The sequence below is a fragment of the Carcharodon carcharias genome, chromosome 1 (assembly GCF_017639515.1).
Source record: "Carcharodon carcharias isolate sCarCar2 chromosome 1, sCarCar2.pri, whole genome shotgun sequence".
Taxonomy (NCBI): Eukaryota; Metazoa; Chordata; class Chondrichthyes; order Lamniformes; family Lamnidae; genus Carcharodon; species Carcharodon carcharias.
The window spans coordinates 183,400,045-183,472,133 of NC_054467.1; positions in this window are offsets into that span (position 1 = coordinate 183,400,045).

Genomic DNA, 72,089 nt, shown 5'->3' on the forward strand with positions numbered 1-72,089 from the left:
GTACGAACAATGACATTGAAGTTGTTGTCGAGAAGTGCAAGGCATGTCAAAAGCATACGCCAAGTCAGCACAAAGGTCCATTGATCCTACATGAAATTCTTAACCATCATTGGTCCAAAATCAAATCCGACCACTTTCATGTCCATGACACTGACTTCATCGTCATCATCGACTACTTTACCAGGCACCCCATTATTTGATAAAAGCAAAAAACTGTGGATGCTGGAAATCCAAAAACAAAAATAAAAATACCTGGAAAAATTCAGCAGGTCTGACAGCATCTGTGGAGAGGAACACAGTTAACATTTTGAGTCCGTATGACTCTTCAACAGAACTAAGGAAAAATAGAAAAGAGGTGAAAAATAAGCTGGTTTAAGAGGGGGGTGGTGGGACAGGTAGAGCTGGATAGAGGGCCAGTGATAGGTGGAGATAGCCAAAAGATGTCATAGACAAAAGGACAAAGAGGTGTTGAAGGTGGTGATATTTTCTAAGGAAATCAGGGAGATGGAAGTGCTATAACTTTGCTTAGGGGGCATGAGGGGCCATAGGGGGTGGGTGGAAGGGCAGAGCTAGGAATACAGGTCATGAGCGGCCTGAGGGGGTGGGTGGGGGGATGAAGTGACATGGATAGGACTGGGGAGTGTTTGGAGGGTGAAGGGGATGTAAGGATGGAGGGACTTTGTGTCTTTATTTTAGCTGGAACAAAGTCCCTTCTCCTGCAGTTTTAAAAGTTGCTCTCCAGCTACTGAGAGAGTAGAATGGGTATGAGTAGGGAAATTCATTTGCACTGGTCTGCCAAATGTGAGTTCTGCCAGTGTTGGATTACTTGCACTTAAAGGTTTGCTCTCAGATGTAACATTGCAATGTGTAGGTCTTTTTTGGTCTATCTAATTTGAAAATTAGGTATTTTACCATGTGAATCATTCATTCAGCTAGACCTTTAGATCTAGGGTAATGAGGAGGAGAAGTAGTGTGATCAATATTCCACTTTTCACATGTGTTTCACATCCTGAGATGGCTAACCAATAAATTGCAGACCATTATCCATAATGATCTCTCTAGGCACACCAAGTAAACTGAAAATAGCACTTAAAGTATTGTGATGATCACTAAATGTTCATTTCAAAAGATATATGGGAATTGTTTTAGGTTTTTTATTTGCCTAACACAAGGTTTTTTATCCATGCTAGTTATGGAGAAATGCAACAGCTTTGGTGTAATTGTGTCTCCCAGTTGAACTAGGTTTAAAAGCAAAGATCCTGGCTTAACACAGTTAGCAAAAGCAGTTGCTCCAATGGCCAAATATTCAGCTGCTGTTGCTTCTGCTGCAGCTAAATGTGCTAAGTAAGGATGAGTGTTGAGGATGGGAGTGAATACTGCATTATGCTTTACTCTTCTAGGCTTTGAATTTTGGTCTTTTACCAATTCCAGGAGCACTCTCCAACAGCCTGTTCTGAATGATGATCCACATGGCTGAGGCTCTTTATTAGATTTTGGATCTAAATGTGAGACTGAAAGGGTGAATTCCTGATTGGAATTCTCTTCTTAAGTGAAAAAGATGTACACAGCTCCCTCCTGGTAGTTTCATTTTAAATGCTCTGAAAAGACAGGCACAAGTAAGTAAAAAAACAATCTGATGAAATTAACGCCTACGAGGAATCAATTCTTGACTCATACCAACAAGCTCGTATAAGTGCTGAATGTATAAATACTACCAAACCTTACTTAAAACATTAGTTTTAAACATTTCTTAAAAATTAAGCCATTTCAGGGAATCAGAATCAACGGGCGGAATTCTTCCATCCCATCCGCAGGTTTTGTGGTGGACGGGAGCAGAGAATCGAGCAGGAGGCAAAAAGATCAGAAACCCACCGTCGTAAAAACAGGTCTCAGTTCTCCCAATGGTGTTTTCATGGTGGATCAGTTATGCTACCGACCATTTGCATTCATTAGCATGTCATGAATGCTCATTAAAACAGCTGCTTGCCAAATCTTGCCACGCCTTTCAATCTTCCGTCATGCCAAAGGGAAATGATATCAGCGTCAAAACCATTTGAAAAGGGTGGCATACACAAGTCAGGCCTCAGTTCACTAGTAACTTTGAGGTGAGTGGATCATACCTGCCATAGCACTGTGCCGATCTTGTTGCGATGAACGCCACTCTGCAGGGGCTGTAGAATTGGACTGGTCCTTTACTTTCATTGTCCCAAGGAACACCGCTGTGCTATGGTACTCATACAGGCCTCCACTTTCAGAGACTAGGGAAGGCTATGGAATGGCAATCAGGGAGAAGGGCAAACATGATGGGGGCAACTGGGAGGGAAAGCTGTGGAATGGCAGTGAGGGGGAAGGACGAACACTATGGGGGCCTTTCTGAGGTTGCCCTCTAACCTCTTGCTGCCACCTGAGTGAGTAGGAGTCTGCTTAGAAAGAGAAGAGAAAGGCCCCCTTATCATGAAAGCCTCTTAAAGCCAATGGCTTCATTAGCACTGTCAAAGGTCTACTCAGAACTCAGTGACTTCACATCACAGTCGCTGCATCTCAAGTATAACATGTAGGAATTTAGAATTTGGGAATGCAGGCAATGGTGAGGGAGGCACAGCTGCATCATAAATGGCATTCGCTCTATGAAGGCCTGTCATATGTTTATCAGATGTGACACTCCTAATGGGCGAAAGGGCATCCACTCATTGACCATGAGCAACTGACTGGTCATTAATATGCCACATCAGAGATTGAAGCACAGAGCTAGGTTGGGTCAATCATCTCATTTAAACTTTAGCATCCTTCACAGGGCTTAAGATGTTATATATCTGCGATGCCATCTTGGTCAACTCAATGTGTGTGCTAGTGTCTCAGGGACAAGGAGGCATCAACCACATGCAAGTAGGGTAGGAAAAACTATGGACCCTTACATTTTCCAAATGTGTCATTCTCTGAGCTTCGCTTTCTTGCCCCTTGAATCATTAATATCTTTGATGTTTCCTTTCAGAGAGAAGGAGAAAGCAGGTATGGATCCAGGGCTCAATGCTGCCTTTGTTAGGATCCTAATGCAATGGAGGAAGCAAAGGAGGTAGAGGGGACTCCATGTGCAGCTCAAGCAGGAGGGACATGGTCAAGAGGAGTCAGACCATGAACAGGAGGGTCAGAAGGAGAGATCCAGACAACGGGGATGATTTGCCAGACCCAGGGTTTATCGTCCAAGAGTCTCCTGTTTACAAATGAGCGAGAGGCAATGCCGTGCACGTCTGCACTTGCCCTGAGCTCTGGTACATCACATATGCCACATTTTTCATGAAGAACTGATGCCACATGGAATTGGAGGGTCTCCTCTGCCAGTGGTTTTGAAGGTGACTGCTGTCCTCAATTTCTTGGCCTCTGGTTCTTATCAAGGATCAATAGGCAACCTGTGTGGCATCTCTCAATCCACAACAAACTGATGTAAAAAGGAGGTCACAGATGCCCTTTACAGGAAGGCCCATCATTACATCAGATTTCCTCTGGATGAAGATAGCCAGGCTGCGAGATTCACCAGCTTCAATGCCATCTCAGGCTTCCCTAGAGCACATGGTGAAATAGACTGCACCCATGTGGCTAAACGGGCTCCATGGCAGTAGCCCTTAATGTTTATAAACCACAAGGGCTATCATTCCATCAATGTACAATGTACAACTGGCATTCAATCACCGGAAGCACACACTGCACGTTTGTGCATGGTGCCCTGGAAGTTGCCTTGACTCCTACATCCTGAGCCATTCCCAAGTGCCTAAGGTTTTTAAGGGGCCATTACGTCTGCAGGAATGGCTGCTTGAGGATAAGGGGTACCCACTGAAGTTCTGGCTGATGACACCGGTGCATTGCCCACAGAGTTGTTCTGAGGAGAGGTACAATGCTGGTCACAGGTTCACACATTCCCTTACAGAGCAGACCATAGCTCTTCTGTAGATGCACCTCAGATGCTTTGATTGCTCAAGTGACTCACTACAACACATTCCCGACAAGGTATCCCGCATCATCACAGTGGGTTGTTCCCTTCTCAATCTGGCTATACAAAGAGGTGAACCCCTGCCAGAGGATGACCTGGAGAAGGATGAGAGTTCATCAGAGGATGAAGATCCAGAGGTGTAAGAACCTCACGAGATTGCTGAGGTCAGCATGGAGGAAGGAAGACGTGGGAGATTTGCCCGTGATACGTTAATCACTGACCGGTTCCAGGAAGAGTGAAGTCAAATGAGGGAATATGACCACATCTTTCCTAGCCCTCAATGCCAGCTTCTTTCAACTCAGGGGATGTCCATCCACTTGCAGCAATAATGAGTCCCGCATTCACATTTGCCTCATAAATTGCCAGGCCATGATCTTCACTTTGGTGTTGGGGCCTTGTGAGTGAGCTCACTCTGGGAACTGAGACCCCACTTAGGAACAAGATCAATGTGAGAGAAGGTTTGAAGCCTTCACTGCCATCTAATGATGCCAACACTGCTGCAACTGAGATGTGGACAGGCCTAAGTTTCTTTTTTTTTATTCATTCACAGGACATGGGCTTCGCTGGCTGGGCCAGCATTTATTGCCCACCCCTAGTTGCCCTTGAGAAGGTGGTGGTGAACTGCTTTCTTGAACTCTTGTGGTGTAGGTACACCCACAGTGCTGTTAGGGAGGGAGTTCCAGGATTTTGACCCAGCAAAAGTGAAGGAACGGGGATAAATTTCCAAGTCAGGATGACGAGTGACTTGAAGGGGAACTTCCAGGTGGTGGTGTTCCCATTTATCTGTATCCCTTGTCCATCTAGATGGTAGTGGGTCTGGAACATGCTGTCTAAGTGAATTCCTGCAATGCATCTTGTAGATGGTATACACTGCTGTTACTGTGCATCAGTGGTGGAGGGATTGAATGTTTGTGGATGTGGTGCCAATTAAGCGGACTGCTTTGTCCTAAACAGCATCAAGCTTCTTGAGTGTTGTGGGAGCTGCACTCATCCAGGTAAGTGGGGAGTATTCCATCACACTCCTGACTTGTGCCTTGTAGATGGTGGACAGACTTTGGGGAGTCAGCAGGTGAGTTACTCGGTGCAGGGCTCCTAGCATCTGACCTGCTCTTGTAGTCACCATATTTCTATGGCCAGTCCAGTTTAGTTTCTGGTCAATGGTAACCCCCCAGGATGTTGATAGTGGGGGATTCAGTGACGGTGATGCCATTGAACATCAAGGGGGGATGATTAGATACTCTCTTGTTGGAGATGGTCATTGCTTGGCACTTGTGTGGTGTGAATGTTACTTGCCACGTGTCGGCCCAAGACTGGATATTGTCCAGGTCTTTTGCATTTAGACATGGACTGCTTCGGTATCATCCGCAGCAGAGGTGGAGGCAGCCTACTGGCTGCTACGTCCTGATGTCTGTGCTGACTTTGGTAGATGTGCTCTGGTGACCCATGGCCTGGAGGGCCCTGGCCTGATAAAGGTTATCTGCTCAGGGGCAAAAGCAGCCTTGGTGGCCTGAGGAGCTGGAGTGAATGGGGTCACAGCAAAGGAGGCTGTGAGCGGCTGCACACTCTTGGTGCTGAATCATCAACTTGGCGAGCGGGGGCGGGGCCCACTCGCCGACATGTAAAATGATGCGTGGTGACATTGGGCGTGCATCCTGATGTCACCGCGATTCATTCAGACTTTCAGTTTGGCAGGCACGCACCTGAGTTGGCTTTGCGCCCACCAAACTGTCAAAGGCCTATTAAGCCCATTTAACTCTCAATTAAAATAATTAATGGAGCTGCTCGTCCAACCTCAAGATTGGTGGGCAGGCGAAAAGCCCAGGCGGCCTTTGCATTTTTCATGGAACTTCATCCACGAGCAGGATCAGGTTTCATGAATGATCTTAAATTTTGACAAAAATTTTTATTGAAATTAATGCACATGTCCCAGCGCATGTGATAGTTTCACCTGAGGGAATGTGTCATAAAAATGTTATCACCACTTTATTAAAATTTTTGGACTTAAATCTAATCTCCCTGAGGTGCCTCTGTGCCACAGGGAGATTTCTGCGCTCTTTTGCATGCATGAGCAAAAGAGCGCAGGCTTCGACTCAGGCAGCCCCCACCCCGCCCACTTCCGGGTGGGCGTCAAGCTGGGCAGGCCCTGCCTCCAACTGCTGTGGGAATGTGTTAGTGAGGTGTTCCCCAGAAAGTGAGCCCGAGACTAATCTACAAATGTGCCCCACCGACGTGTGTGTCTCTGAGCTGATGGAGGGTGCATGTGAATGCTGTGACAGTTCACCTGGAACTTTGTCCCCGGATGAGGTCCGGGGAGCTCGCCCTGGTGGTGCTGGATTGGCTTGGGGGCCTCGATGTGCTTATGCCTACAAAATACAAAAGAGAGTTTCAGTTAATGAGCATGAGCTAGATGAGAGTGTATGTGACTCGCTGTGAATGTCAGGATTTGATGAGGTGATGAAGCTATGATCTGTACTGGGTTGGTTGGAGAGGCTGATCTGCCCTTCCCCACCAGAGCGATCCCTGTTGCCCCCAGCCAGCTCGGCTGCAGCCTCCTCGAATTCACTGAGGGCGAGGGCGTTGGACGTCCCTCCCCCGGTCTGCGTTCTCTCGTTTCTATTGTGCGCCAACTTGGCCTGTATTAAGAAGAAAGAAAAGCATGTGATGAGAAGGGATGGAGCAGAGGTTGGGTGAGATGCATCCCCTGTGTATGGTGAGCCCTCCCCAAAAGGGTCAGAGGATGGAGTGTGAGCAACATGATGGATGGGATGGTGGAGATGTGAACATCTCAATGAGAGTTAATGGTTGCATGAAATCCCTAAAGAGAGTAGCCATTTGACTGCACGATGCCATGATGAGAGTTTGATATTGTAAGGTGTTGAAGGATGACTTACCATGGCAGAACAGATGAGATCATTCACCCTCTTCCTACACTGGGTGGCACTTCGGGTATGGGTGTCAGACGCGCTGACCTGCTTAGCTACGGCATTCCAAGCCTGAGAGGTGAGGCTGCTGTACTTCCTGTCACCATCCATGGGGTAGAGCACATGCCATTGTTCCTGAACCTCTCTGACCAATGCCTGGAAGGCCTGGTGGGTGAAGTGGGGTGCAGCCTCATCCTAAGGCTCACAGCCTTTCTCTTAGGGGTTGCAGACATCTCTCTGGGCTAGAGAGATTGAGATTGTCTGTTGGACTGGTGATTAAATATGGTGCCTGAACCTTCGAACCCACCAGCTGAAGGTGGGTGGATGAATCAGCTCCCAACCCGCCAAGTGATTCGGAGCAAAATGTACCTCTGCATAATTAACGAGGCTCCAAGTGCACAATCGTGTGCGAGTTGCTGCCATTATGGACGATGGGCTGGGCGCTGCCGAAGCCGCCTGCCACCGCACTTAGTTTCATTTTGGGATAATTCCACCCAACATTTGTTTGAGCTTCATTTGGTTTGGTTTCTGAAGGGGAATCTGATGGTGTAAGTGAGCAGAATTCACATCAACATAAACAAAACACAAATTATGCTATTTCTATATTTTAAAGTTTACTTTGTCAACAAGTTCAGAAAAAAGACTCTTCCTCCCTATACCAGCTAGTTCGGCACGATTTCAGATCACATATTATGGCACTATAAACAATATAACATTATAGCAATATAAGCCAGTAAAATATCAGAAGTAGCATGATGGTAGAAGGTGAACTAGATGGACCTTGATCTGTCCTTGCCTCGTAATCCTTTTGTTCATATAGCTTTATAACCACTAAATTTACAATATGTTGAATGAACAAACTTGTATTTATGCAGCACCTTTGATATCGTCAGGTTGTCCAAAACCACTTCAGTGCCAATTACTTTTAAATGTGGCCATTGTTGTTATGTGGGCACACACATAGCAAAGCAGCCCATTTGATTGACACCCCTTCCACAAACCTTCATTCTCTCCACCACCTAAGAACAGTAGCAGCAGTGTGTATCATCTACAAGATGCACTGCAGAAACTCACCAGGGGTCCTTAGGCAGCACCTTCCAAACCCACGGCTGCTACCATCTAGAAAGACAAGGGCAGCAGGTAGATGGGAACACCACCACTGGAAGTTCCCCTCCAAGCCACTCACCATCCTGACTTGGAAATATATCATCATTCCTTCACTGTCGCTGGGTCAAGATCCTGGAACTCCCTCCCTAACAGCATTGTGGGTGTACCTATGCCACAGAGACTGCAGCGGTTCAAGAAGGCACCTCACCACCACCTTCTCAAGGGCAATTAGGGTTGGGCAATAAATGCTGGCCTAGCAACTGATGCCCACATGCCATAAAATGAATTTTTTTAAAAAAATTCAAGAACAGCAATGTCCCTCAAACATGAATGAGGTAAATGACCAGATAATTCGTATTGACGAGATTGGTTGAGGGTTGAAGCTGATCAGGACATCTGGAGAGCTCCCCTTCTTCTCACTAAATATTACCATGGAAAATTTAATATTCATCTGAACAAGCAGTTTAGCACCTCATCTGAAAGATGGCACCTCTGACAATGTAGCATTCCCTCAGTGCTGTACTGTGGCAAAAATAAATTAAATAGGGTTCCCGAGCAGGACAGCTAGTTTATCCACTAGGTAATTCAGCATTCACTACCAGATAGGTTCACGGCATGATCACCAATCCAATGTGTTAGCAACATTTGGAATTTGGCCTCAATATCCATGAGTTAGGATGAGGAAAATCAGACAGATTTTCCACTTCTGAGTACAATCCAGTGACCTCTACTGGAAGTCTGCATGTGTGGATTACTGAAGAATCATTGTTACCTATAAATTCCCCCACTGTCAAATATACTGACTTTCAATTCTCGTGCGTAAACAGTGAATACCTGAACAAAGTGTTTTATCAAGGAGTCACTACTTTCAGGAAAGGGGGAGAATAACTGTTTTAATGTTTAAACATTGTGTTTTGCTGAAACAAGCTTGCCATAAAGGATTTTAGCAACACAAGGAAATTCAAATGACGTTTTGTTAAAAATGTTCCATAGTTACATTCAGGGTTTCACATAAATTACTAGTAATGTGAAATGCATTTATTTCACCAGCTTTATCACCAGTGTAAGTTGTTTTAATCAATAAACGCATGCTAAATAAAAGCCATTCCATCTCTTGACTCTTGCATTAACCTTCCATTAACTATTATCATTTCAATCAAGGATGCCTTAGTCAATAATGCTAATGTAGAAAAGCTGAGTATGTTTTATGAAATAGGTATTTACATTTTGTTAATGTGGCTGGCCTTTCCCATTACCTGTCACATGACAAGAAATTTATAATGCATTTTGAAATATTCTTCTGCATAGTGAATTATATGGAGCTTATGTTCCTGGTATATTAATAATTTTGAAATAAGGTCAGGCACTCCTTCTGGTCAGTACCTCTTAAGATGGTAATATTTATTTGACAGAGATACTGTATATAGTACTTTGAACTCACCTTTTAATCCATAATGCAGCTTGATTGTAAATGAGGTTAATAATGTATTATTATTCAAGTGAAGGATTTATGTATACTGAGAAGCAAACTTTTGGATTTCTGCACAGAAATATGCTCTGGTCTGTTCTAATGGCTATTTTACCCAACAATACTCCTGCTGGACTAAATGGGATGAAATAAAATATTAAAATGCCTCTCTCTCTTTCTTTCTCTTTCTCTGTATATATAATATATATATGTATCAGAGCTTTCGTATATGTCCTTCTGTCTAAAAATTACTATAAAAATCTTATTTTTAATTCAACCTTATGTTCATGCATACTCAGTGTATTATTTTTTGATATGAATTGAAAGATTTTAGCAAATGGATGAAGGGGCCAGAAGCTAAAGCCAGAGACAAGTCTTAAATACATTGTGTTGCAACAATTTCCTCAGCCTTGGTTCTTTCTTTCCTCTTGCTCCTTTTCAATAGGAGCAAGCAAACTTCATTCCTACTGTATCTTAGAGCAGATTGTCATATAGCTCTTTCAGAAGTGTTTAAAATATTTATTCACCTATCGCTATTCTAATGCACATTGTGGTGCTGATCCAAGATGGCTGCATTTGACGGCAATAAATATTGTTAAAGAATACCCACATGTAAAAGAATAAGCAAGCCATCAAAATTTTGTTTTGATATTTCTAAATGACATCTCTAGTTGCAGCTGTCATTGTGCTGCAACGCCAGATGGTGCCAGCAGTAATAAATGGCTCAAATAATTACATATAATAACATGGATATTAATGTTCAAACAGGAGCACACTGCCTCTCATTTTATATTATTTGTGTAAAGTGCAGGTGCACAAGGTGTATTGGGGAGGGTGAGCCTTTCATTATTTGGTACTTTCAAAATGTTTTACCTGCTATGTGTTCTTGCTCACATGAATTGTTTCACATTGAATTGAATTGAACTGATATGATGAGGCAAAACTTCACCATTTAATATTCAAAATGCACAACAAACAAATACATTATAACCAACTTGTAATTTTTATATCAGCATGTATATAGCCCTTTCAACATAGTAAAATATCCAAAGGTGTTTCATGGGAAGGTTATCAAATAATATTTGGCAGCAAGCCAAGTTAGAGGTTCTTTGGGCAGGGAACCAAAGAGGTAGGTTTTAATGACCTTCCTGAATGAGAGAAAGGAATTCAGAGAGGTTTAAGGATGGAATTTCAGAATTTAGAACCTACGCAGCTGAAGGCACAGCCAGCAATGGTAGACCAAAGAAAATTAGGAATGCCCAGAGGCCAAATTGGAGCAGCATAGCTTTCTCAAAGGGGTTGAGGAGGAGTTGTGAAACAGGGATGGGATGGGTCATGGAGGGATTTGAAAATAAGGGTAACAATTTTACTGGAATATGCCTCCAACTTCCTTCGTACTATCGTTGTTCCTGTTTCTTTCCATTGCTATGGTTCTTTTAGGATCCTCCTTTATGCTTTCCCTTCCTTCCCATTCTCCCATATAGCTGTTAATTGAGACTGGAATAAGATTCCACAGATGCCAATCTTCATATTACTATGCCTAAATGTTCATTGAGCTGATGGTGGCATCAGGGCTAAATCCCTGTTCTTTGCTTAGCTGGCATTCACTCCTGTATACTTTTGAACAAGACTTGGAAAAAGGTAATCAGGAGTGAGATACTTAGTTGATTTTTTTTTCCTCCCCCTGTAACACAACTGTGCTGAGGCCAACTGTAGCATGCCAACTCTCAACTCAACCAAGATCAGTTAGCTAATCCAATACAAAGCAGGGACCAAACCTGGAATTTGTTGATTCATGGCTAAACAGGCCATTACCAACCAAGCCACCAGGAGAGCTTCAGTATTTTTGGAGACAGAATTTAATGTGTTTCCCTCCATTTCTGGGAATTTTCTTAAGAGATTCAAAAGGTTAATTTTATTCTAACATAGCAGCTGCTAAACCATAGTACTCAAGCACTGAGATATAAAAAACGCAGATGGAAGAATGCACTGCCATAGCACAATGATAGGTAATTTAGATAGATAGTGAGGACAGTACAAATAAAAACTTCAAACAGTGAGATGATGGTTTCTTAGATTGAATGGCGAGTAGCGACAGATTATTAAGGAGAATGTGAACCTTCTTGGTTTGGGCCTTTTATATGGAACGGTAATACAGCCACTTGTGGATGCATCAACAACTTGAGACTGCATACACCTTCACAATACATCCTTGACTATTCATTACTCTATATAGAAATGGAAAATATATACTATTCAATATTTGTCACAGAAATAGACCTCCAACATGTTTGGAAGGATAAGGTAATGAAAATGTGCACTGGGATGTGTAAGTGATACTGTTTTTTTTAAGAGGCGTGAATGGCAGGCTGGTTTTAGGTAATGTTTCTTATAATAAAATAATGTAGAAATATATTTTATGTATTTCATTATTTCAGATTTTAAAAAATATTTCATTATTTCATCATTAAGGTGGAAAGTTGTTTTGAAAATTTCAGAAACTACCACATGGCAGTTGAAGGCAGAGGCAGCCTAGTGCATAACACCTGGTGACATGACAATGGTTTGTGCCATTGCGCAGTACATTATAGTTTATAACCATAAACTCCAATAGAACTTCCCAGACTCAGCTGTTGAAAGAGCTGAAGGTCAGAGCTGAAACATGGAATAGAGATTTTAATGCACTGTGAATAAAACCTGTCACACATATATATGCCAATGTCATCTCTGCATTTCTCTGAAACATATAAAATATGCAATGCATGAATGGATGGGAACCATTGCAGATCAGTGATAACAGGGCTGATGTGTAAGCAGGACCGAGAGCAAATTTTCAAATGCCCATTGGATGAAGGTTCGGTGTTGGCTCACTTTGAAAATAAAGCTCCTGGGTGGCGTGTCAGAATTCTGACACCTCTGGAATGAATTACAATTTTGAAAGAAAGTGTGGGGTTGGGTAGGGAGGGAGCCAGCAATTCACTCACCTCCAATTAGTTGGCTGTTAAGCTCCTTGAAAATCTTGTTATTGGGCTGGAGAGAGACAGAATGAAAATTTCAAAGCAGCGGGTGTGAAGAAGAAACGGTCTGGGATACTTTGGTGTACAGCTGACAGGGAGCCATTATGTAACATTGCTGCTGAATTAAAAATTTGAAAAAGAAAGGTTACTGAAACTCAGGTTCTCAAGCGGTGACACAAAGTTGCCAATGCTTGGGCAGAATGGGTCAAGTATCTTGTCAGTAACCATTTGGACACTTGCTTGGACTGTGTGGTTGCTGGCCCTCTGTTCTCCTGCATGGTACACTCTGGAGGGCACTAACAAACCTAGTCATGGTTGATATTCACCTTTTGACATTGCGCTCCAGAGCCAGTTCCTGCCCTCAGGCGGCACCCAGCATATTCACCTTCAGCTCAATTTGAGGCCCTGCATACTGAAATAGCGCTGCCTCAGCAATGCAGGTGCGACACAGGGGCCGAGACCTGGAAATTATTTGGGCATTGGGTTCCCAACCCTGTGTTGAAGGTCTGGCCCCTCATGTAGAACAGGTTGTGTGCAGTAGAGGTTTGGAAATATTAGAGTTTGTTGTGCAAAAACTGGGGCAGGGGTTGTGGGGGGGGAGGGGGGGGGGGAGGGGTGGAATTTTGGTTGCTAGCAAGGAAAGCATTGGAGTAAGTAAGTCTGGCCAGAGCTATGTCCACTCACACACACTCTTGGGCTCCCTGATGCTCATTTCAGTTTACTCGCACTACCTCTCTCCAGCTATTGAGTTACTGAACTCTTCCTGACCCATTGACTGTTTATTATATGCACAGAAAGCCATGGTTCCACTTGTTGGGAACAAATGATTTTCATTTCACTGAGCAGGAGGACCCAATATAGGCTGGAGCTGAGATTCCTAACCGCTTCCAATTAAATATTTTTATTTCCATTTTCCTCTGATAGTTTTCTCACAATAAAAATGTTCCCTGGTAAAGAAATCCAATAGTAAAGGGCTCATGAATTTAAAATAATTCACATTTTCCAAAGAAAATCCATGCCATTTGATTTATAATAGTCATACCTATCAGTCAGTGATAGATTGGTATCAACAGGGGTCTACCAGTAAATTGTTTGGTTACTTACTTGTTTGATGATGTGCAGGTGTAACTATAGAAGGGGAAATAACTAAAACCAACTCCTGACACATTACATTGGAATGCAAAACAATGATTTAGAAATTATGAACATGGGAGGAATTATGTACAGAGAAATATTGAATAAAATCTTCAGCATACTGTGCTGTACACCAAACAGTGTCATACTGTGCGTAAGTACCATGAAGTTTACAACATAGGAAGAGGCATTTAGCTCATCCAGTTGTTCTTGTTTCTGCTCAGCACCCCAAAGCTAATCTTTTCTCTCCTGACTCTCCATAGCCCTATAGTAGTTTGTACGGTTTCAAATATTTTAGCATTAGTGCAATAGTAAAATTGGCTTTACTGCCGCAATCATGGATCGTTACAATTGTGTGAGCAACCCATCCCACTCACTAGTGCATAGATTTGGTACCTCCTATTCTCTCTTATGTGATCATGGTTCTGCAGTCTTTTCACTTACATAAAACTGAGTGGGATGATATGTAGCCATTCCCTTGTGATGAGCCTTGTTTCTTATTTTACAGGCACAGGTTATCCTCAAGAACCAAAAGCCAATATATGCATGAGCAGCATATACTTGGTGAGGAAATTGAAAATACAAAAGACAGAGGTATAGCCATTAAATTTGTCACATTACTGCATCATTATTTTCTGGATGCCAGCAGCTATTAACCATTCATGTCTTCTGGTGAGGCAATGCAGATTTCTTTGCATGTTAAGAATTAGAAGAGAAAAATAATTGACATATGGGGATGTCTGTCATTGTGCTGAGAATGTGGGGGAGAATGACCAGTCCCAACCTCCAGTGGTAAGGTTTAGGTGGAATAGTTAGAACTGAGAGTCACAGCCACATAACACACTGTCTCCCTATAGTGCTGTGGTATTGATGTGATCTGAAAATAGAATACAGCACGCAAACAGGGTGATTGATCATTTTCTACACAAGTTAATTAACTGAATTGCATACAAGCTTCATTCATGTGCCTTTTGTACAGTGTTGTGAAAGCATTTAAATTCCACATAGTGACATTTTCAGGTCTGTTTGTTAAACTGGGCAAGTTATGTTGTTAATCTTCATTTTTTAAAAATCACCTCTGACCACTAAGGCTGCTTTTAGGCATTCAGTTCTGATGAGTCACATTTACATTTTTACATAGTGTGACAAGATACAGGCAGGTGGAGAAAGTAGAATTGTATTGACAATTGCATTTTTGTTCGATATTCAAAAGATTGATCTATTGTATGCACCCAGATGCCTACAGTGATTTAATACTACATAGAAGTAGTACTTGGAACATACCATAAACAGCTTGTTTGAAGGGCATTGTGAAGGAGAGCCTTTAATCTGACTGATGAAATAAATGGAAAGTAATCTATCCTCTGTTCAACAGCTTACTGATAATATGAAAGAATTCCTAATTCAGCAGGCACAGTTTAGAAAAGAAAGACCCCTTTCATCATGTCACCTTTTTCTTAATAGTGTGCTTCATGGAAAAAAAAAGTTGAATTTTTCATCACGGTTCAGGGGAGTACTTGTAAAACATTCATTGAAAATTTAAGAGCAATTACAGTGTCAGACAGTTAGAGAAATTGCTTTTACTGAGTGAGAGTTCTTTGACAGATGCATTGTGGGAGAATTGATTCTTGCAAGGGGATAAGTGAATTGTCATTGTGTGTCTTTTCTCATGACATCTAGCTGGATGTCATCTGCTTTGTAACAGAAGATTTGAATCAGCCAACTGTACTCATCTTAACATGAGACAGCGAATAGATTAGCCGAGGAGAGAAATAAACCTGTACTCTGCAGGGCATCGTCTAAGCATTTTAAGGTTATGCATCTGGAAAAGGTTGAGGAGAAAATAAAAATCAAAGGCAGGGCTTGTTGAACACTTCATAAAAATCTACATGTCTGACCTGCTACGTGGAAGTCTGTCAATCCCTAAAGAAACCACATGGAAAAAAAAAAGATCAATAGAATACCTGCCGACTCCATTAGCCTGATGAAAGAAAGCAAAGAAGGAAAAAAGCTGTTCCAAACCAGAAACAAGTTTATTCCAGGGATTATAAAGGATAAGAGGTGTTCTTTGGATGGGCAGGAGAAATTGTTGAAGCCTCTCTAGATGGTCCAAGACTGAAGTGGATGGTTTGTCAGGTAATCCAACTGATTTGAAGTGAGCAGCTCATTGACCGAAAGTGACTGTAATTAGGTTCATATTAGCATAGGGCAGGCGCCGACACTAATTGTGGGCTATCGCATGTCAGAACAAGACGAAGACTAACATTAAGATGGGCTGGATTTCAACCAGCAACTTTTTCATACTTGCTTTATAACTTAATGTTTACTTTTGTTGATGTGTCAGCTTAATTTTGTGTTGTCTCACTCTTTCCCTCAGTAAAAGTAAATGTTACTTAAGCTCAAAAACAAACTTTGATTTTTATAACTCTTGTGCAAGCAAATATATACTTGCAAGGTTAAGAAAACAGAGGCTGAAATTTATTGTAAGTTAATATTTAAAGGGAGCCAAATTGATACTTTGTAGGCATGATCCTGTCAAAGAATTTCAAATTTCCAAAACATTTTTGTGGACCAAGTTTAAGTTCCCCAGTAGGTTAGGCAAGCAAAAGTTAATCATCTTTTGTGGGGTGTATAGGAGTGGGGGTGGGGAGGGGTGAGGTCATTAGTTAATTGGGTCATAAACTTGTGTTGTATTGTAAAAAATTATGTGTGATCCATCTTTAAATTACTGATTATTTCACAGCATAGTGTTCTGGAACTGAGAATGGAATTCTGTATTGTGTCATACTATTTTCCTCTGAAAAACAGTGCATCACAATCTGCTGAATTTGCCATTGAAAAAGCTTACATTTGGGAAAGCGAGTGGATTTTCTGCAATGGACTTTCAGCTTTAACATGTACGAGTAGAAAGAGAGAAACATGATTTGGCACAGCGACTGATGGAAAAGAATGAGAAATTCTTAACAACTGAATGATGATTGTTCTTTAGTGATTTTATTTGTCTGTGCCATCAGAAATGACAGTGTGGGGTGTGGGGAGCAGGAAGTTCATCAGAAGATGTTGTCGGTGCTGCTAAGCAGATCATTTTCTTCCAGTTTTAATTATGAATCCAAAAGAGTTTTTCACATTCATGGTTACCTTCACTTGTTGCCTGACATTTTTACAGATTGACAGAATACACAGCAATACTTGGCATTGCGTTAATAGGGTTAGATATGACTTCTGAACATGTGGCCCCATCTTAATACTTACAACAATTTGCATTTATATAGCACCTTTAGTGCAATCAGCATCCCAAGATACTTCATAGGAGCATTATAAAACAAAACATGGCACTGAGCCACATAAGGAGATTTTTGGTCAAAGAGGTAGGTTTTAAGGAACATCTTAAAGGCGGAAAGTGAGGTGTTGAGCCACAGGGGTTTAGGGAGAAAGTTCTAGAGCTTAGAGCTAATTGCCCTCTAATTTTTTTTGTTGTTGTGCATGGACTCTTCATTTAAGTACACGGATCTTTAAAATTAGTTGTTGTACGTATGACAACTTAAAAGGACCAACTTGTGCTCAGCCTACACAAGAACTTCCACGTTGCTGCATAGCCCCACAGTCTGGAGGAAACACGGCTTAGGGCATGCATGGGCAGCTAAACGCATGGCTTAGATATCTAAACTCAATGATTAACAGGTGATTTCCACTTTTTAAAAATTTTGATTGGCAGTCCACAAGCTGCAGTTTGCAATGCTGCATTTACTTGAATTAAATAGTTGAATAATTTACCTAAAAAGAGACCTTGTTTAGAGTGTTCTTTGGGCTTAGCAAATGTATAGTTCCCTTATACAAGAGTATCACACAAATTGGAAGATCCTAGCTTCAATTTTCTTAATTGATTTCAACCAAGGCAGGCAGTAAGGGTGCTACAATTAGACTCATTAGGGTAGATTCTCAGCTTATCATCTGAGAGCAATGCCGACTTTGTGAATCAGGGCTTTCATAAAGGGTGCACAATGCCAATTTTACATTCAGGCAGTAAATTGAATATCTACCCCAGTGGGCTAAGGAGATTGAAAGTCAACCGGTTGCCATTCCTGATCGCTGTCAAATGCATGTGGTTATATCATGAGAACAGAACTACACTCAGTTGCGATAAACCATATGATTGAACGCTGACAACCCAAGCTCTGAAGAATGGCTGTTTGCACAAAGTAGAACAGGACATTTGGTACCTGTGGAATCATATCCGGTAAACATTAGCTTCTTCGGGAGAGAAGGGGAAAAACTGGAGAGTGGAGAAAACTCTGTTTGAATCTGCAATGAACATTGTGTGAATGTGCATGTGAATGTGCATTTATGTGCATGTGTGTGCACGTGCATTTTTTTGTGCACATGTATGTATGTGTGTATATATATGTGTGAATGTATATGTGTGTAAGCACATGTATGTGTGCATAGTGATGTTTGTGGGATAAGCAATTTCATGTGTTTCACAAGCAACTGTGATGTACATCACTCAGTGATGGGAGTAAAGGTTTGAATCTCAAGAAATAAGTTGGGATTTGAAGCAAAAACCTCAATTTTTGACCATAATTAGACATGTGAAATTTTTACTTTTATTTTTATTTGCTTTCGGAAATTTAAGGTGTCCTGACATCATTGCATAGAACCGTGATATTTTGTTCAGCCGCCATGCGCCAGATTTGGCAGCATGCCCGCCGACAATTAAAAGACCTATCAGGGCCATTGACAAGGTAATTAATTTCAAATTTATGCTGCCTATCCAACTTTACAGTTGGGGGTCAGGCAAAAAGGCCAAATGGCCTTTGCACTTTTCAGGAAACCTCATCCATGGGCATGGTGAGATTTCCTAAAGAAAATAAAAATGAAACAAATATTTCACACTTGAATTAAAAACATGCCCTTGCTCATGTCACAGAGTCACATGAGGGACATGTTTTATGATATTTTTATTCTCTTCATTTTTTTTAAACAGCGCTTCACCTCCCTGAGGCCCGCTCACTATCCTCCCCCGCCTGCCCAGGCAGCGCTCAGCACTGCCACTCGCGTTCCATGCTAGGCGGGCCTTAATTGGCGATTTTACTTAATTGGCCTGCCTGCATAAAATCGCGGTGCAATGTCAATCGCGGACAGCGGTTGGCTTCCCAACCGACCCTGCCTGCCCCCACTGAGCACTCCCGCCAAGGGCAAAGTTCTGTCCATTAACTGTTCTTTTGCTAATTCTTTGGTTTAAGTGACCAATTTTCTCACTGGCACACATTTGAGGGTGCAAACCACCCGCAACAAAATATTATTGGATTTTGTTAGCGTCAAGCCAGTTGAAATATATTCATGCTCAAGGTTGCCTGCAATGAGATCTGTATGAATTGGATGATATCTCAATTGTTTGGCTGTGTCAGAGAACACATATCTTAACCTGGATCTGCATGAAGGACACCATAGAGCTCACAGTGAACAGCAGCAAAATTGCAAGCAGGGTGTAAATCTGCACATCAGAATATTATTTTAAAGTTTTAATTTTGTCAATATAACCTGATGTGCATGCTCAGATTTTAGTTGAGGTGGAGCCTCTATTTCTGTGCCCAAAGCAAGATTTACTTCCACAGAATGTTGAGCTCGGCAGGTGGGTGCAGCCCGCCCCAGCCGAGTATAAAATGACATGCAATGACGTTGGGCGAGAGTCCCGACATCATCGCGTAGTCCAACGATATTTCTTTCAGCGCAAACTTCGAGCTAGGCCTGCTCGCCCTCCTTCCTCCACCTGCTTAGGCAGCACTGAACGCTGCTGTTCATGTTCCACGCTTGGTGGGCCTTAATTTGCCCACCCATGTAAAATCACAGCATGGTGCTGATTGCGGGCAGTGGTCAGCTTCCCGGCCACCCCCGCCTGGCCCCGCCAAGCACTCTCACCGAGGGCAAAATTCTGCATTTGGTGTTTCATTCCCATGATCACTAAAGGTAACCAAGGTGTTATCCATCCTATATTTGCAGTTTTAACCCAAGCTACTGGCTTTCCACAATCCAAGAAGCACAAGGATGGTCACATTGGGAGCATTTGTTGGTTTCTGTCTATATCTATCACTTTGACCTTCAATTGCATTCCAAATCAAAAATTCATCCAGCTCTTTCCAAACGTTGGAGTGTCCACTGCCTGCACAAGAATGTTCGCAATTCAGAACCAATCTGATCAGCCCACTCAGAGAGGCCACAAGGTGTGGAGAATGGAAATATTCCATTGATTTAGCTGAGATGAAGTTATCTTTAAAGGCTAGAGTTTGACAAATTATTGGGAAAATATAGAACAAAGCTATTCTACATCTAATGCGTACCACAATTGATCAGACACATTATGCTTGATGCTCACTAATTGCAAAACCTATGTTCCATTTCTCTGCGCTATATGATTCTCCTTAGTCGATACAACATAGACAAACAAAAGACAGCATTCAAATAACATAAGGTACTATTGTTTCTTTTTTCTAAGATGGTTTTAAATCTGTATCAATCTTGTTGGAGTAGACATTGGCCCAGAATTTGTTGTGGAAATAAAAGCGAGGTTATCAAAGCCCACCATTATTGTGAAGTAAATCCAATAGCAATTTCCAGCATCCACACATGGAAAGTAATATGGAAAAATCAGGAATTTGCTATTCAAGAGGGTCTGTTCCTCCACAAACTGCACTGTAATGGTGTCTAGCTAAGACATTCAGCATTCACACACATCATAAATTTGTATTGTAGCTCAATTCCTGTTGGATTTTTGCTCTGCACCTGCAGAATAAATTATCAGGGAAGCCACTGAAGGTATTACATAAATAGATGCCAGGGAGAAGGGATTGAGGACAAAAATGAAAATGGATGGTTGAGTTAACTTGTGAAAAATTGATAGGCTTGGTGGACTGGTGGCCTTTACCTGTCTCTAAAACATCTTATATTTTTATTCTTTCCCTATGAGTGATTCATATTTTCATTCACTGAGACCATACAGGCAAAATTTTAACCCCCTTCGCCCAGTGACAACTGGGCAGTAGCCAAGTTAAATTGAAGGTGGTGGGTTTATCAGCATTCTCCCAGGGGTTTCCAGGACTGTCAACCTCAGACAGGAGCCTCATAAATCCTGAAAATTGAGATTGCATGATATGCATTGGCTGCAGATGCACTTTCTACAGCCTATTGGGCAGAGTTTGGGCAGTGGTCGCAACAATAGTGCTGAAGACTTGTGCTCAGGAAATAGCGACATCCTTGGCCTAACTGTTCCAGTACAGCTACAACACTGGCATCTACCCGGCAATGTGGAAAATTGCCCAGCTATGTCCTATCCACAAAATATAGGACAAATCCAGCCCAGCCAATTACCACCCTATCAGTCTACTCTTGTTCATTAGCAAAGTGATGTTTTGAGCCAACAGCAGTGCTATCAAGTGGAACTTATTTCACAATAACCTGCTCACTGACACTCAGTTTGGGTTCCACCAGGGCCACTCAGCTCCTGACCTCATCATAGCCTTGATTTAAACATGGAAAAAAGAGCTGAACTCCTGAGATGAGGTGAGAGTGACTGCCCTTGACATCAAGGCAGCATTTGACCGAGTGTGGCAACAAGGAACCCTAGCAAAACAGAAGTCAATGGGAATAAGGGGAGAAATTCTCCACTGGTTGGAGTCATACCTAGCACAGAGGAAGATGATTTGGTTGTTGGAGGCCAATCATCTTAGTCCCAGGGCATCACTGCAGGAGCTCCTCGGGGTAGTGTCCTCAGCGCAACCATCTTCAGGTGCATCATCAAATACCTTCCCTTCATCATAAGGTCAGAAGTGGGGATGTTCACTGATGATTGCACAATGTTCAGCACCATTTAAAACCCCTCAGATACTGAAGCAGTCCATGTCCAAATGCAGCAAGACCTGGACAATATCCAGGCTTGGGCTGGCATGTGGCAAGTAACATTTGCACCACGCAAATGCCAAGCAATGCCATCTCCAACAATGAAGTATCCAATCATCGCCCCTTACCATTCAGTGGAATTAAGATTGATGATTGCCCCCAGTATCAACATCCTGGGGCTTACCATTGACCAGAAACTGAACTGGACATAAATACTGTGGCTACAAGAACAAGTCAAAGGCTGGGAATTCTGTGTTGAGTAACTAACCTCCTGACTCTCCAAAGACTGTCCACTATCTACAAACTCATGTCAGGACTGTGATGGAATATTTTCCATTTGCCTGGATGAGAACAGCTCCAACATTCAAAGACGTTCAATACCATCAAGAACAAAGCAGCCTGCTTGATTAGCACCCCATCCATCACCTTAAACATTCACTCCCTCCACCACTAATGCGCAGTGGCAGCAGTATGTACCATCTACAAGGTACACTGTAGCAACTCAACAATGCTCCTTCAACAGCACCTTTCAAACACTTGACCTCTGCTGCTGAGAAGGGGCAGCAGATACATGGAAACAGCACCACCTACAAGCTCCTCTCCAAGCCACACATCATCCGGACTTGGAACCACATTGGTTCACTGCTGCTGGTCTTTCCCTAACATCACTGTGGGTATACCTACTGGACTGCAGTGGTTCAAGACTTGGCTCACCACCACCTTCTCAAGGGCAAATTAGGCAAGGCAATAAATGCTGGCTCAGCCAACGATGCCCACATTGCATGAATGAATAATTTTTTTAAAAAAACCTAGCAGTCAAAAGAAAGCCGTCAGAAAATGTAGGTGGTGAAATTATTTTGGGGGCAATAAAATTAGGAGTGATCCTCCAGATGCCACATCCCCTGATCGCTGCTCGCTGAGTAAGCCACTCAATATTGCACCATCCCAAATTATCTTTGATCCAAGCTGTGAATTCAAGTTCAATGGATTAAATGCCACCTGCACCATCCCTGCCGCTACCCCCCCACCCCCACCCCACTCACCTTATTTGCACTTATTTTTGTAATTAAAGCTGCACAATTGCATCCATCATTTATGTTAAAAATGCATTGTCCTTGTTTTTGGTAAAGTCTGAGTTCCTGGAGCAGCGTGTACCAAAACCTCTAGCATGCTACACATTAGCCATTGCAAAGTCTTCAGTGCAGTAAATGTAGCATTGTGAAATATTGAAATGCTGTATGGTTGTGACTATATCCATTGTTGGCATGTTCTTAGGGCCAAAAGTAATCCTCAAGAAAATTGTGTCATCGCAAATGAGCATTTCTGTTTGCAAACCTGTAAAATTATATGCAAGTCAATTTACTGTGATGTATGTATCCTTCAGACAGTTATTAATGAACAAATTATCCAGAGGCTGCATGTTATGGAAATTATTGAACCCTAGAATTTTAGAGAACAGGAAGCAACTAATTAACCAATCATACATGTGCTGCTCAGTAAGATAAGAACCCATGGTGTTAGAGGCAAGGTACTAGCATGGATAGAAGATTGGCTGCCTGGCAGGAGGCAGACAGTAGGGATAAGGGGGTCCTTCTCAGGATGGCGGCCGGTGACTAGTGGAGTTCCTCAGGGGTCAGTGTTGGGACCGCAACTTTTCACTTTATACATTAATGATCTAGGTGAAGGAACTGAGGGCATTCTGGCTAAGTTTGCAGATGATACAAAGATAGGTGGAGGGACAGGTAGACCTGAGGAGGTGGGGAGGCTGCAGAAGGATTTAGACAGTTTAGGAGAATGGGCAAGAAGTGGCAAATGGAATACAACGTGGGGAAGTGTGATGTCATGCACTTTGGTAGGAAGAATAGAGGCATAGAGTATTTTCTAAATGGGGAGCGAATTCAGAACTCTGGAGTGCAAAGGGACTTGGGAGTCCTGGTCCAGGATTCTCTTAAGGTTAACTTGCAGATTGAATCTGTAGTTAGGAAGGCAAATGCAATGTTGGCATTTATTTCGAGAGGAGTAGAATATAAAAGCAGGGATGTGCTGCTGAGATTTTATAAGGCTCTGGTCAGACTACATTTAGAATATTGTGAGCAATTTTGAGCCCCGTATCTCAGGAAGGATGTGCTGGCCCTGGAGAGGGTCCAGAGGAGGCTCACGAGAATGAAACGTTTGAGGACTCTGGGTCTATACTCGATGGAGTTTAGAAGGATGAGGGGGGATTTGATTGAAACTTACAGAATTCTGAAAGGCCTGGATAGAGTGGACGTGGGGAAGATGTTTCCATTAGTAGGAGAGACTAGGATCCAAGGGCACAGCCTCAGAGTGAAGGGAAGACCTTTTAGAACAGAGATGAGGAGAAACTTCTTTAGCCAGAGAGTGGTGAATCTATGGAATTCATTGCCACAGAAGGCTCTGGAGACCAGGTCATTGAGTGTGTTTAAGATTGAAATAGATAAGTTCTTGATTGGTAAGGGATCAAAGGTTATGGGGAGAAGGTGGGATAATGGGGTTGAGAAACTTATCAGACATGATTGAATGGCAGAGCAGACTCGATGGGCCGAATGGCCTAATTTCTGCTCCTACGCCTTATGGTCTTATGCTGCTCTCTGCAAGAGGCAACAATTAGTCCCAATCCCCTACACTTTCCACATGACTTCTTTTTTCTTTTTCACTATTTATCTGCTTTCATTTTAAAAGCTTTTATGAATTCTGTTTCCACCACTGTTTCTTTTTGAGCATTCCATATCCCAACAGCCCTCTGCATTAAATTAAACCTCTTACCCTCTCCCATGGTTAATATAATGATATATTTAATTTATGCCACCAAGTTTCTGACTCAGCAACCAGTGGAAATCGTTTTTTTCCCTTTACCAAAACCATGTACCATTTTGAGCATATCAATCAGATCTCCTAACCTTTCCTATTTTCATGAAAAGATCCTCAGTTTCACCAGTCTCCTCCCAGACTTGAAGTCACTTGAGCTTACGAAAGGTTTGATTTTTAATTCATGCTTTTTTACATTTTCCCTACAATTGGTTGATAACAACCTGGAATGCATTGCCTGAAAGAGTGATGGAAGCAGATTCAATAATAACTTTCAAAAGGGAACTTGGAAAGGAGATATTTGCAAGACTACAGGTTAAGGCCAGATGAGTGGAACAAATTGGATAGCTGTGTCAAAGAGATAGGTACATGGCCGTCTTCTGTGTCATATCATTTTATAATTCAATCATTCTATGGCTTGAGCCCATACTCTCAGTTCATATATTTAAGTGAAGCATGTGGATCTCTATAGTAATAATAGAACATCATCATACAAATCAATTCTTAAAAGGAACTTTATCAATCATTAGACATTGCATTTGCCAGGGCAACAATGCCCCCTTAATCCACCTGTAATACCCTGGAACTAACATTGAAAATATTCCAGAAAATAATTCTGCTTAATTGTACCATGTTCATAATATTGCAGTTGGAATTTAAGGATGATATAGATGATCAAACCAGTAAGGTTTAGAATCTTTAAAAATTATGGGCAGGATTTTTCATATGGTGGGTGGGCTTGGCGGGAGCGGGCGGGGCAGGCGGGGAGTTGATTGCCACCCGTGATTGGCTCCGTGCTGCCATTTTATGTGGGCAGGCCAATTAAGGTCTGCCTAGCATAATACGCAGCCAGTAGCGCTCAGCGCTACCTGTGCAGGTGGGGGGAGGAGGAAGAGTCGGGGCCAGCACTCTTTCATGCATGCGCACGAAAGAGTGCTTCAACCTCTCTGAGGCACGGAAATTGACTGTGTCACATGAGTTGGGACATGTTTTTAAATGTATGAAAATTTTTGTATTTATTTACTAAACGCATTAGGAAACCTCATCCCACTCGTGGATGAGGTTTCCTAAAAAACGCAAAGGCCACCTGGGATTTAGAATAACTTTAATTAGATCCTTAATGGCCTTAATAGGCCGTTTACATATCGGCAAGTGCACAGCTGACTCTGGTGTGTGCCCACCAAACTAAACATCGCTACTGAGCGTGATGACATTGGGACACATGCCCAACATCACTGCGCGTCATTTTACACGTCGGCATGTCGGGCTCGCCCACGCACACCAACTGGAAAATTCTGCCCTCTCTGACTATTGAAACTTTGTGTATGTACGTGTATATATGTACATGTTATTACGTGTAGATATTATATATATTTATATTGCAATAATTTTGTGCTGCACTGAGCATATTACATTTTTCAGGAGTCTAATATGTAAAAGAGATAAACATCAATTCTTTAAAAAACACTAAGTAATCAATTCTGCATCAGATGCTAATAAACATAATTGTGGAAAAGAACAATTTTGCAAAATGCTATGTGAAGTTTGAATTATTTTGAAAATTAGACCCCATATTGTTACAATGTAAAGAAACACCGGGATCTAAATGTCTACTGTTGTAAATTTTAATATAATTACTGAACCCCTTGTTCTCCTAGACATTTTCTGATGCCAATTATTTTGTCATATTTGTTTTTGCACCATGAAGTTTCATTCCATTACCATTGCTATCGGAACAAAAAATGGTGGTGGTGGTGCTGGCAGGATGGGGGGTGGTGGTGGTGGGAAAGGGAAATAGCGACATTCTGTAACTCAGCAGCTATCTAAATAATTGGCAAGGTGATTGATTAGAAACTAATTCAGTGAGCAAATGTATTTGAAAACACAATACACAAAGGAGAATTGAAAAAGCTTATGGTGAGGCTAATACTGAATACTGCTGGGATTATATTCATTTTCATTTAAAATTCAGTAACTTCCTGCACATTACAGATTGTGTACCTTGTCAGAAAAATAATCTTTTAAAGCTTTGAACATGCAAGAGAGTATTTTCTGTCCTGTGCTAGCTATCATAATTGATGCTACTGGCAGGGTGATTTCTCACTCCCATGAAAAATGGGCAGTCTGCCTTTGAACACTGCAGGGAGGTTGAGGGGCTACATGTATCTTGCCCACCCTTTTGTTGCCCTGATGTAATTTTCAAGCCATTTGAAAATGGGCAGCAACATACTTATCTGTTTCGGATGTAAGGCAGCTTTAATATTCAAATTGGGGTGTTCCGCTGTTTGTAGAACCCTGATTGCGATTTTAGGTACTAATTGGCACATCACCTGCCATTATGCTCCACCCATTTGTACCAGGTGGTGAATGGTTGCCCGGGGAAAGGCATAGAAATGTTTTCTGTTACAATAATGAACTGGCATTCCATGTAATTGCAAAATATCCTATCTATGCTACATTTTGATTTTTCTAGAAAGGAAAGCAAACATTCAGTTCAAAGTTGGTTAACTTGCACTTATTTTTTTTTCTGGTTTACCTCTCTGAAGAATAACAGCATGAGAAGAGGAGAAAGATAAAACTTTCTTTGCCTGGAGTCATAGTTTGCTTGCAAATGTGTACATAAGAGCAATGTTATTGCATGGGGGGAATTTTTAGCCACTTGTGTGAAGGGTTTCTTCTCTTAATGGCACAAAATGAATTGTTTTACAAAAGGCTTTGTTATGAATGGGGAGTTGTGTTACGGAATGATCACTGATATGACAACACCAGTGCAACACCATTGCATTGGCTACTACCAAGGTAATAATTTTATCGCAGTTTGAATTAAAATATTCAAATACAATGGACATATAATGCATTGAAGAAGGTTTTAAACTTCATGATAATTGTACATGTCAGCATGTTGATGTGATGTTCATTGTACTGCCAGGAATAGATAGTGATATTTCTGAATAAGTATTAGTTTTAATAATCATACCTCAGTCCTCTGTAAAATCTCTTCAATATAAACTTAAAAGGAAAACATTTAAAATAGTGTATGTTGAGGTTTCACTATACTTTTAACACTAGTTTCCTCATATGAATCTAGTTGACACTGATGGGGTGAAAACCATCGGGCTGGATTTTCAGCTCTGCGTGTAGGCGCACGCCCAACATGCATGAGCGTGAAATAGCGTGCAATGACATTGGGTGAGCGTCCTGACGTCATTGAGCACTCGCGCGATATTTTGGTTTGCGGGCACACGCGACAGTTGGCAACACGTCCGTCGACAATGAAAAGGGCTGCTAAGCCCATTAATAAATTAACTGAAGTGAATTTTTCCCTGCCCGTCCAGCCTTATGGTTGGCGGGAGAAAAGGCCAAGCAGCCTTTGGATTTTTGAGGAAACCTCATCCACGGGCGGGATGAGGTTTCCGATGTTAATTAAAAATGAAAGGAAAAGTTTTAAATCTCATTTTTAACATGTCCTTGCTCATGCGATAGGGTCACATGAGGGGATATGTTTACCTTAATTTTAAAACCTTTATTTTGAATGTTAGAAATCTTCAGCTCCTTGAGGCAGCTCCCTGCCTTCAGGGAGCTTTCTATGTGTGCTCCCCCGTGCCCACTCTGACTTCCATGCTCGCCCTCCTCCCACCCCACCACCCAGGCAGCGCTGAGCGTTTCAGCACGTGATTCACACTGGCTAGCTGTTTAGTGGTCGAGGGTCCAATTGTGGGCGGCGGTTGGTTTCACGGCCGCTCCCAAGCCCAAGCCCGCCCGTTGCACCCACCCGATGACATAAAAATCCTGCCCATATAATCATAGAATGGTTACAGCTCAAAAGGAGGCCATTTGGCCCTTCATGTCCATACATGCTGTCTATAAGAGCTGCTCAGATAGTCCCACTCCCCTGCCTGTTCCCTGTAGCCTTTCCATATTTTTCTCTTCATATAATTATCCAATTCCATTTTGAAAGCCACAACTGAGCTTAGCACACTCTCAGGCAGCGTATTATTTTTTCTGCTGGATGAGGTTCCTCTGCAAAAAGAAATTAGACAGTGTCAATTCAGTTTAATTTGTGATTGAATTCTAAAGTGCAACATTGGTAATTAAAACAAAGAGATTATTGGTGCAGCAAGTGGAATAATTCACATTGCCACAGTAGAAGGTACTCCTGTGCTCTTGGGATTAAATAGAGACATAGGGCAGAATCTTGCCCTCGTTGAGCGGGCTCAGTGGGGGCGGCTGGGAACTGACTGCCACCTGCGATAGAGGCCGGAAGGCCATTTCATGCCAATTAAGACCTGCCCAGTGTGAAACACGAGCACAAACTTCGCGCATGCGCACGAGTGAGCGCTTGAAAATCTCCCTAAGGCACAGAGCTACCTCAGGGAGATGAAGAGTTTAAAAAAAAAATTTTAAATTAAAAATACTATAAAACGTGTCCCCTCATGTGACTATCACATGAGCAGGGACATGTTATTAATTAAATTTTTAATTTTTAATTTTATTTTTATTTGCTTTAGGAAACCTCATCCTGCCCCTTGATGAGGTTTCCTAAAAAGTGCAAAGGCCATTTGGCCTTTTCACCTGCTCACCAACCTTGAGGTTGGATGGGCAGCAAAAAGTTCTATTTAATTGATCCTTTAATGGCCTTAATAGGCCTTTTAATTGTCGGGGGCATGCTGCCGACACCAACATGCACCTGCCAAACTAAGTATCACTCGACTGCTCGTTGGCGTCAGGACGCTCGCCTGACGCCAACACATGTCATTTTATGCTTGAGCGGGTCGGGCATGCGCCCGCCCTCCGAGCTAAAAATTTTGCCCATTGGCTGGGATGTTCTGGTCATTGGTGGGACAGAAAATTTGACGGACCAAGCAAATGTCCATTGACTTTGGACAGGGATTTCCGGTGGGACCAGAAAATCTGGGTTATAGGTGCAGTATGCCAGACCAGGACGGGCTTGATTCTCTCAGTGAGCATGTGCAAAAATGAGCTCCACACTTTTTTATTTATTCATAAATCTTAGTTCCTTTCAATGTAAAGGTAATTAGAGAAGTCAAAGTTCAGGGATGAGGAGTTTGTCTTATGAGGAAAAGTTGACCAGTTTGGGCCTATATATATTCATTGGTGTTTAGAAGAATGAGAGGTGATCTTATTGAAACATATAAGATTCTGAGGAACTTGACAGGGTAGATGCTGAGAGGATGTTTCCTTTCCTGGGGGAATCTAGAACCGTGGGGCACAATTTAAATAAAAGGGTTCTCCCATTTAAGATAGAGATGAGGAATAATTTCTTTTCTCAGAGTCTATTTAGTGTTTGGAATTCTCTTCCACAGTAAGCAGTGAAGGATGGGTGATTGGATATTTTCAAGACTGAGTTCGACCGAGTTTTGCCTGATGAGGCAAGGGTTATGGGGCGGAGGAGGGGGGGGAGGGTGGGGAACAGGGAGGAAAATTGAGTTATGGCCACAATCAGATCAACCATGATCTTATTAAATGGCGAAGCAGGCTCGAGGGGCTAAATGGCCTACTCCTCTTCCTGTATTTATTACGTCCTTGTGTGAAGGTGGAAAATTTTGACAGGATTTTCTTTAAAAGGAAATTCTTGTCTCTCTTCCCAATAACAGTGAGAGACTGAGGTCCTTCAACAGCGGAGACAAAGCTTTTGCAGATCCTGCTTTTTTTTCTTTTTAAATATTTTATGCATCCATTGGTAAAGTTCTCCTGCAAGTTTATCAAATATCTAGAAACAGTGAGCTTCAAGTGCTTTTTAAGGGGCACATAGAATGGGTGGCTAGCCCACCAACTTACCGCCCATCCCCAAGCTGTCCTCCATAATACAGTGGGCATAATGCAAACTACAGGAGAAGAGGGAACTACATGAATTCATCAACAATCAAGAAGACAGACAGTGCCAAAATGAAAAAACACTAAGTTTTTAGCAAAAAAAATCGAATTGGTAGAAAACCATCTGTAGACACAAAATATAACAAAATTTAGTCAGCATGGATTCACAAGGTTTAACTAACCTGATAGAATTCTTTGAAGCCATAATACAAAGAGCAGGCAAGGGTAATTCAGTAGTTGTTATGTACTTGGATTTTCAAAAGACCTTCGATAAGGTAGCACAGTGCACCAACGTTTACGGCATATGGGGCAGAATGGTCTGCCTGTTGGGCAGGCCGAGCGGGAACAGGGGTGGGCAGGCATGAACCCGAATGCTGCCCGCGATCAGGTCCGTGCCGCCATTTTACACAGGTGGGTCAATTAAACCCGCCCAGCGTGAAACAGGGCTCCCAAGTACAGCGGGAGTGGGCGGGCAACAGCGGGACTGCTATGACCACTGGGTCCAATGATGACCCGGCGGCCTGTTTAAAAGAGCTCCTGCAGCCTTTCAAAGGCTGCGAGTCACGGCCAGCTGGTGAACAGGCCAGGCAGGAGGGTAGGTCGTTTCTCAGACGATTGCCTTGCCACCCTCCTCGAGGTGGTGGCAGCACACCGAGAGGTCCTCGTTCCCAGGGATGGAAGGAGGAGGCCCCCCAACATGGTCAAACATGCCTGGGAGGAGGTGACAGCAGTGGTGAGCTCCTGCGACGTGGTGCAAAACACCTGGATCCAGTGTCGCAAGTGTTTCAATGACCTCTTACACTCAGGAAGGGTGAGTACCGTGTTGGCATTTGTCACTTAATCCATCAGATAGGCTTCCCCACTCCCCCCCTCCCCGGTAGCCATCCCTGACCCCCACCACCCCATGTAGTGACTGCATTGAATCATTGACAGCATGTGTACTTCGCTGGTTGGGCCAGCAGATATTGCCCATGCTGAGGCCACGCTGAGAGGGTGGTGATGAGATGGGTTTTGCACCCACAGCATGAGGTACAGTGACACCCACATGACTGTTTTGGGGGCAATCGGGAGGATCTGCACCTAGGCGCAGTGCTGGAACTCCAGGACATATCAAAGTCAGGCTGCTCACATGCTGGGAGGGGAGCTTCCAGGTGGCGGACACTGATCCATCTGCTACCCTCTGCCTTTCATATGCTTGCGCCTCCTTGCTTTGCAAGGTTAGACCATGTGGTGCCAAATGTGATGTAGGCAGCAGTTGGCTAAGTGCGGGGGACAAGACTGGCATCTTTGTGTGAGTGTTCAGCAGCAGCGGGTTGAGGAGGCTCTGGAGCCCTGATATGTCGCACTCTGGTTGGGGTGGGCTGTGCGTGAAGAGAATCCAGGTACAAGTTGCACTAGTCAATGCTCTTCTCTCCTTTTCAGGAGAAGAAAGCACATAGTACCACCGAGCGGGTGAGGACTGGCGGAGGGCCGGCTCAGCTAGCAATCATTAGCAGGTTCAAGCAGGAGGCCCTCGATTTGGAGAAGTGCCATGCGCCCATGTCCACTCATATCACTGAGGCTGGGGTGCCATGGGCATGTATGTTAGCCCAGCACTGAGGTTACCATTGGTGTCCCAGCAGCCATGGCAGTGCTGAATGTTCAGTGGTTCAAGATTGCAACATGGTTTGACCATTGCTTATGGAATGATGAGCGCATAATGATCCGAGGGGCAGGGATGCATATTGACATTGTCTCCACGTTAAGTGATCCACTGTCCTTGTTTTTCCTTTCAGCATCAGTGGAGCAGGGCCGGGAGGAGGAGGTGCAGGGGCCCCCTCTCACACCTGAAGCCTCTGACCCACCAGCATCATACCATCTCTGCCAGGCAGGCACCAACGCAGATCATAGCACCTGGGTGGGAATTAGATTATCGGCTAGTGTCCTGGGGCACAGCGGTGAGGGCACTTCACAATCGCTGGAGGAGCTGGCGGAGACAGACGGTGCCCATGGCGCCAGCAGTCGGAGGACTGCAGGAGACCAGGCACATGCTTAGTCGATGGCTGATGATGTGCCTCTGGAGTTGTCTGTGAGGCAGCAAGCGCAGGAAATCCAGCAGGGTGTGCGGAAGGATCTAGTGGAGATACGAGGCTATGCTTGGCTTGGTCTCCGTGGTGGAGGAGACAACATGGACCATTGCTGATGCATTGAACCTTTGACCGAGCACCATGCATCCTCCATGGAGAGAGTGGCGAATCTTGTGGAGAGGCTCCTCCAAGAGACCAATCAGGGCTTCCTGGGGATGTGCTTGGACCAGTAAGCCCTCACATCAGCATTTACCTCAGCCGGTCAGTGCCAGTGTGGGAGATGGTCTGGACACACAGTTTCCCAGCTCAGTGCCCATCCATCTACGGTGAGCAGGGAAGTCTGAAGCAACCTCACGTCAGCGCAGCAGCTGCCTGTCAACTCTGCGGGCTCTTCTCGTAGAGTCATAGAGTCATAGTCATAGAGGTCTCAAGCACAGAAAAAGGCCCTTTGGCCCATCAGGTCAGCACCAGTTAAACACGTACCTAACTATTCTAATCCCATTTTCCAACACTAGGCCCATGGGCTTGTATGCCATGGCATCGCAAGTGTACATACAAATACTTCTTAAATGTTATGAGGGTTTCTGCCTCTACCACCCTTTCAGGCAGTGAGTTCCAGATTCCCACCACCCTCTGGGTGAAAAAATTCTTCCTCATATCCCCAATAAACCTCCTGCCCCTTACCTTCCAATTTATGCCCCCTGGTTATTGATCCCTCCACCAAGGAGAAAAGTCCCTTCCTGTCTACCCTATCTATGCCCCCATAATTTTATACACCTCAATCATGTCCCCCCTCAAATTCTTCTGTTCCAGGGAAAATAACTTCAGTCTATCTAATCTCTCCTCATAACTAAAAAACTCTCCAGCCCAGGCAACATCCTGGTAAATCTCCTCTGCACTCTGTCTAGCGTAATCACATCCTTCCGATAATGCGGATTCCAGAACTGCACGCAATACTCTAGCTGTGGCCTAACCAACATTTTATACAGTTCCAACATAACCTCCCTGCTCTTATATTCTATGCCTCGAGTACTGAAGGCAAGTATCTCATATGCCTTCTTAACCACCTTATCTACCTGTCCCTTAAGGGACCAGTGGACATGCACACCAAGGTGCCTCTGACCCTTGGTGCTTTCCAGGGTCCTACCATTCATCGTGTATTCCTGTGCCTTGTTTGTCCTGCCCAAGTACATCAACTCACACTTATCCAGATTAAATTCCATTTGCCACTGATCAGCCCATCTGGCCCGCCCGTCTATATCCTCCTGTAACCTAAAGCTATCCTTCTAACTATTTACCACCCCACCAATTTTCATGTCATCCGCGAACTTACTGATCAACCCTCCTACATTCAAGCCTAAATCATTTATATCTACCACAAACAGCAAGGGACCAACACTGATCCCTGTGGAACCCCACTGGACACAGGCATCCAGTCACAAAAACACTCCTCGACCATCCCCCTCTGATTCCTGCCATTCAGCCAATTGTGGATCCAATTTGCCAAATTGCCTTGGATCCCATGGGTTCTTACCTTCATTATCAGTCTCCCATGCAGGAGCCTATCAAAAGCCTTGCTGAAGTCCAAGTAGATTATGTCAAATGCATTGCCCTCATCTACACACCTGGTCACCTCTTCGAAAAATTCAATCAAATTAATCAGACATGACCTCCCCTTAACAAAATCATGCTGACTGCCCTTGATTAATCCCTGCCTTTCCAAGTGTAGATTAATTCTGTCCCTCAGAATTGCTTCCAATAGTTTCCCCACCACTGAGGTTAGACTGGCTGGCCTATAGTTCCCTGGATTATCCTTCCCTCCCTTCTTGAATAACGGTACCACACTGGCTGTCCTCCAGTCCTCTGGCACCTCTCCTGTGGCCAGAGAGGTATTGAAAATTATTGCCAGCGTCCCTGCTATCTCATTCCTTGCCTCACTCAACAGCCTGGGATACATTTCATCAGGGCCTGGAGATTTATCTATTTTTAAGCCTGCCAGACCACTTAGAACCTCCTCCCTTTCTATGCTAATTTCTTTAATTATATCATAGTCCTTCTACCTGATTTCCATACCCATGTTGTCCCTCTCACTTGTGAACATCGACACAAAGTATTCATTGAGAACCCTACCTATGTCTTCCGGCTCCACACGCAAATTACCATTATGATCCTTAATGGACCCTACTCTTTCCCTAGTTATCCTCTTACTCTTACTCTTGATGTACTATTTCCTTTCTCCCCCCTACACATTCAATACTCCTTTAGGGCTTCCGCAATTTTGAACCTTCGGTATCTGCCATAAGCCTCCCTTTTTCTCTTTGTCCAATCCTGTATATCCCTCAACATCCAGGGTTCCCTGGGTTTGTTGGCCTCACCCTTTATCTTTACTGGAATATGTTGGCCCTGTACTCTGCATATTTCCTTCTTGAATGAGTCTCACTGCTCTGACGCAGATTTACCTACAATTAGCTACTCCCAGTCCACCCTGATCAAATCATATCTGATCTTATTAAAATCGGCCTTCCCCAAATTTAGAACTCTAATTTCTGGCCCATCCTTGTCCTTTTCCATAACAACGTTGAATCTAACGGAGTTATGATCACTATCTGCAAAATGTTCCCCCACTGGTATCTCTGCCACTTGCCTGGCTTCATCCCCTAAAATTAAGTGCAGGACTGCCCCGTCTCTTGTAGGACCTTCTACGTACTGGCTTAAAAAGCTCTCCGAGATGCATTTTAAGAATTCCGCTCCCTCTAAACCTATCACACTATGACTAGCCCAGTTAATGGTAGGGAAGTTGAAATACCCCATTATTACCACCCTATTATTTTTACACTTCTCTGAAATTTGCCTCAATATCTGCTCTTCTATCCCTCTCTGACTGCTTGGGGGCCTATAGTACACTCGCAGCAATGCGATTGCTCCTTGTTTGTTTTTCAGTTCTACCCATATGGCTTCATTTGAGGAGCCTTCGAAGATGTCATCCCTCCTTACTGCTGTAATTGATTCCCTGATCAATAATGTGATAACCCCTCCTCTTTTACCTCCTTCTCTGTCTCACCTGAAGACCCACATGCCAAAGGGAAAATTCTGCCCTAAGATTTTAGATTTTTGTAAGGCTAACTTCAATGTGATATCACAGAGACTATTAACAGTAAACTGGGCAAATCTGTTAATGGGTAAAATGATGGAAGATCAGTGGGAGGTGTTCGAAAAAGAATTTAACATGATGCAGAACCAGTTTATACCCCTGAGGGCAAGACCTCCCATTGCCAAAGAAAAAGCAATGGATGTCTCAAGTAAAAGAAAAATTCATACCAAAATGCAAAAAGAACCAGATCCTGGCAAATTATGAAAGAGCAAGAAAGGTTGACAAAACAGCAGGAGCTACAAAAAGGAAGTATGAAAAGACTTGCAATTAAGGGGTATCAAAATCAACAGAAAAAATGGGATCATCCCAGATTTGCACTAAGTGCAGTAGCAGGCGGGAGAAATGGCGTTTTATCGCTGGCCAGTTTTTGTGCATTATCCATTTATCTTTAATTCCCTTAGTGACCAAAATTCTATCAACCTCTGTAAAACTATAAGAACAGCATCATTGAACTTGACAGAATCATAAAAGGAGGCCAATCGCTCTATCATATCTGTAGTGAGAGAATATCTATGGAATTGGGAAATTGACCATTATAACTGGAAAAATTATGTAGTAACACTGCAAGTTCTATGAAATATTTTAATTGGTGGCCCTAGATCAGATTTCAAGCACTGGGTTTTACTCTGGGCTTTGGAACCCCAATATCAGGACCAAATAGGATTTCGAGCCTGCAGTGAGACCAGAGATGCAATCTTCCCAGGGATGACCTTGAAACTGAGCTCTTGATGCTGCAGGCCCAAACAGATGGCCAGCAGCTTTGGTGCCTCGACAGACCCACCAGGAGAGGTGGATGCTGCTAATGTAGGCTGGGAATCCGTGAGGGCATCTCAACATAAGACCATAAGACATAGGAGCAGAAATTATGCCATTCGGCCCATTGAGTCTGCTCCACCATTCAATCATGGCTGATAGGTTTCTCAACCCCATTGTCCAGCCTTCTCCCCATAACCTTTGATCTCCTTACCAATCAAGAACCTATCTATCTCGGTTTTAAATACACTCAATGACCTGGCCTCCACAGCCTTATGTGGCAATGGATTCCATAGATTCACCACTCTCTGGCTAAAGAAGTTTCTCCTCATCTCTGTTCTAAAAGGTCTTCCCTTTACTCTGAGGCTGTGCCCTTGGGTCTTAGTCTCTTCTACTAATGGAAACATCTTCCCCACGTCCACTCTATTCAGGCCTTTCGGTATTCTGTAAGTTTCAATCAGATCCCCCCTCATCCTTCTAAACTCCATCGAGTATAGACCCAGAGTCCTCAAATGTTCCTCATATGTTAGTTCTTTCATTCCTGGGATCGTTATCATGAACCTCCTTTGGAGGCACTCCTGGAGGCATGGATTCAAATAAACGTTATGAGGATTGAAGCTGTTAGGCCCTCCAGAACAATGGAGAAACCCCTCTGAATGCTGTGGCTGCAGTCTTCCTTGACTCTGCCTAGTCATTGTGGCAGAGAGTCTCCAGCTCCGATTGCCATGCAGCCTGCTGCAGGGAGGCTGGCTCCATTGAAATGGCATCCCCCATATGTGAAGTGGGGGGCCACTCTGCCAGTACCAAAATACCAGCGAGGTCACAAAATTGCCCCTAATTGAGCCCTTAGCAATGTTAATTTGTTGCCCACCTCTGTGGAGCAGGAAACTGAACTATTCCCAGTGTGCTCTGTCATGAGGTGACTGCCCTATTTTCCCAGCAGTCTGCCTCCAAGCCTGCCACCACAAAGCCAGGAAAACTCACTCTTATAAATCTCCTTAATGTCCCCAAGGCTATTTAGAATTGACAAACTTATCTGGCAGGTAGTTCATCTGCAATTCTTTGCCCAAAGAGAAATAGTGTTATGCTGAAAAAAGAGACATTTTTGTTAAAGCTTTTCATCTTGTACTCATCAGGACACTTCACAGAAGAGTATCAATAAAAGAGGAAACACCAATTTATACCGTATGTGAAGTGAGTCCTGATTGGTTGTTAAGTGAACTCTGGTTGGTAGAGGTGTAATGATGAAGAATACATCAGTTGATGGTGACTGACAGTTAACTGCCAAGCATTGTTTGAAATTTAAACCAGGCAGCGTGACTCTGGTTCAAAGAGCAGGGGTAACTTCATCATCAAGGCAGCCCTTGTTTCCTTTAAACTTTGTCCTTGGTTTTACAGCTGACCTGAATTAGGGGCTGTGCCTGATTTATCCCAATTTTGTTGATTTGGTTTTCATTTAAAAGATTATCAAGGCAGCCCTTGTTGCTGGTGATTTAGACACAGGGTGCTCAATCAGGAGGGCCCCATGCAGATCTGCCCACATGATGCGGTTCCACATCACCACCCCACCCCAGGCCATTGGTCGAATAATTGCTCTTTTAAGGGCCTCAATTGGCCAGAGGGCAGTAATGGCTTAATTGATGAAATCAGTGTGTTCTTCACCCTGCACCTTCCTGCCCAATTATATGTTCTGCTCCTCCCTCCACCACCTCCCAGCCTACTCCTGGGGCATGCATTAAATTTTGCCCACTGTGTGGAGTTCTGGTCTCTATACTGCCCCAGAGGACCTGCAGTAAGTATAGAAAAGATTTACAAGGCTTTTAGCAGAATTAATAGGATTAACCTATTAAGAGAGATGAAAGAGGCTGGGATCTAACTGGAGACTTGATAGAAATCTTTAAGATTATCATGGGGTCAATGGAGTGAATATGGAGAAATTGAGAGGAATTTTAACAAGGCAAGGTGGGTGGGATTGGGAACAGGACTTGACAGTTAAAAATGGTGAAAGTGTCCAAGTGTCAAGGAAAATGGCAGCAACTTGCTAATTTGCACCTTTCACCTCAGCACGATCCGAAGCACATGGGAAATCCCAGTGGGATAGATGGTTGGAAAATTTAAATATGTAAAATGCTAATTATCTGCTTCTTTGACACTGAGTTTAATCTTAAACTGCTTGTGTATATTTCCCAGACTTCCTGGAACTCACTAGTGAAAAAGAGGGCATCGGGATTTGAAGGGACTGAGAAATTGACAGGCAGTCTCACTTTTTTTAAATTATTCATTCATGGGATGTGGGCGTCGCTGGCATTTATTGCCCATCCCTAGTTGCCCTTGAGAAGGTGGTGGTGAGCTGCCTTCTTGAACCGCTGCAGTCCATATGGCGTAAGTACACCCACTGTTAAGGGAGTTCCAGGATTTTGACCCAGCAACAGTGAAGGAACAGTGGTATATTTCCAAGTCAGAATGCTGAGTGTCTTGGAGGGGAACTTCCAGGTGGTGATGTTCCCATGTATCTGCTGCCCTTGTCCTTCTAGGTGGTAGCGGTTGTGGGTTTGGAAGGTACTGTCTAAAGAGCCTTGGTGAATTTCTGCAATGCATCTTCTAGATGGTACACACGGCTGCTACTGTGCATCGGTGGTGAAGGGATTGAATGTTTGTGGACGTGGTGCCATTGAAGCGAGCTGCTTGGTCCTTGACGGTGTCAAGCTTCTTGAGTGTTGTTGGAGCTGCACTCACCCAGGCAAGTGAGGAGTATTCCAGCAAGACTTGTGCCTTGTAGATGGTGGACAGGATTTGGGGAGTCAGGAGGTGAGTTACTCATTGCAGGATTCCTAGCCTCTGAGCTGCTCTTGTAGCCACAGTATTTATATGGCTAGTCCAGTTCAGTTTCTGGTCAATGTTAACCCCCCCAAGGATGTTGATAGTGGGGAATTCAGCGATGGTAATGCCATTGAATGTCAAGGGGTGATAGTTAGTTTCTCTCTTGTTAGACATGGTCATTGCCTGGCACTTGTGTGGCGTAGATGTTACTTGCCACTCATCAGCCAAAGCCTGGATATTGTCCAGGTCTTGCTGCATTTAGACATGGATTGCTTCAGTACCTGAGGAGTCGCAAATGGTGCTGAACATTGTGCAATCACCAACCAACATTCCCATTTCTGACCTTACGATGGAAGGAGGTCATTGATGAATCAGCTGAAGATGGTTGGGCCAAGGACATTACCTGAGGAATTCCTACAGTGATGTCCTGTAACTGAGATGACTGACCTCCAACAACCAGAATCATCTTCCTTTGTGCTAGGTATGACTCCAACCAGCAAAGAGTTTTCCCCATGATTCCCATTGACTCCAGTTTTGCTAGGGCTCCTTGATGCCACACTCGGTCAAATGCTGCCTTGATGTCAAGGGCAGTCACTCTCACCTCACCTTGGGAGTTCATCTCTTTTGTCCTCAGTGAAAGGCTTTTGCTGTTGGACCTGTATTAAGAGTGTTCTTTCATTGCTTTGGAGGTCATTTCTCCTACTTTGGAGTCAACATTCATTCGCCTGTGATCCCCAGCTGCCAACATTCAGATCAGCATGGGGGCTGCGTATGCAGATTTACCTTGGACCTCAGATGAAAAAGAAAATGAGCAGTAGCAGCAAAACCAGCAGGAGCAGCAGCAACACCAACAGCAGCAGTAGCAACACCAACATCAGCAGCAACAACATCAACATCAGCAGCAGCAAAATCAGCAGGAGCAGCAGCAACACCAACATTAGCAGTAGCAACACCAGCAGGAGCAGCAACACCAGCAGCAGCAGCAATACCAGCAGCAGCAACACCAACATCAGCAGCAGCAACACCAACAGGAGCAGCAGCAACACCAGCAGGAACAGCAGCAACACCAGCAGGAACAGCAGCAACGCCAGCAGGAGCAGCAGCAACACCAACATCAGCAGCAGCAACACCAGCAGGAGCAGCAGCAACACCAACAGCAGCAGCAGCAACACCAACAGGAACAACAGCAACATCAGCAGCAGCAGCACCAGCAGGAGCAGCAGCAACACCAACTGGAACAGCAGCAACACCCGCAGCAATGCCAACAGAAACAGCAGCAACACCACCAGGAGCAGCAGTAACATCAGCAGGAGCAGCAGCAATGCCAGCAGGAGCAGCAGCAACACCAAGAGAAACAGCAGCAACACCAGCAGGAGCAGCAGCAACACCAGCAGGAGCAATAGCAGCCTTCTCCTCAACTGCCATTGGTCAGAGGGATTGAGCTCACCGCTCCAGCATGCAGGGCAATGCCCTCAGCACAGGTTTAACAGGTAGAGAGTATATTTTCTAGACATGGCTGAGCATTAGTGTGTCAGGAGGTTTAGAATTTTTTTTCAGATGGCTGCTGACACTTGAAATCTCCTGGAAGAAGACCGTTTAACAATCAGACCAGGTGGCCACCAATTCCCTGAATTTCTTCACCTCTCCTCCAGGGATCTGCAGATGATATCTGTCGGATCTCATAATCTGTTGCCCTCAAGTGCATCTCACAGGTGATGGATGCTGTGTTTACCAAGGTTGGCACTAATATGCACTTCTCTACTGATGATCCAGTCAGAATGAGCAGGCATTCAGTTCTCTGGCCGGATTCCTGCAGGTCCAGGGAGTTACTGACTGCATACAATTAGCCATCAAGGTGCCCCCAGGTCACCCAGGAGTCTGCATCAACTGGTCAGTTTGGCTGTAAACATAAACAGATTTTTCTTTTTGCCTGTCTGTGAATCATTCATGTCTGTGCAAGATTCTCAGGGAGTTACCATGATGCCTCCCACCTGCGCCAGCCAACTCTCCCTGAGATATTCACACCTCAAGTCAGAGTTAGTGGGTGGCTTCTTGGAGACAAGGGGTACCCTCTGAAAAATTGGTTGATGACACCTGTGAGAAATCCAGATAATAACACCTGAGAAATGTGCAACAGAAGCTGCCTGACAATCAGAGCTGTTGTAGAGCAAGCAATTGGGTTGTTGAAGAGGCAATTCAAGTATCTGGACAGATCTGCAGGTGTCCTTCAGTGCCCAGAATAATAGTGGTCTGCTGCACTTCACACAACATCACACAGCAGAGAGGACTGGAGCTTCAGGAGGAGGAGGAGCCTGATGTGGTGAGGTTTTCAGTTAACTGCCAGGGATGGTCAGGACAACTTGAATCAGGCATACTTCATTTAGACTGAACAGACAAATTCTGAACTCATTGCTTCAACAACACCATTGCGCAGCAGACTCCATCAGAGCAGGAGGCAGCATCTGGGACTCTGACAGGGAGTGGGGAGGGGTGGGGGTGGGAGGGGGGTGAGATCTGAGGTGGGGTTGGGGAGTGCGGTTCTTCTTCCAGACTGCAGGGAACAGAATCTCCCTGCAGGTCCTTATAACCTACAGCATCATGTCCAGAAACGCATTGCTGAAACATGGTGCTGTCTTCCTTCTTGTTTCTCCATTTCCGCAGCTTCTGGATCTACATCAAAACCCTATCATGCTCCAACCTTGATCCTTGCATGGTCTCTTTTAAATACATGAAGTGAAATAGACTGATACGGGTTGTCTTCATGCTCGTTCACTCCAACTGGTTGAGAAACCTGGATGTCAAATGCAACTGCAGAGGCTGTGTTAAAAAGTTACTGATAAACACACTGCTGGAACATCTGGCTTCCCGATTCACTGTTGGCCTGCTCAACTGTGAGTGAGTTGGAAGTTAATATTCAGCCTATTGTTTCTACTTATGATGAGTTCAGAACAAAGGGACATAAATATAAGATAACCACTAACAGATTAAATGTAGAATGTAGGCAGAATTTCTTTAGACAGACAGCGGTGAGAATGTGGTACTTGCTGCCACATGGACCAATTGAAACAAATAGCATTGGCATTAAGGGGAGAGTTGATGCATATATGAGAGAACAGACTAGAGGAAAATGTGACAAGGCGGAAACAAGTATTTGGAGTAGTAGTCGTCTCATGTGGAATATATCAACATAGACCATTTAGGCTAAATGTCCTGTTTCTAAGCTACAGACCCAATGCCATTTTGTATCATTCTATGCAATGTGATTCTGTGAGTGGGTTGAACAGCTACTTTGTTTTGTTCTTAATACCATTCCACAACTAATTCTGGAAATTGGTGGCAATTATCACCATCACACTGCTGGTATACAGTGTTGCAACTTGTTGAAGTGCAGATGAGTATAGTAAATTCACTACCTTAATGAAGGAAAACACTGACATCACTAGAATGCTATGAGAATATGAGCCTGGCCATAATCGACAAGGCTCAGAAACCCAGTTCAGCCCTGTTATTATTTGAGTGATGCATGCATTTAACAGCGGCATTTTAGATGTTTTCATACATAAAAATCAGCCATTGTGCAATTGGGCAGAAGGAAATGAAACCTTATTGGATTGATTGATAACCTTGCTGTTGTCGTTATAACTTCTGCCTAACATGGGGACTTATCAGGTATTTATGGGAGTAATACATCATCTAATTATCACTCATCACAAAGAATCTTGGGACCCATAGCCAATTAAACTTTGGTGAAAGCTTTATATACGTGGATCTGTTGAACAATTATTCGATCAGTTGCAGTGTTGGGCCAGAACCTTGTCTGTAAAGCAACAACCATAGTCTACCTAGAAGCAAACAACAATGAAAGCCAAATACTACAGATGCTGGAAATCTGAAATAAAAACGAAAATGTTGGAAAAACCTAGCGGTCTGGCGGCACCTGTGAAGGCAGAAACAGAGTTAATGATTCAAGTCCGTATGGCTCTTCTTCAAATCTGAAGAAGCATCATGTGCACTCGAAACGTTAACTCTGTTTCTCTCCACAGACGCTGCCAGACCTGCTGAGTTTTTCCAGCATTTTACATAGAAACAAACAATGTTATATTAAAATATTTGGGAAGTAAGGATAAAAAGAAATAGAATGCATATAATGGAAATCTGATATAAAAGCAGAAAAGGCTAGAAACACAGAAAATGTCTGTCAGGTTCTGAGCAAAAAGAAAAGACAGGTTCACATTTTAGGTGCCGACACTCATCAGAACTGGCAAAGGATGTTACCTGTCTTTTTTCTTAGTCAGTTCTGCCACACCTGCTGTGTATTGTCAGTATTTTTATTTTTGAGATGTATGTAATTGAGTAAATATTTTGCTTATACAAATGTTGCTATTTAAAGAAAACAGTTACCAAATTAGAAGACCATCCTTAAAGCCCCTTGCCATTCAACTTCATTTGTATTTTAAATGTATGGATTTAGGAGAACGTAACACTAATTATTGAATTATGGCAATAGAACTTTGCTTAAAAACACCAGTCTTTCCTATAATAGATGGACTCTTCTACTCAACAAAAAGGGAACAAAAATCCCTCACTGCGAACACAGAGGGCTGTGATATTAAAGTGTAAGGTGATCTTTGCACAAAAGATGCACAGTGAATTAACTGGAAAACGACTTAATCTGGTCCCTTTAGGAGAAATTCATTGCAAAAACCACAGGCAGAGCTTGTGAAAACAACAGAATACAGAATGTCTCCATTCACAGTCAAACTGTCTGCTGTCAGAACCGCAATCTAAAACTACTTTCTTTTCCATGGCTCAATTTTCCTCACAGGGGGAAAAGTGATTCTTTGGTGGCTTTGACAGGTAGTGTTTCAGACGAGGGAGGCTTTATAAAACTCTCATAAATGCAGCACGCCTTGTATTGTCCTGTCGTGTTTGTCTGGAGGAGAAAAAGAAAATGCGAGGACGAAACATGAAGACGATAAGCGGGGGAGGGAGGCCGGGGGGTGGTGGGGGGGTGGTGTTGGGTGGGGGGGAGTGGTGGTGGGTGAGGGATTGATATGTTCATGAAAATAGAATTCATGTTCAAATACATTCCCAGGAACATTATCTTATTTTGTTGTCACTGTACCACCAGAATAGCACCTACTGGATTTTAGCAATGCTGTGAGAAAGAGCCAAGGTTATTGTGCACTGTATGGGGAGGTGGGGGTGGGGAGGTTACTCAAGTGCTGATTACAGTCTTCCAACTAACTGTTGGGAAAGTCATCTCCTTTCAATTGTTAATAATTGAATGGCAGTACAGTGGACCACCTGAGGTCCTACCTACTTTAAATGTGGGAGTTTAAAAAGTGGCCGACAGATTGCCAGTTGTATAAAGCCATCTTGTTATGGCAGGCTTGCGTTCAGCATCAAATGTTGCACTTCTTCAAAACTGACAACATTAAACTATATAACGTCGGAATTGGTGTAGTGAAACTGATAAATGGGACAAATCATTTTAATAGTCAGTAAAAATCTTAAATGGTTGAGCCAGTATTATTTTATAAATAATTGACTGTTTCTTGTTTTTAATATTGGTAACTGTTCTTGCGTAAGATCACCGAAAATAGTAACCCTACATTTTGCTATTACAATGTATAGTAATCTACCTGGCTGAAGTGGAGGTACTAATCCAATGATTAGGTAGCAAGGAAAATAGAGCAAAATGATGTATCATTCTGTGTTTCTATGAGCTGTGGTGGTGGAAAACAAAAGATAGCTCCAGCCTAACAGGCAACAGCTTTGATTTCAAAATTAACTTCAAAGCTAGTTACAATTCAATCTCACAGGTTCTCTCGCCCACCCCCATGTCCGACCTATCATTTTAGTTGCTTTGATCGGCGCTGTTGCTTGATGTTATATTTAATTGGCTATTAATGTTGTCAATCATCGTGCTCCCGATGCTGCTTATATAATTTGCAGGAAAGGTCAGATTGTTCAGGAAAATCTGTGACAACATATTGAATTCGTTCAGCTCTAAGTTGTATTTGAAAATGATTTGGAGCCAAGTTAACAAATTTGAACCCCCTTTTTGGTTGCATGAAATTTTTTTTCTAATTCTTTTGATTTTACCACGTTCATTCTTGCAAACCTATGAAGCTTATGTTGCTGTCTTGTTCTTTGCCACTTCTACTTTCATTATTCTTTTAACGCACACTGCAGCATTTGCCAATTCTCTGATAGTCTCACTGAAACTAGCAACTCATCATTTGGGAAACCATGAACATAAGAATAAAACTAATAGTTGTAGGAGTAGCCCCTTGAGCCTGCTCTGCTATTTAACACAATCATGACCAATCTTCTCCCTTAACTCCACCTTCCTGCACACTTCCATAATAACTTGATTCCCTGAACAATTAAAAGCTTTGAATATACCCAATGATGGAACATCCACAACCTTCTAGGATAGAGACTTCCAAAGATTCACAACCCTTTGAGTGAAGAAATTTCTCCTCATGTCAGTCCTAAATGCGTGGCTCCTTATCCTGAGAAAGTGCCCTCATGTTCTAGATTCCCCAGCCAGGGGAAACAACCTCTCTGTGTCTACCCTGTCAAGCCCTTTCAAAACCTTGTATGTTTCAACGTGATCATCTTTTGTTTTTCTAAACTGCAGAGCATATAGGCCCAATTTACACAGTCTTTCACAACCTGACAACTCTCTTATCTCAGGAACCAATCTAGCGAACCTTCACAGCATGGCCTCCAAGGTAAGTATATCCTTCCGTAAATATGGAGACTAAAACTGCACACAGTGCTTCAGGTGTTGTCTCACCAAAGCCCTATACATTTGAAGCAAGACATCTTTATTCTTGTACTCCAATCTACTTGCAATAGAGGCCAACATGCCACTTGTCTTCCTAATTGCTTGCAATGCCTAGCTTCAAATGTTCCACAAATGTGCACACTCAAGTCGCTCTGAAAGTCAAGGGTGGAATTTTACAGCCACATTGTGGCGGGGGCGGTGGTGGAAAATGCGCTGACATGTTCATAATTCCATTGACTATGGCGGCACTGGAAAATCCTGCCGGCGGGAGGTGCCATAAAATTCCGCCCATCATTTAAAAGTTTTGCGCCTTTTAAACAATATTCTTATTTTCTATTCTTTCTAACAAAATGAATAAACTCACACTCATTATACTCCATCTGCCATCTTACTGCCCACTTACTTAACCTATCTATATCTCTTTTCAACCTCTTTACTTTCTCCTATCAGGTTACATTCCCACCTAGCTTTGTATCATTAGCAAACTTACACAAATTACACTCGGTCTTTTCATTAATGTTATTTATATAAATTATAAATACTGTGGCTCAAGGCCAGGACAGAAGCTGGGAATCCTGCAGCGAGTAATTCACCTCCTGACTCCACAAAGCCTGTCCACCTTCTACAAGGCACAAGTCAGGAGTGTGATGGAGTACTCTTCACTTGCCGAGATAAGTGCAGATCCAACAACACTCCAGAAACTTGAAAACCATCCAACACAAAACAACCTGCATGATTGGTATCTAATCCTTCACTTTAAATATTCACTCCCTCCACCACCCATACTTGGTGGCAGCAACATGTACCATCCACAAGATGCACTGCAATAACTTGTCAAGGCACCTTCGAAAGCTCCTTCCAAATCCGCAATCTCTATCACCTAGAAGAATAAGGACAGCAGATGCATGGGAACACCACCACCTACAAGTTCCCCTCCAAGAATCCATCCTGACTTGGAAATATGTAATTGTTTTTTCACTGGCACAAGGTCAAAATCCTGGAACTTCCTCCTTAAAAACACTGCAGCTGTACCATATGGACTGCAGTGTTTTAAAAAGGCTGCTTACCACAATCTTCTCTAGGGTAATTAGGGATGGACAATAACTTATGGACTTGCCAGCAACTCTCACTTTCCAAGGCTGATCATAAAAAAACTCAGGCCCCATTCCCCAATGCTAACAAAATTAAGGTACATAGAAGTGCAAGCAGTTAATTTATGTGTTAGGGCATTTAAATTAGTAGATTGGGCACTTAAGAAGGAAGCATCCCATTTTCAAACAGCACACCTCTAGTGCAAAGTGATATTCTGGTAGAAATGGAACAGATGTGACTGCACAGGGAATTTTCAAACTTTGCACCGTCCAGCAGAGAACCCCATCTGCCACTGACATGAATTGGAAACCTCAGGATGAATTGTGTATGATTTTTCATCTATTTATTTAAGAAAGGAAGATGATCATTTTGAAGATTAACATTTTCAAATTTTCTTTGCATATTTTTGGTTTTAGTCCATGAGAGAAACATCATTCTGTGCTCTCCTGGCATTCCTATAGCAGAAGGCCCACATGGCATTAAAGTGCAGCCCATTATGTCAGATCAGTTAACTTTCATTAAGTGGCAGAGGAAAATTGAGGGCTCCTTTGCATCGCGCTAATAAAATTAGGGTTTTTGGTACCCTGGGCATCTCTCTTTTGCCAGCAGTGAGACCCTCTTAAAGACACATCCTGCTGCCAATTGCCTACTCTTGATGCCAACTAACAGCCTTGACCAATTTTTATTCCACTCCCACCTTGAGTGCATTCAAAATAAAATTCATGAGCGATATAAAACTGGCAACTGATTCACTGTCACTGTTTTACACCATCAAACAGAATCAAAATTATCTGCACATGTAGTAACCATGATAGTCACACTGTCACCATCAATAATTCTCTGCAATTTTGGGAATCCTGCAATGTATAAAAAGAACCCTGTTCACACTCATTTAGCTGATGGTTTTACATGGGGAAAGTGATTAGGGTGCTTGTTCTGATGAACAATTCTCATTGGCGTGTTAGTCTGTGCACTGCAGATACATTGATGATGTAGATATTCCTCAGATAGCTTGCCAGGACCCAAAGGCATAAATGTTTAGGTCTTTAGTGACTTTCACTGCTGCTGCCATTATTGTTGCCCTGGTGACTGCTGTCTGTAGTTTAGATTCCAGAAACATGACACAATTCAGTCAACAAGAGAGAATCCAAATATCTCCCCTTAACATTCAGTGGCATTACCATCACTGAATCCCCCACTATCACCCTGCGGGTTAGCATTGACCAAAAACTAAACTGGACAAGCCACATAAATACTGTGGCTACAAAAGCTGGTCAGAGGCTGGGAATTCTGCAGTGAATAACTCACCTCCTGATTCCCAAAAGTCAATCCACCATCCACAAGGCACAAGTCAGGAATGTGATGTAATACTTTGCGCTTGTCTGGATAAGTGCAGCTCTAACAACACTCAAGGAGCTCGACACCATCCAGGACAAAGCAGCCTGCTTGATTGGCACCCCACCCACTACTTTAAACATTCACTCCTTCCACCATCGAGACACAGTGGCAACAATGTTTACCATCTACAAGATGCACTGCAGCAACTCACCAAGGCTTCTTCGACAGCACCTTCCAAACCCGCGACCTCTACCATCTAGAAGGACAAGGACAGCAGATGCATGGGGACACCACCACCTGGAAGTTCCCCACCAAACCACTCAATATCCTGACTTGGAACTATATTGCAGTTCCTTCACTTTCGCTGGGTCAAAATCCAGGGACTCCCTCCCTAACAGCACTGTGGGTGTACCTATACCACATGGACTGCAGCAGTTCAAGAAGGCAGCTCATCACCACCTTCTCAAGGGTAATCAGGGATCGGCAATAAATGCTGGCCCAGTCAGTGATGCCCATAGCCCATGAAAGAATTTTAAAAATGCAATTGTATGCTATAATACATAGCTTGTAATTCAAATTTCTTAAATAAAATATTGAAAATTAAAGCATTCTTAAAAAGAAAACAGAGCACCTTGGAGCAATATCTTTGAAAATGAAATTAAATTGTTCTGAATGAGTTTTGTTGTACTGATGCAAATGCAGAGCTACAGTTACTATTTCCAAACCAACACAAATCTGTTGTAATAAGTCTTTGAGACATCCCAAGTACTTTGAGAATTATCCTGATAACTTCCCATCAAAGTTGTTATTTCTTTTTATTTGTCCTAGCTTTGCTTTACCACAGCAGCCTGGAGGCCCACTTGTGTTTGGGTATTTTAAAGCTGAATTGTTCAGCCTGTTAGCACACACCGACCTCTATTTGGTATTATATCCAAGTCTCTGACAATAAGTGGGTAAAGAGAGATAATTGGCACATATAGTTACCTGGCAGTATTGACTATCACCTAATTGATATGAGCAAACCAATGTGTTTAGTCAGATTTTCAAATAAGGAAGTCTCAGAGGACATCCATTACCTTTTCCAATTTTTACTGTAGATATTTTTCTCAGGCTTGGTGTAGTAGAGAACCCTTGTTCCCTATCACCAGGAATATGCCTTTCATGCCCAGTAACTGGGTAATCTGTAGTTGTTACAGGCTCACCTATGCCTTACTTGGAAAATAGGAAATAAATAGCAATTGCCTTCTATTTTATTTATTTGTTGGATGTGAGCAAGGCCTGCATTTATTGCTGTTCTCTAATTGCTCTTGAAAAGGTGGTAGTGAGCCACCCTCTTGAATTTCTGCAGCCCATGTGGGCTACACACCTACACAGTGCTGTTAGGAAGGGAGTTCCAGGATTTTGATCCAGTAGCAGTGAAGGAATAGTGATATAGTTCCAAGTCAGGATGGTGTGTGATTTTGAGGGGAACTTACAGTTGGTGTGCTATCCTTGCTCTTCTAAGTGGTAGAAGTCATGGGTTTGGTAGGTGCTGTCGAAGGTCAGTTGCACTAAACTAAACCTGCCACAAAATGCCTGAATGTTAGCCATTACATGTTTCTTTTCTGCTGTTTGTCCATGAAGTCCCTTTGACCTATCTAACTCTGTCTGATGGCTTCGTACAGGCTAATCATTTGGATCAAGATTAGCTGAGAATACAATAAAAAGAAATACCAAATTGAGAAAAAAAATAAAATATATATACAGAACAGAGCCAATCAAATACTTATTCAAATAAAGCCCATTGGATGCTTGTATTTGAATTGAATGGTTTGGTCACTCCCTCAGATCCCTGGCCAGATGCCAGCCTGAAAACCCCATGGTGTTATTTCACTGCCAGGAGCATATCAGCTTGTGAACTTCCACTCTTCATCGTCACCTACCTATGAGTATTTCCCACATTTCAGGGAAATCAAGAAAATAATGGGGCAGGCACCCCTACCTTTATTGACACAACAGTGGCAGTGGTCCATGGATAGATTAGAATCTCAGAGTAGCAGCCTACCACTCTATGGCTGGGATTTTCCATGCCCGCTGGCTTTGGGTGTGTTTGGTGGTGTGAGTGGACCATATGGCAAGAAGGCCTAAAATTGGTTTCACTACGTCGTGAAAGCAGTTTGTAATCGTCTGCTCAGCCCATCGATGGTCCATCCACATCGGCGGGAAAACACGCCAATGTATCTCACAACAGCATATATAAGACGCGCACTAGGCAGGTTGCCTGCTCAAGACTTCAAGGCTTGTTTGCCTACCTTGCTTCGGTCAGCACTCACAGTCATCAGCGCCAGCCTTCACAGGCAGCACCATATCATTTTTAGGGAGGCTCACTTGCAGGTCTTTACCTACCAGATCAGCCATATGCGGGTGGCTTTTCAACAGCTGCAGGGCAAGGGCTTACTTGGGGAAGGGGAAGAAGTGGCCTCAGGCAAGGTAAGAGGCTGCAGGACAAGGTCTGTACTGGGGAAGGAAGGTATCCCAGGGTGTGTGTGGGGGCACCTGTTGATCTGTGCAAGTGGCCTTAATATAGTGAGGGCTGAGGAGACAGTCTTGAGAGGAGATGAGGCCAAATGGACATGTGAAGGGGTGTGTGTGTGTGTGTGTGTGTGTGTGAGAATGGGTGGTGATCTCCCTTGAACTGGTAGTGAGTGAGATGCTATTGAATGTGTGATGGGCTTGAAGGTGTGAGTTTAGAGTGATGAGATGGTTGCCATACTCTGGCTGCATGGATGAAATCATTCATCTTCTATCTTTGTTGGACGGCCAAACTCTTCTGTGCAGCATTGGCACTGACCACCACTGCCATCAGCCACCAAGCCAGGGTGGTAATGTTGCTGCCCCTCCTGCGGCCAGAGCAGGGGTAGAGGGCATCACAGCGGTCCTTCACGGCATCCAAAAGGCACTCAAGGGTTGCAGTCTTCTTGCCTTTAGGGGCCATGTCTTCTTTGCTGCAGTCCTGGGCTGGAAGCACTGAGTGCAGCTATGCTTTAAATGTGGTGCCTGGCATGATGAATCGGCGAGGTGACGGTGTGGCAGGTGAATCGGAGCCCGCCCGCCATCAAAACGGCGTGTATCCCAGAAATGCATAATTAATGTGTTGGATTTGGGATGATACGGTATGAAAAGCCTCCATTGCGGCCGGCGGGTAAAACATTGCTTTCCCGCCCGCTACCGCAATTAGCACAAATCTGGGACAATTCCACCCTGAGAGGGGGAAACAGAGACCACATCTATGTGGAGAGGCGAGGACATGAATTTTCCTTATGGATGATTGGCCCATGTGACAATGACAATGGATCTTTCTGGAGCTGATTTCCATTTGGCTGGCCCCCAGCGTGGACTCACAGTGGGACTACTACTGCTCTCAGCAGTGCCAAGTACTGCTGGGTAAATTAGGCGCACTTCTGACATAATTCCCATCAAACCAATTATTTTCTGCAGATGGATCAGTTTCTTAACTACATGTGCAATTGTGACAGAAAGATAGAAGCCAATACCATGTTACAACATGATGAAAAAGGGTTCATTTCTGTCACAACATCGTAGGGAGTAACACAAAAAAAATGTCTGCCTCGAAACTAGCAATAATTAGCACCTGTGTGGGAAAATATTTGCCATGTCATTTAAACAAAGGCATAAACTCAATTATTTTTAATAGGTAACTGCTTCTATTAAAGTAGTTGATAAAATAATTTTGTGTGAACACATTAATGTCGACATTCTTATGACCTGCAGCATAATTTTTAGGCTGTTGGCTTTCAAAAGTTTATTCACAGAGGTTTCCCAAATCACATTTGAAAGGGGACCTATTTAACAGACTTTTTCATTGCGCCAGTAGAGAATGAGATCCTGGTGCATGTACTTATTTCCCCTTCTTATTCAACAATGATGTCCACCTCCATCCTTTACTGCTAGTTCCTGCCAATTACAAAGCCAGGAACTAATGGCAGGAGCAAAGGTCAGCACCACTTGTAAACAAAGCACATCACAGAGGATCTTGTTCTGCTAGAAATATGTTTAAATACCCCTCCTAAATAGGTTGAATTACAAAAGTGATTATTGGTGATTAATGCACAGTAGTAATTGTTAAAAACATAAAAGATTATGAGACATGAAACCATGAGAGAATAATGGACATACAGCAAAATATTTTTTCAACATTTATTATCTGGAATTAATATGCCTCTTAAATTTCTACTCAATACTTCTGCTATCATTTGCAAATTCTGTTGTTTTACCTTATCTATAAAGCAAGCCTTTCAGTTGATATTCAGAAATCTTGAAAGAGGAGTGTTATTAACTAATTATGAACAATCATTGAGCATGAAGGTCAGGTGATGCTAAATTATGAGAGTAGTCTGACAAATATGGATGATCTTTGATGGTGTTTATTCTTGCTTCCAACACCATTCTGTTGCTATTCATTATTGTTAAGGGTAAATGCAAAACAGCACAATGTCTCCTAGAAAGGATCATTTCATGAAACATCGAGCTCTGGTGTGATGCATTCATGCAATTTCTTTGTCTTTTGTCCTGTGTATGGATAAAGTGAGCCCTATTTGTGAATGAACACAAATAGACACAGGCAGCAGCAATGCTGCCTTCCACTGCACTCTCTCAACTTCACTTGGATGCAGCCTATTACTGTCATCCTTGGGTCTAAACTAAATAAAAGCTCAGATAAGACTCACGTTCTACAAGTGTTCCAAATCTATATTTGGAGGTATTTTTAATGCAGCCAATTGTTGTTGAAATGCAGAATTATCATTTAGCTAATGAGCAATTGTTCCTGTTTTGTGACCACCCCCCCCCCCCCCCACAACACCCCTGCCCCCCCCCCACCCCATTGTGCCCCGTTCCTGTATTGTTTCCATGACTGCCTCACCTATTACATATAAGGGGTTTATGACCAGGATTTTCTGGCCCATTGTGGCAGGACCCGCCACAGGAGATTCAGAAGCACAGCCAAAAGTCCATTGATTTTTGGCGGGACCAGATGATCCCGGGGGCGGGTGAGACTGGAAAAACTCACCCTTTATATACAAGTTATAGTTGTCTTTGGAACACACATTACCCAGTTTCATTGTAAATGGAAGTTAGATATGACAGTGGCACAAAGATAAAGATTTCAAAAATGAAACATATAATTTAGTGTAGGGCAATTAATTTGATCAATTTGTGTAGCATTTTTAATTAAATCTAATTTTATCAGGATTGATGATTCTATTCTACCTAAGTGGTAGTGGGACCAATTGGTAGTTCCTTCAGAGAGCTGGCACAGGCATAATAGGCCAAATGGTCTCCTTCTGCTATGATTATATGAAATTTACAGCCAATCAGATTTTGCAGGATTGAAATAGAATAAAACTTTTATTCGTTACGTTAGAGAAGCTTGTGGGGTTTGAGTTGGTGAACATATGCTACAATGTCATTATGGTTGGAATTCTTCCATGTGCTATTTATACCATACATCTTAACCTAAAATTCCTCTGGGTGTTATTTTAACAAAGTTGTTTCATCATTTGTTTTAAACAAGTTAATTACTTTTTTAAAGCAACACATACAGGAATTTATGGTTAGACCTATGAAATTTCTCCTGATTTACAGTCATATGTTCAGGGCAACTCTTTAAGAAATGGCATTAATTGCTAAAGATGCACATTTTCGCTAGGCTTTCTGCTGATCTTGCCCTGTTGCTGGAGATTGGGGAAATCCTGCAAAACTTCTTCGCTCTGGATTTTTCTGCCCATTTCATCTCTTAAAGAATCATCCCCTTAGTCTCATCCCCTTCCCTTTTCCTATACCCATTTAAATTGTTTTAATTTAAATATCTTTGCACTTCATTTTTAAAAACCATTAAAAATTCTGCTTCCACCTCTGTTTCAGGCCTTCTTTATCCGAACAACCCCCTGCATAAAATAATTTCTTGTAAACTCTCCTTTCCTTCTTTTTGGTAATGATGTTAAATTTAAATATGTCTCAGAAAGGAATTTCAACCTCATTTACATTACGAAAAGAGAAGAGTTAGGATTTTTTTTAGTTCAGATATACCGCAAAAAGCATTACTTTGCATAATGTTGTGTATATTGTTTCAATACAATAAATTGGTTAAATGTCATAGTCGAATGTAGGTGCTCTCTTACTGCCTGTAATCAGTATGTATTGTATGGAAAGCACTGTGCCTTCTTGCCTTTGGAGTGTGTATTCCAATGAAGTAATTCAGCAGCAAGCTTAAGTTTAAAATTAAAGCAAATCTTCAAACACTTATTCCGAATTAACGCAATGTCATACACTCAATCCCACAAACATGCACACACACACATACACACAAAGATTGGATACAAATAAAGATAGGGCACTTTTATAGATTCCAGTTAGTTCACTCTCTTAATTACAATTTTCAGTTTGACACGTGGCAGACCTGTGGGTTCTTGAATGGATTTGATAAATTAGAATTGAGGTGAGGGTCTTGTAAAGCAAAGGGTTCATGGCAGGCTGCAAGATTTCTTGTAGTCAAATATTGAGGAAGTTGGCTCTCAGGTGAATTTTGAAACTGGAACAGGTTAAGTACTTTGGTTACCCAACCACTCACAGCAAGTTTCAGGGGATGGTTTAAGACTGGCTCATGACTTATGTTTCTGATGGACTTGGTGGGTCCTGGGTTAATAAAGGTGGAGTTCGTGAAATTAGTTCCGATCACATGGACCACTGGATTAACACTTCTGAGCCCGACCCAGGCTGATTTGGATGGGGAGGCCATCGTGATAGGATGGGAATTTTATAGTGGCCACTGTGTTTTGATCTTCGCCTTTGCCTTTTATGAAACATGGAGACAGGCAGTCTGGAAACTCCATAGTCTTTATGTGTTGGCCCATCCTTAAACAATTAAATATGTGAATTCCACAAATGGTGCACGGTACCCTTATCTATGTCCATATTTAATTTGGTATTCACCAGAGACTTGATATTGCCTGTAGTCCAAACGCCAAAACTCACATAATTTGCAGCTGCCATCTTAACAGCTTGTTTGCGTCCAATTTTTATAAGTATTAACTGGAAGTCCATATTATGATATGTACTGGGCATGACATAAAGGGCTGAATTTAATGTGGTGGGAGGACATGTATTGCTCACCCTCCTGCCTGTTGCAAGAGTTGGCTGGCAGCTGATGCACATAAAAGAAGACTGTTCTGCCAGCGGGCTAAACAGACCGAGAGTGGGACCTCTGCCCCTCAGTTGACAGAAAGTCTTGCCCTCAGGAGCTGCTAGCCAATCTCATTGGCTGGCAGCTCCAGCAGCCCCAGCACTGCCAGAACTGAGTAGTGGGTGTTGCTGATACTGCAAGCAGGCCCAGGAAGAAGGCAAACATGGCATCTGGACCCAGCTAAGATGGGATCTTAGATGGGGAAGAATCTGGCGGTCTGAGGCATGGTGGGGTGAGGGTGTATTTTTGAGGGGGGTAACATCTTGTGGGATGCACCTGTACTGCAAAGTGCACCCTCACCCCCCTCAAATGCTGTTCTCCCCTTCCTTCCTGTCTTTACAAATTTTCTTTAAAAAAAAAGGCCCTCCCGCTCCTGCCCGCCTGCCCATGCCAACTATTTTATGGCATGGGCAGCATATTAAATGGGTCAAGTGGCTTGTATCCAAGCTCAATTGACCCTTAATTATTTAGTTAAAAAATGGCAGGTCTACTGTATTATGGGGAACAGCTCAGGAGTGGGCAGGAAGGTGTTGGGATTGCTACCTGTTATATTTTAGGTGCCTTCCCACAAAAGTATGCCCAGTGAGGAGGCCATAAAATCTAGCCCAGAGAACTTGTGAAAAATGTGGACCCAATTTTTAAAACAAACATGTCCTCCATTTAGAGCAAACTGATTTTTATTTCTTTTGTCAGAGGTAATCGCTCTGGGCCAAATAAATTGGAATCAAAGGTGGCAGGAAAATGGTAGCAGAATAATGGGCTACTTTCAAAGAAGAGCTATTTCAGACACAGTCAAGGTATATTCCCTCAGAAGAAAAAGTTAAGGAAAACAAAGCCAGAGCTCCCTGGATGACAAAAGAGGTAAAAATTAAGGTAAAGAAGAAAAAGCGAGTTAATGCCAGATGTCAGGCAGAATCTAGAAGTTTCAGAGGGAAGTGAAAAAGCAAATAAGAGAAACAAAGAGGGAGCATGGAAAAAGGCAGCCAGCCTAAAAGGAAACCTCTATAGGCGTATAAATAGTGAAATGGTGAGAAAAGGAGGATTAGGGGCGATTTGGGACCAAAAAAGGGGATTTACACATGTGCCAGGATTTTTCAGTTGGCATGTGGGGGCAGACCCAACACACCAGCGCGTAAACAAAGAACAAAAAACAAAGAAAAGTACAGCACAGGAATAGGCCCTTCAGCCGTCCAAGCCTGCGCCGATCATATTGCCCGTCAACTAAAACATTTTGTACTTCCGGGGTCAGTATCACTCTATTCCCATCCTATTCATGTATTTGTCAAGCTGCCTCTTAAACACCACTATCGTACCTGCTTCCACCACCTGCTCTGGCAGCGATTTCCAGACACTCACTACGCTCTGCTTAAAAAACTTGCCCCGCTCATCTCTTCTATAGTTTTCTCCTCTCAACTTAAATCTATGTCCCCTAGTAATTGACTCTTCCACCCTGGGAAAAAGCTTCTGACTATCTACTCTGTCCATGCCAAAAATTACATAATTTTGTAAACTTCTATCAAGTTGCCCCTCAATCTCCGTCGCTCTAGTGAGAACAATCCAAGTTTCTCCAACCTCTCCTCATAGCTATTAACCTCCAGACCAGGCAGCATCCTGGTAAACCTCCTCTGCACCCTCTCCAATGCCTCCATATCCTTCTGGTAATGTGGCGACCAGAATTGCATGCAATATTCCAAGTGTGGCCTAACCAAGGTTCTATACAGCTGCAGCATGACTTCCCAGCTTTTATACTCAATACCCCTGCCAATGAAGGCAAGCGTGCCATATGCCTTCCTAACTACCTTATCCACCAGTGTTTCCATTTTCAGTGACCAGTGGACCTGTACACCCAGATCCCTCTGCCCATCAATGCACTTAAGTGCTCTGCCATTTACTGTATAATTCCTGCCTATATTAGACCTTCCAAAATGCATTACCTCGCATTTGTCCGGATTAAACTCCATCTGCCATTTCTCTGCCCACGTCTCCAACCAATCTATATCCCGTTGTATCCTTTGACAATCCTCTTCACTATCTGCAACTCCTCCAACCTTAGTGTCGTCTGCAAACTTAATAATTAGCCCAGTTACATTTTCCTCCAAATCATTTATGTATACTACAAACAGCAAAGGTCCCAGCACTGATCCCAGTGGAAGTCCACTAGTCACAGGTCTCCATTCAGAAAAGCACCCTTCTACTGCTAACCTCTGTATTTTATGACCAAGCCAATTCTGTATCCATCTTACCAGCTCACTTCTGATCCCGTGCGACTTTACCTTCTGTACCAGTCTGCCATGAGGGATCTTGTCAAAGGCCTTACTGAAATCCATGTATATAACATCCACTGCCCTTCCATCGTCGATCATCTTTGTCACTTCCTCGAAAAACTCAATCAAGTTAGTGAGACATGACCTCCTAATACACCCATTTGCTTCCAAATGGTAGTAAATCCTGTCACGAAGAATCTTCTCCAATAATTTCCCTACCACTGATGTAAGGCTCACCAGCCTGTAATTTCCTGGATTATCCCTGCTACCCTTCTTAAACAATGGAACAACATTAGCCATTCTCCAGTCCTCTGGGACCTCACCCGTAGCCAGTGAGGATACAAAGATTTCTGGCAAGGCCTCAGCAATTTCCTCCCTTGCCTCCCTCAGTATTCTGGGGTAGATCCCATCTGGCCCAGGGGACTTATCCACCTTAACATTCTTCAAGACACCTAACACTTCCTCTTTTTTGATCTCAACATGATCCAGGCTATCCACACACTCTTCCCTAGACAAATCGATCACTAAGTCCATCTCTTTGGTGAATACTGATGAGAAGTATTCAATTAGTATCTCTCCCATTTCTTCCGGCTCAACACATAGATTCCCACCTCTGTCCCTGAGTGGGCTTATCCTTTCCCTGGTTACCCTCTTGCTTCTTACATATGTATAAAAGGCCTTGGGATTTTCCTTAATCCAGGTTGCCAGTGACTTTTCATGACCCCTTTTAGCCCTCCTGACTCCTTGCTTAAGTTTCTTCCTACTTTCTTTATATTCTCCACAGGCTTCATCTGTTCCCAGCCTTCTAGCCCTTACGACTGCTTCCCTTTTCTCTTTGACTAATCTCACAATATCCTTCATTATCCAAGGTTCCTGAAACTTGCCACGCTTATCCTTCATCCTTGCAGGAACATGCCGGTCCTGAATTCTTATCAACTGACATTTGAAAGCCCCCCACATGTCCGTTGTTGATTTGCCCTCAAACATCCGCCTCCATTCTAGATTCCTCAGTTCCTGCCTAATATTGTTATAATTAACCTTCCCTCAATTAAGCACCTTAACCCGAGGACTCCTGTAACTTGAAACTTACTGAATTATGGTCACTTTTCCTAAAATGCTCCCCTACTGAATCTTCGACCGCCTGGCCGGACTCATTCCCTAATACCAGGTCCAGTATTGCCCCTTCCCTAGTTGGACTATCTACATATTGTCTCAGGAAGCCCTCCTGGATGCACCTTACAAATTCTGCACCATCCAAACCCCTAGCACTAAGTGATTCCCAGTCAATATAGAGAAAGTTAAAATCACCCACCACAACAACCCTATTGCTTTTACATCTTTCCAAAATCTGGCTACTTAACTGTTCCTCAATCTCCCGCCGGCAATTGGAAGGCCTGTAGTAAACCCTCAACATTGTGACTGCATCCTTCCTATTCCGGAACTCTATCCATATTGCCTCACTGCATGAGCCCACCAAGGTGTCCTCCTGTCATCCAGCTGTGATATTCCCCTTAACCAGCAGTGCAACTCCCCCACCTCTTCTACATCCCTCTCTATCCTGCCTGAAACATCTAAATCCTGGAACATTTATCTGCCAATCCTGTCCATCCTTCAACCAAGTCTCTGTAATAGCAATAACATTATAGTCCCAAGTACTAATCCAAGCTCTAAGCTAATCTGCCTTCCCTGTTATACTTTTTGCATTGAAACAAATGCATTTCAGACCCCCAGTCCCACTGTGTTCAGTAATTTCTCCTTGCCTGCCTGCTCTTCCTCTTAGTCCTATTGGCCATATTCACTGGTTTCCAGTCCTTTATTTCACCTGCTGACCTATTGCTCTGGTTACCACCCCCCTGCCATACTAGTTTAAACACTCCCAAGTGACACTAGCAAACTTCGCAGCCAGGATATTGGTGCCCCTCCAGTTTAGATGCAACTCGTCCTTCTTGTACAGGTCCCATCTGCCCCAGAAGAGATCCCACTGATCCAGATATCGGAAACCCTCCCTCCTACACCATCTGTTCAGCCACGTGTTCAGCTGCACTATCTTCCTATTTCTAGCCTCACTGGCATGTGGCACAGGGAGTAATCCTGAGATTACAACTCTAGAGGTCCTGTTTTTTAACTTTCTGTCTAACTCCCTGAACTCCTGCTGCAGGACCTCGTCACTCTTCCTGCCTATGTCATTAGTACCAATGTGTACCACGACCTCTGGCTATTCTCCCTCCCCCTTCAGAATGTCCCATACCCGATCAGAGACATTCTGGACCCTGGCACCAGGGAGGCAACATACCATCCTGGTGTCTCTTTCATGGCCACAGAAGCGCCTATCTGAGCCCCTGACTATAGAGTCCCCTATGGCAATTGCTCTTCTGTGCTTTGACCTCCCCCTGCTGAACAACGGAGACAGCCGTGGTGCCACTGCTCTGGCTACTGCTGTTGTTTTCCCCTGATAGGCCATCCCCCCCAACAGTATCCAAAACGGTATACCTGTTAGAGAAGGGGATAGCCACAGGGGATTTCTGCACTGACTGCCTGCCCCTTCTAGCGGTCACCCATCTATCTGTCTGTACCTTGGGTATTACCATGTCTCCAAAACTCCTAAAATGACACACGATGACGTTGGGCATGCGTCCCAACGTCATCACACTGTCTCGGAGTTGGCTGCACGTCTGCCGATATTGAAAAGGCCTATTAAGGCCATTAAGGAAGTAATTAAGGCCAACTTTACGCTGTCCATCCAACCTTACGGCTGGCGGGCATGCAAAAAGGTTTAGGAAACCTCATCCACGAGCGAGATGAGGTTTCTTAAAGCATTTATGAATTAAATTTTAAAAATTTCTGAAATATAAAAACATGTCTCATATCATGTGACACAGTCACATGAGGGGACATGTTTAATTAAATTTTCAGTCCATTTATTTATTTCAAAAAGGCTTCAATCTCCCTGAGGCAGCTCCCCATGCCTCAGGGAGATAGAAGTGTTCTTTCACATGCATGCGCGAAAGAGCGCTGGCCCCGCCTCTCCCTCCTCCCCGTGCCTGTACAGCGCTACAGCTCGTGTCTTATGTTGGGCCGGCCTTAATTGGTCCACCCACGTAAAATGGCGGTGCAGAGCCGATCGCAGGCAGCAGTCTACCCCTGCTCCTGCTGAGCCCGCCCAACGCAGGAAAAATTCAGGCCATGGAGGCAGAGGGCATAGCTGAGGTATTAAATGAATAATTTCCATTTGTCTTTATCAAGGAAGAAAATGCTACCCAGGCCATGAGGAAAGAGGAGGAAATTGAGACACTGGAAGGGTTTAAAATTGATAAGGAGGAGGTATTGGATAGGTGACCTGTATTTAAAGTGGATAAGGTGTCAAACCGGATGAGATGCATCCAAGGGTACTAAGGGAAGTGAGAGTGGAGATTGCAAAGGCGAGCAGGGGCGGGGCCCACCGACATGTAAAATGATGGGTGGTGACATCGGGCGTGCGTCCTGATGTCACCGTGTGCCACCTAGATTTTCAGTTCAGCAGTGCGCTGCCAAGTTGGCTGCACGCCCACCGAACTGTCAAAGGCCTGTTAAAACCATTTAAAACCTAATTAATTCAATTCAATGAGCTGTCCGTCCAAGTTTAACGTTGACGGGCAGGCGAAGAGCCCAGGCAAACTTTGCATTTTTCATGAAACCTGATCCAAGGGCGGGATGAGGTTTCATGAAGCCTTTTAAAATCTAATAAAAATTTATACTTTTATTCTTTGACATGGCCCAGCTCATGTGATAGTGTCACTTGAGGGGACATGTTTTAAAAGTGTTCAAAAACCTTTATTTAAAAATTTAGCACTGAAACAAATCTCCCTGAGGCACCTCCGTGCCTTGGGGAGATCTCTGCACTCTTTTGCGCGCAAGCGCAGAAGTGCACAGGGAACCTCTCAGGGAATACCCCCCCACCGTGGCCCCGATGGGAGGTGCCAATCAAGTTTGCGCCCGCCTGCCCCTGCACAACCCCCCCACTACACCCCCCCCCCCCCCCCCCCCCCCCCACCCCCCCCACTCCCCACTCGACGGGGGAAATTTCTGGCCCAGGGGTCAGTGCTGGGACCCTTGTTTTTTCTGATGTTTTTTAATGATCTAGACCTTGGTGCACAGGGAACAATTTCAAAAGTTCGTGGATGGTACAAAACTTGCAAGCATTGTTAAATATGTGGAGAATAATGTAGAACTTCAAAAGTACATAGATAAGTTGGTGGAGTGGGCGGACAGGTGGCAGATAAATTTCAATGTGGCAAAATATGAAGTGGTTAATTTTTGTTGAGTAATTCATATAGAGAGTCAATATATATTAAAGGATACAATTCTAAAGGGCGGAGTGGGGCGTGTGTGGGGTTGCTGCAGGAGCAGAGAAACCTGGGTGTATAAGTGCATAAAACATTGAAGGTGGCAGGACAGGTTGACAGAGCACTTTATAAAGCATACAGTATCCTCAGCTTTATTAATAGGGTCATAGAGTACAAGAAGGAGAAAGTTATGTTGAACTTGCATAAGACTGTAGTTCGGCCTCAGCTGAAGTGCTGCATCCAGTTCTGGGTGCCATGGTTCAGGAAGGATGTGAAGGCATTGGAAAGAGTGCAGAAAAGATTCACAAGGATGGTTCCAGGGATGAGAAACTTCATATAAAAAGATAGATTGGGGAAATTCTGCTTGTTTTCCTTGAGAGGAGGAGATTTGATAGAAGTATTCAAAATCATCTAGTGTCTGGACAGAGTAGATAAGGTAAAACTGGTCCCATTTGTGAAAGGATTAAGAATGAAAGGGTACAGATTTAAAGTAATTGGTAAAAGAAGCAAAAGCAACATGAGGAAAAACATTTTCACACAGTGAGTAGTTGAAGTCTTGAATACACTGCCCAGGGGCAGGTTGAATTGAAACAATCAGAAGGGAATTAGACTGTTACCTGAAAAAGAAGAATGTGCAGGGTTACGAGGAGAAGGTGGGACTATGGAACTGACTGAATTGCTCATTCGGAGGGCCAGTGCAGACATGATGGACCGAACGGCCTCCTTCTGTGCTGTAACAAATCTGTGATTTTGGTATCCTTTCAATATTCTGACATTCTATGTTTGATGTTCCTGAGGTGATGCAGGAAAACACCAATGACAGGTATAACATTGCATGTTAACTAATTAATATGGACACATAACAGGACACAGAATTACTGGAGAATAGTCCAGAGTTGAATATATGGAATACCATCATTTTTAAATTTTAAGTCATTCAATTTTCTTAATGAGATTTTTAAAAATTACATTATGAATAAGAACTAAAATGATCAGAATGTTCCTTGGGAAAGAAGAGAAATATTAACATTGTTCAGGTTCATTTAAAATTACTTTATAATATATATAATATAATATCTTCTTTCACTAATCATCTTCCAACCACTCAGTCTGCCTCCCCCAATACTGGCCATGTTATAATATATACTTTGAACTCAGCTTGTCCAGTCTCAGCTATGTTAGACCATAAGACATAGGAGCAAAAGTAGATCATTTGGCCCATCAAGTCTGCTCTGCCATTCAATGAGGTCATGGCTGATCTGATAATCATCAACTCCACTTTCCTGCCTTTCTCCATAACCCTTGATTCCCTTACTGATTAAAAAATCTGACTCTCTCGGCCTTGAATATACTTAACGACCCAGCCTCTACAGCCCTCTGCAGTAAAGAATTCCACAGATTGACCACCCTCTGAGAGAAGAAATTCCTCCTCATCTCTGTCTTAAATGGGTGGCCCTTACTCTGAGATTATGCCCTCTGGTCCTAGGCTCTGCCACAAGGGGAAACAACCTCTCAGCATCTACCCTGTCAAGCCCCTAAGAATCTTATATGTGTCGCCTCTCATTCTTCAATACTACACTGGGTACAGTCCCAACCTACTCAACCTCTCCTCATGAGCAAATCTCCATGTTACAATATGTTTGTCACATTCAACCTTTCCTTGATAACGTTTTTACTAACTTTTAACTTGCATCACACCATGTGTATTTGGCTCAACACACTTCATCTAGGACAATATAAACAGGTCCAAATCTAACCTTACCTTTGCATGAAGTACTAATGTATACTATAAAGAAGAATAAATGGCTTGCAAGGACATCAACACCAAAATTCTGATGTTGATATAGTAATTAAACTCTATTCTTATGCTTTCTGACCTTACCAGAGTACCCAGACTGAATAGCTGTCTTATATCTCAATACCTTCTATTTTCTTTAAATTGTTATTCCTTTTTTTGAAGATTCATATAAAGAAAAGAATCAAAACACCGGTCAATCTGGTTTTCAGCAGTAGCATAAAATGAGAGCCAATGTCCCTTTTATTACATAGGCTTCAACGTTGCTGACAAGCCTGTCATGTGGCACTTCATTTGGGCACACTCTAGAAGCCAAAGAACAATGGTTCAAGGGAGGGTGACCAAAATGAAAAGAACTTATTCAGGTTAACCTAAACAAATACAAGTTTCTCTCAGAATAGCCCAATTGTTTATAAGTTCTCAGGCTAACTAATTGAACCAGATGTCCCTGAGACAGAAATATACTGCAAAATGGTCAAGTTCAATGTGACAGCCTATGCTGGAATGGGACTTCAGTAGAGATTTCAAAATGAAGTGAATTAAACTGAAGAATGATACCTATCATGGACTTGACATCTACCTCAAGATTAAGCCAATCATTTTTATCTTATATTTATAATGAACAAAGAACTGTAATTTCATCATTAAAAGCAAGTCTTTTCTAATATGAAAAACAAATGGTCTCTAGTATAAACCCTATCCTTTGCTAGCCATCTGCCATTTCAGATCTCAATGAAACTCTACCATTGGCTTGTAAATAGAAAAGTAGTTTGAGATATTGAACAAGTAGCATATTATACACAACAATTTATTTTTTCTGCGCAATATTCTCTCCAGTGCAAAGTGAATCTAAAAATAATGATCTTCAGTTTTGACAGCTTCTAATCAAAGCCCAGAAAGACATTAAGTGACATTTTAATGCAAGAAAAATGAAATGCCCAGGGATGGCTAAACTCAATCTGCATCATATCATCTAAGTGAATTACAGAGCCAATGAAAACTTTATCTCTTTCATCCTACTCGTATATTGACTCCATCAGCATTGTTTCGCTTTAACATCGTGGAGGCGTTCCCTTTAAAGTTGCAACGTTCATTATACTGTCATCTGCACACAGGCATTCAGGATCATCTGACTTCCAAGTGCTCCACAAATGGCAGGAATGAAATATTAAAAGGATTGGAGCAGGGAATAGAGAGAAAAAAAAACACTCCTTATTCCACAGAAGACAGCATTCAACACAAAATTTAATTTATGAAGAGATTTTAGCTGAGGTAAAATTTGCTTCAATAACAGATTATTTTGGAAGAATGCCATTTTATTTCAAAAAGCACTATCCACTGTTAGACAGTAAATTGAGAGACTTGCCCTGGGCTTACTATTAATTTCTTACTTAAACAGGCTTTAGAAGGAAGGGGGAGCGAACAATTAGGATATATCTCACCTAGGAGAGTTAGGGGAGGGGGAAATGATAAGACATTTATATCCCTGTTATTTATGACAACCGTGCATGGACATGCATATCCTCTACCATTGCTTCACTTGACAAATTAACAATAGACTGAAGGAACAAATTTTCTCCATGAAAGTCACTACGGGTATTATATAAGGTTATTTTGAATGACAGAAAAATCATCTGGCATTAATGTAAATATATGCAGTGTTCCTTGTATATTTAGTAATTTGTTGTGCTTGAAATGCACAGTATTGCACATGAACAGTGCTAGATTTCAGCTTGTATATTGGGTTTTCCGGGCAAGAAATGTCCGAAAGAACATAACTCTGGTTTTAACAATGATTCCGATGGGAATCTGTGATTTGTTTAAAGTCATTTTACTTAAAAATGTGATTTCAGAGAACTTAACCAGGATATCAAGTGAGGAAGCACTGTAAATACATTGAAATTGTTTTTACAGCGGGTTTTGCCTGATATAAAGGGCTTGAACATGTTCAGGTTTCCAAATCATTCTCAGGACGTCAGCTTTGCTGGGAAAGTCCATACACATTGTCTATCCAACTGTTGCTTTTATTCAGATCCACAGGACAAGAACTTTATTGTTAATTTAACTAATGACTGCTGCAATATGTTCTGATTTGGACTGAGATGGCTCTGTGAATTTAATCCCTAATCCCCAATGAAGGAATTTTCAAGATGATGTGCACTCACTGGTGGAGAGAGACGAGAAGCAATTTCAGCACTGAGGAGTATTAAAGCACCAGCTACACTTGTAAAAACGCTCAATACAAGTCATTAAAAAGAACATTTATATTAATGACATTTTAAGAAAATATGTACACTTGTGATATAAACAGAATACTCAACAGGGAGCTGTGCAATATGGAATTTATTGCACTTGTCACAAAGCTCTTAATAATTTACTCATGGTTTTGTTTGTCATGAACCATTCAGTCTTCCACACTCAATAAATGTGGCTGTATCTGGTTTTCCCACTGAGTATCCTAAGTCTCATCTCTTCTTCCCCTTCACTGGGCTGGCATCTAACAAACCTAATATGCATTAACCATCAATTATAAACACCTCTGAGTTCAGGACTGATTGTTAACACATTGTAAATATAATTAGGATTCAAAACCTTCCACTTAAATGTTGTATGGGGAATATGTCAAAGAAACCTGAAAACAGCCCTGAGAGATTTCATTATGCTGGATGAATTATATCACTAAATAAGGCTTGCACTCAGTTAAATAAATCATTAACAGTTCAAGTCAAAGTCACAAAATTAGTTATGCCAACCACTTGAGCTCCTGTTTATTAAAGCAAGCCAGGGCTAATCGTAATAACGCTTTTCCTTTGTCTATGGTTAGCAGTTTGAGGGCTGTTCAGGATGGAATACGCAGGTATCTAGTTGTCTAATAAACCGTAAAAACAAAATAATCAATTGGATAACATGGTAAAGGTACTCAACTTTAAAATATTGACTAGTTTTGTAGAAACATTTTTAAAGCCAAGCATTTATTAAGAAGCTTTCACAGAAAGCAAACTTTCAATTATTCTCTTCTTAATGTAAATAATCATTTTCTGCTTTAAATGAAACTGGTGTTGGTTCTGCTAATAGCTGAGTTGATAAAGGCAATGGCTCTCAAAGTCCTCAGTTGTGGAAGGGTGTAACTAGCAATTATACTTGGGAGGAGCTATGGATTTCTGTTGCCCAATGGTCACCAGTGTTTACCTAAAGGAAGACCCTATCTAAAATTGTGTTCTGTTCCTGGGTGTACTGAAACGCAATCTCTTAGTGCAAATCACACGGAAATGATGGATTTAACACGGGTTGATGTCACTTTTGTTTTATTCATTCTTGGGTTATGGGTGTTGCTGGCAAAGTCAGCATTTATTATGGACCACTCATTACTGTTGGGAAAGTGGTGGTGAGCCACCTTCTTGACCTGATACAGTCCAGGTGGTGTAGGTACACCCACAGTGCTCTTACTGCGGGAGTTTCAGGACTTTGGTCCAGCGACAGTGGAGGAATAGTGATATATTTCCAAGTCAGGGTGCTATGTGAGCGGGGGCAGTCACAGAGCCGATCACCACCTGTGATCAGCTCGGCGCCACCATTTTATGCGGGCGGGCCAATTAAGGCGCTACTTGTGTGGGCGGGGGGAGGAGGGAGAGTCGGGATCAGCACTCTTTCATGCATGCACGCAAAAGACTGCTTCAATCTCCCTGAGGCATGAAGCTGCCTCAGAGAGATTGAATCATTATTTAAATTATTAAATTAGTGGTTTAAAAATTTAATTAAACATGTCCCCTCATGTGACTGTGTCTCATGAGATGGGAAATGTTTTTATATGTAGCAAATTTTTTTATTTTATTTAATAAAAGCTTTAGGAAACCTCATCCCGCTCGTGGATGAGGTTTTCTAAAAAATGTAAAGGCCGCTTGACCTTTTTGCCTTAAGGTTGGCGGGCAGTGTTAACAATTAGATCAATTACTCCCTCGATGGCCTTAATAGGCCGTTTACATATTGGTGGGCACACAGGCGACTCCGGCACATGCCCGCCAACCAAAATATCGCAGGACTGCGCGATGACATCAGGATGCATGCCTGACATCATCACGCAACATTTTACGTGTCAGCATGTCGGGCCTGCCCCCAGATGCCAACTGAAAAATCCTGCCCTTGGAGTCGAACTTCCAGGTGGTGGTGTTCTCATGCATTTGCTGCCCTTATTCTTCTAGGTAGTAGTGGTCATGGGTTTGTAAGTTGCTGTCAATCTTGGCAAGTTGCTGCAACGCATCTTATGGGTGGTACAAGTGACAACCATGTCTGTGGTGGAGGGAGTAAACATTTGGGTGGGGAATGGGATGCCAATCAAGTAGATTGCTTCATTCTTGATGGTGATGGAATTCTTTAATGTTATTGAAGCTGCACTTACGCAGACAAGTGGTGGGGTTTAGGGGAGGGGTATGCAGTATTCCATCACACAAGTCTCGTGCCTTGTAGATGATGGACAGGATTTGGAGAGTCAGGAGGTGAGTTACTTACTACAGAATTCCCAAAATCTGACCTACTCTTGTAGTCACAGTATTTATGTCATTAATCCATTTCTATTTCTGATGACCTCCAGGATGTTGATGGTGGGAATTCAGCAATGGTAATGCTGTTGAATGTCAAGCAGAGATGGTTATATTGGCCCATGTTGGAGATAATAATTGCCTGGCATTTGTATGACGTGCATATTACTTGGCACTTATCAACCCAAGCCTGAATGTTGTCCAGGACTTGCTGCAAGTGGGCATGAACTGCTTCAAGTTGCAGATGGAACTGAACTTATGAAGGAGCTTGATAGGGTAGATACAGAGATGTTATGTGTCCTGGCTGGAGAATCTAGAACAAGGGGACACAGTCTCAGGATAATGGGCTGATAATTTAGGACTGAGATGAGAAGTTTCTTCACTCAGAGGGATGTTAATCTTTGAAATTATCTACCCCAGAGGGTTGTGGATGCTCCATCAGTGAATATATTTAAGACTGAGATAGACAGGTTTTTGGTTTCTCATGGAATCAAGGGATATGGAGAGCAGGTGGGAAAGTGGAGTTGAAGCCCAAGATCAGCCATGATCATATTGAACAGTAGAGCAGGCTCAAAGAGCCATATGGTCAATTCCTGCTCCTATTTCTTAAGTTCTTGTATTCTTATGTAACACTATGGAATCAAAAGCGAACATCCCCACTTCTGAACTTATAACGGAGGGAAATTCATTGATGAAGCAGCTGAAGATGGTTGTGCTTAGGACATTACCCTGAGGAACCATACAGCCATGTCCTGAAGTGAAGATGATTGGCCTCCAACAACCTCAAACATCTTTCCTTGCGTTAGGTCTGACTCCAACCAGTGGAGAGTCTCCCTCCTGATTCCCATCAATTTTGTGCCGCTTACTTGCAATCAAAGACAGCTTCTTGCATGTTGACACGCTGGGCGCCATCATTGCACTTTTATCTTTAATTAGTCCAGTGTCTCAGCTCTATTTCAACAGTAGGAGCAAGGGGTAGGATGACAGCTGGCCCGTTACTCCCACAGCTCATGAGGCTACCATGTGACCACCAGTATTATTGAAGAATGTTGCTACGAAGACAAGGATCAGAATTGAGAAAGACTTTGAGACATTGGAATGCTTAAAGGAAGGTTCCAGTCTTTTGGAAAGCATACAGCGAAGAACAAACTTAAATTTATATAGTGCCTTTCACAACCTTGGAATATCCCAAAGTGTTTTACGGCCAGCAAAGGACTTTTTGAACTGTAGTCACTGTTGTAATGTAGGAAATGCTGCAGTCTATTTCCAATCTTTATCACAGCAAATCTTCCTAATTTACTGTTCCAGGGAAATAGACAAGTCACAGATAAATCCTCCCCGAAGAATACTACACTGAATATTTCTTGGCAGATCACTCTCTGTGTGAATCTAGTGATGCAAGCTGAGGACACTTAATGCTGATTGAATTCTCCAGGACGAACCTTTGTAAGTGAATGTATTTCTCAGGATGATTCTATTTTGTGCTTTGCAAGTCAGATTGGAAATCAAAAGCACTTGTTATAGCCAGCATAAGAAGAAAGAGCTTCCATCATCAAAAAGGGAATACAGAAACTCTAGACCAGATTTTATTCCTACTATAGATTAGTTCCAGCCCACATGAAGTAAGATGTCCATTTTCAGGTGGCAGCCTTTTTGGGACACTTAATGCCATGTCGAACCATGCCAGAATGTGAGGAGACTGCCGACATTCTGATTTTGCCTTGGTGGCACTGTGAAGTAAAGCTCAGAGTACGGGCTAAATAAGCATACTTGCCCCTAAGTCATTTTGTGATTTTAAGGGTGGGATTTTCTGGCCCCACCTTCTGCCGGGATCATCCAGTCTCACCGAAAATCAATGGACTTTTGGGTGGGCACCACACCCCCTGCAGTGGGCCATGCCCCTACAGGGCCGGAAAATCCTGGCCGAAGCTTTTGACCACAGATCCTTCCCGATAGAAAGAGAAAGTTCACATAAGCCAACAAAATTACGTTAGTGATACTTGGCACATTACTTCTAGTGACACTTCTAGGGGTAGAAATTGGTTATAACTTAGCATTAAACTAAACTAATATCCAAGCAATTGAACAAAGAACACAATCTTCCCAGATGGGTGGAAGTCCTGATGTCAGGGAGCTTTTTGAGTGACCAGCATGTTTGGATGGGAAGTCAGGCTTCCTCTACAACATTGCCAGGAGGAGGCAATCAAGAACTGGCAGGTGGAGTAGGTGGTCAATGAAGGAAGGCATATGGGCTTTCCATGCTGCTGCATCAATCAGAGGGGGGCTTTTAGAGACAATGCCAGCAGCCTGAGAAAATTGCCCTTATGTGGGCATTTAATTGTCTAACTTGGCTGCCTGCCTCTGATCACTGGGCAGCTGAACTGCTGCCAGTCTCACCATTGGGAAGCTTTCTTGGTGGAGGGACTGTGTCCCCAGCATTTTACCAGCCCAATCCCGGTCTCTCAGAACCTCCACTTGGGCCAGTAAAATCCTATTCAAAGTGTGACACTGAAGTTCAGAAATGCACATCTTAAATTGGATTAGAAAACCCAACATAAAATCGCCCTGAGCTCGATTTTAATCCTCATGCCTGCCAAGAATGGGTAATATGGGGGGGAGGGTGGGCTGGTAACAGTGTAGTGCTTACCATATCCACACTGACTTTGTGCTTCTTTTAGATTGGGAGACAATTTGGGCAGTGTGTTAGGCCCTTGGCCCAGGGAGATGATAATCTCATTGATCACAGTCAAAGTTCATAGTCTGATGGTGTCATTCAACCACCAATGTTATTTTAGCTATTTTTCATCAGGGCCACAGCCCTGTCCCCAGCAGTGATGGACATGAAAGAGCAGTGGGCCTAGAAAAGGGTTAAATGGGAAGAATTTTTAAAAAATGTTTTTCTTATGAGCTAGAGGGAGAAGGAGTATTCAGATCGGACAAAGAAACTGGGGTGGAGGCAGGCTGGGGGGCCATCGGATCTTCCTCTCAATCACTCAATCACGGAGGTGCTGCGGTGATAAGGCCACAGTTGCTGCCACAAGCAATCCTGTGGCAGGGTCCCGCCTCCACACTGTTGAACCTCTCAGCTGTGGGCATTCTTTATTTTAAAGTTTTCATCATGCTTCGAAGAGTGCCTTCGTTTCGAGGCATCCTCACAGTCTTCTATCTGCCTCAGCAGTGCCCATGTCTTCCGGTTGGGCTGCCATCCGTCCAGAGATGCGGCCCCTCTGATTGAGCCTCGTGCATTGGGAACCTGCCTGCTGGATTAGATAGCAAACATCGAGGCAGTTTGTTAATTGACTGCCTCTGGGAAGATTCCAACTGTCGACGGAACAACTTTGACCAATACTGAGTCAGAATCTGGACATGGTTCCAAGCCCTGGAATTTTTCAAAGGGAATAAGATTCTTTCCATTCTGTGAAAATGTGTTGTTGTGTTTCCTATATTACAATTGTGACTACAGATCAAAATTGAAATTTTTTGAGTCATGAAAGGTGGTATATAAATGCAAGTATTTTTTCTTTCTAAATTAAGACATGACTTATGGTCAGTGCAGCATGCTAGAGAGGGACAGCTGACTTTGGACCTATGATTCTAAAACTCATTGATGATGTAATTATTGAGTAATCATAACAATGTATTATCTGACCACCAGAATGATAGGAATCAAGCTAGGTGGAGCTTATTCTTTTCTCGTCTAGCAATTCCTATGTTCCTACATTCTTCAT